This window comes from Herpailurus yagouaroundi, unplaced genomic scaffold (assembly GCF_014898765.1).
Source record: "Herpailurus yagouaroundi ecotype Mexico unplaced genomic scaffold, PumYag 77, whole genome shotgun sequence".
NCBI lineage: Eukaryota > Metazoa > Chordata > Mammalia > Carnivora > Felidae > Herpailurus > Herpailurus yagouaroundi.
Genome location: NW_024412388.1, coordinates 43,596,673 through 43,661,751, shown reverse-complemented (window position 1 = coordinate 43,661,751; position 65,079 = coordinate 43,596,673). Strand labels below are relative to the sequence as shown.

Sequence of the window (65,079 nt, the reverse complement as noted above, 5' to 3'; positions counted from 1 at the left end):
AACAGGCTCCAGGCTCTGAGCCATCAGCCCAGAGCCTGACGCGGGGCTCGAACTCACGGACCGCGAGATCGTGACCTGGCTGAAGTCGGACGCTTAACCGACTGCGCCACCCAGGCGCCCCGCCCCTGGAGCATTTTTTTTTTTAAGTTTATTTATTTATTTTGAGAGAGACAGAGATAGCGCAAGTGGGGGAGGGGCAGAAAGAGGGAGACAGAGCATCCCAAGCAGGCTCCACACTGTCAGCTTGGAGTCTGATGTGGGGCTTGAAGTCACGAAACCATGAGATCATGACCTGAGCCAAAACCAAGAGTCGGACGCTTAACCGACTGAGCCACCCAGGCACCCTTTTTTTTTTCCTAATGAGGTGACTCTTGGGAGGCTCTGGAGGGGGCTGGTCACCAGGAAGACCAGGCCATGATTAGAAGCTTGGAACTTTCAGCCCCACTCCCCATTCTCTGGAGAGAGGTGAGGGGCTGGAAATGGAGGTAATAATCAATCATGCTTATGTGATGATGCCTCCATAAAAGTCCCAAAAGGACGCGGTTTGGAGAGCTTCTAGGTTGGTGAATACAACCACATGCCCGGAGGGTGGTGCACCCCAACTCCAAGAGGGACAGAAGCTCCTGTACCTGGGACCCTTCTAGAACTCGCCCTGTGTATCTCTCCATCTGGCTGTTTATTTGTATCCTTTAGAATGTTCTTGGTAATGAATCAGCAATAGTGAGTAAACTGTTTTCCTGGGTTCTGTGAGCAAATTGTCAAACTCAGGGAGGAGGTCATGGGAACCAACAATTTATAGCCAAGTCAGACAGAAATCATGGGTAACCTGGGAACCCACTATTAGCAATTGATGTCTGAAGTCAGCAGCGTGGTCTTGTGGGAGGGTGCCCTTAACCTTTGGGTCTGTATTACCTCCAGGCAGTTAGTGGCAGAATTGCTTGGTGTGGAAAACCCACACATCTGGTCACAGAAGTGTTGTTAAGCGTTAAAGTGAAGGAGAGTAGTGAGTTTTTCCCAGGCACATATAAATATCCATGTTTGAGGGAGAATTTAGTTACTACTGAGTACTTTTAAGTGTGGTATGACTGGTAAAGTTTAAAAAAAATGTTTAGAGATTATTTAATACATTGGTCAGGATTTAATTTCTAAGTAAGGATGTTAGACACAACCACCCTCATAAATTAGCACCATCATCTTATAAAAGAGAGAACATCATAATATCAAATAATCTGGAGGGGCATAATTTCAGTACTAAAGAAGCTGACTACTTTGTTCATTTTTTCTCACCTATGAAGGACCAGTGAACATTTCATGAACCAGACGGCCCTGCCATTTGGGGGCCCCTGCTCTTGGGACCTCCGTGAAGCACTTACAAATTGTATTCAACCTTAAAAGAATTCTAAAAAGCAATAGCTTAAACAAATTAGTACTTTTACTTTTCTCACACAAATAGAAGTTTAGAGATAGCCCCACCCAGGTTAATATAGCTGCTCCATGATGCCCCTAGGGAGTCTGACTTTTTTTCATTTTTCTTTGGTTCAACAGTCTTTAGCATGAATTTGCCATCATCTGATCCCAAGATGTCTGCTGTCTTCCAGCAAAGTGTAGGCCGTAAGGAGTCCAGCTCCAAGCCAGAACCCTATATCTTTCAGGCTTGACCATAGACAGTTAGGGGCTATGTACCTAAAGACCTTTACCTGACAGGCTCTGGGAAAGCTGCCCACTGCACACCAGACTAGGTGCATGGCCTTAGCACTGTGCTCTCTGAGGGGAGTTGCAGTCAGGGGCTCTGGGCTCACCCTACCATCACCCCAGCCTTGTTCTTTTGCAAATCTGCATTTCTAGCGCAGCTTCCTTCCTTTGGAGGCCTCCTGATGGAGCTAAGGGATGAGGGCCCTAGCCATGGCCTCTCTCAGGTGCCTCTGCTAGACCAACATACTTGGGGGCTGGGGTGAGGTTGGGGTCTTGAAGATGTTTTCTCCACTCTGGCCCAGTATTCAGTACCCTTCTACCCATAGCCCTCTCCCTCCTCCTACCCTTCAGGGCTGTAAAATGGCAGGTGACTTTTGTTTAGGGATCCTTTGGCAGTAAGACCATGCCACATCTGTACCAATCCACCTGACCCTTGCCTGTCACTGTTCCATGGAGAAAAATGGAACATTAGGGGAGTCAGTGCTTTCTCCTATTTAGTGTCTTGCTTATACCATCACAGTAAATGATTAAGATTTGACTGTAACTATTCATGTTTACTACTCAGACACCTGGCAGCTCAGCTCTCCAGTTCAGCTCAGCTTTTGACAGGAAGAAGGGAAAGGGCAAAAGGGTTGACCAGTTGGACCCACCTTTGAATAAGCTTTCTCCAAAACTGCATTTAATGTCTTATGCTTATATCTCATTGGTCAGAACTGTATCACATGGTCATCCCTAGCTGCAAGGGAGGCTGGGAAATGCTCTTTAGCTGGACACACTGCCACCCTGAATGAAACCAGAATGAGTTTTAGACAGATAGCTATTACATCTTGGAACTTTTAGAAAAGTTAATGGATGGTGGTTTTTCCATTGTCAGTTTGATTTCACTGGTTGGCATCATATGAAGATTTAAGAGAAAAGAATTCTGAGAAGATGGCAGTGGCATTTTTGAATCTCCCCAAATTCCTCCATTAAAAACAGAACATCTGGGATAGCAAAACCAAAACCTATGGGCAACATCTACAACAAACCTGGGTGACAAGATATCAAACCCCAAAATCAAGCTGGTGGAAACCACTAGCAACTCAAAGACTCACATGGTATTAGCACTTTTGTGGAAAGAAGCAAAGGGAAGCAGCTCAGCTTCTGAGAAATCTAAAAATGAGAGAACCTCAAAATAGCCAAGAGGTACTCTCTAGAGAGGACAGTAGGCCAGTGGGAGAACAGCAGCTGGATTCGAGGGCAGTTTTGTGCAACCCAGTTTGCAGCTGATGAGCGCAGGGGGTCTGAAGTAAGGTCTGAAGAAGTTGGAGCAGTCCAGGTCCTGTGGACTCTCAAAACCAGCCGAAGGCTCTTTCCAGGACATCAGAGCAGAAACTGCAAGGAATGGGATACAGATAGAGTAGGCCAGAGATATTTGGGGCACAGAAAAGGGAAGTCAGAGGAGAGTGGGGGAAGGGCACACAGCCAGGAGGTCTCAGAAAGTGTGAAGCCATGTGTTTGAACGCTTTGTGAAAACAGAAAAAGAATCTGTAGAATCTTGAATTTAGCGAAGCCAACCTAAGTCACCCATCCTTCCTAAGTGTGCAGGAGAATTAATTTCATAGAAAAATGAGCAACAGAAAGGACCGCAGTCATATCTCATCGTGAAGTTATTATTAGAAAAATGAAAATACAGAGCAGAATGATATCCCTAATGATATGAGAACATTCCAGAAGACACACCCACAAAATCACATGAAAAGGCTAACTTAGTATTTCAAAATAAGCTAAAGTAAGTTAAGGAAATAGTGCAAGTTCCTGCTCAACAGCCATGGGGTAGTTCTAACAGCAACACTGGTGCTCCCTTCGTGTGTGTGTGTGTGTGTGTGTGTGTGTGTGTGTGTGTGTGTATGTGTGTGTGTGTGTATGCATGCGTGTGTGCTTATGGCTCTAATACAGGAGTAGCACCTTCATAATGTTTGGATAAGGACTCCCTCCTCCCTTTTGCTACTGCAACCCTATTCTTTCTCCCCTATGTTGTTCAGCCCTTCTAATACTTTTGTTATCAATTCTCTGCATTCAGTCCCTCTTTGATTTGGATAACAAAGTTTGTTGTCCTGAACAGACGCTTTCTGATGTAGTTACTTCCATTCATTCTTCTGTTCATTTAACAAACATTTATTGACTACTGTCGAATGTTATGGCATTTCAAAACAGTGATAAACAGGATAGACAAAGCCCCTGCCCATGTGAAGCTTATATGCTAGTGAGGAACTCAGACAATAAATAAGTAGTTACACATGATGATTTCACATTGTGGTAAGTGCTCTAAAAATAAATGTGGTGTAAACAATAAATAATTGTCTCTTGTATAAATGAAGTCAGGAGGTAAGGGCAGGTAGCCTAAGGATTGGTTTAGTTGCTCCAAATAATCAAGTCTCCTTTTATCCATATTCCATGCAGCTGGATGGAGGAAGGGTTTAAGAAGGGGCAAAGACCTTGGATACCTCTCCTTCAAGGGGAGTTTCTGGGAAGCTACCACGTAACAGTTTGAATACATTTTTATTGACCTGAACTCATCAGTCACCTGGCTCCACCTAGCGGCAAGTGAGACTAGGAAATGTAGCCACATGCCTAGCTAAAAACTGGGGATTCTACTTCTAAGAAGTAAGGGAAGAATAGATAGGGTAGACAACCAGTAGTCTGAACAAGATACTAAAGGAACTAAACAAGGTAATCTGATCGCAAGTAACCTGGAGTGTTTAATTTTTTTTTAATGTTTGTTTATTTTTGAGAGTGAGAGAGAGAGAGTGTGAGTAGGGAGGGGCAGAGAGAGAGGGAGACAGAATCCTAAGCAGGCTCCAGGCAGCCCGACGTGGGGCTCGAACTCATGAACCGAACCGTGAGATCATGACCTGAGCCGAAGTAGGACACTTAACCGACAGAGCCACCCAGGCGTACCTCCTGGGGTGTGTTTAAGGACACTCATTTAGACTGATTCTTTATAATCTTTCTCTACCACCAGATAGAAGGTTGTCAGATACCTGATCTACCTTTGTATTCCCAGTTTGTTCTACAGTGCTTCAGACATGATTGATATTAACATGTTTTTGGAAGTGAATATAATCTTAAAGCAACTCAGGAAACCATTACGAGCAAACATTACAAAGCACTATGTGTGATCTCAATTTCTCTCACTAGACTGGGACTTTCTCCAGTCAGTAAATCACTGAATCTCTGTTACTAGAGTACTGAACATTGACCGTGGTATGTAATTGGGTATTAAAAGGTGTTAGCAGTATGCCTCCAGGGATCCCACTGAGGGCTGCTGCAATCAGAGAAGATTTCATGAAGTGGGACTTGGGTTGGTAAAAACCTTTTTCCTTACTGGCAGGAAATTAATATTTGTATAGCATTTATCATATCTTGGCAACATCACTGGATGCTTTTATTTTTATCTTTATTTTATAGGTGAAGAAATGGAGGCTAAGAGAGGGTCAAGACATTCCACTTAGCAAATGGCAGAGCTGGAACTAGGAACTAGATCTTAGGAAACCAAATTCACCTTTATGGAAAGAAAATTTTTTCCATCAGTAAAATTAGTAAGTACCTCTGTGGAGAAGGCCACACCATCCTTTGATTTCACTTTCAGGCAGTCGATAAAGAAAACTGGGAGAAATAAGGGCCGATCATTTTGCCAGATCTAACTGTAAAATTCCGACCAATTGTCACTGTTCATATTATCGGCTTTATAAAAGACTACGATTCCCAGCATGCCACAAGGTACTTCTGGGAAGACTTCCATTCCCGGCATGCCGCACTTTGGAACTGAGTCCCAGAATGCAACGCTCCCCTTGCTCCTAGACTGCGGTCGAGACTACAGTTCCCAGCATGCAGCGCCGCCCCCAGTCTCTGGCGCCCCGCTGGTCCCTGCTTCGGGGAGACCTTTTGGACGCCAGGGGGCGGGTCCTGAAGTCCCAGCTCCCTTTGGGGAACGTGTCGGTGGGGCAGTTCTGGCGCGTTGCGCCTGTCCAGAAGAAGCCTCGAAGGGATTGGTTGGGGCCCGGTCCGGGCTTCACTCAGGCAGCGTTTGAGGCAGCCCCAACAGGGTCCTCGTGGGGCCTTTCTCCCTTTGAACTGCTGTGGCGGGCGGGCACACTGTCTCCTGCACCCCTCAGAGTCGGGGCCGCCATCACCATGGCCACGGCCGCGAGTCGGCCCTCCGCCGGCGGGTCGCGGGACATTTTGTGGCGCGTGAGTGCTGCGCGCGCTGTGGCGCGCGCTCGAACCGTCGCTGCAGTCGGGCCTGGCGGGCGGGTGCTAAACGCGCGTGCGCGATGAGCGGGTGGGTGGGGGGCGGCTCCAGCGTAGCGTGGGGAGCGGGGGGGGAGGGGGCGACCCGAGGAACCGATTACGGGAATGTGCTGGGGGCATCCCGAGTGGAATCTGGTTATAGGGTGGGCGGAGCGGGCTGAGGAAAGCTGATTAGTGTGTGCGAGCGGGACGTCCTGAGTGACTTGTTATGGGGTGGGAGAGGAGTCCCAAGAGGAAGCTGGTTGGAATGAGAGAGATGACCTGCGTGGGAATTGGGGCAGGGAATGGGCAAGAGTTTCATGCAGGGGTGGTCTACCTAGTAGGTGCAAAATAAATAGCTTATTGATTACTAGGGTTAAGAAGTGGGAAGGAATGTCCAGAATTGGAAAGACTGTGGTGTGGTCTTAGCAGAGGCTGTATTCCAAGCTAAACGCTTTGAGTCCTTAAGTTTTACTTGTTCTTTATCACCTATGTTATCCATGACTGGTGTTCAGTAGACAGAAAACATGGCTGCAGTTCTTTTCAAAACGTTCCCATTGCCACTGCCTTCCTTCAGGCACAGGCTGTAAACTTTGGCTGTGGGCAGTTGTGGTAGACTGCCTCCTAATTGTCTCTTGTGGGTCTTGTCCTTTCTGATCCATCTTCATTATTGCCACTTTACAAACACGAGAGTGTTTTTACCTTCCAAAATGTAAATCCGATTGTCATTTTCTTTCTTCAGACCCCTCAGTATCTCTTCTTCTATTGACTTATTCGGCATTCTATCTTGTGTCTCTTAAGCGTCAGGCTCTGGTGATCACACATGAATACAATGCAGTAACTGCCTGATAATTGCTGTAGCTAATAATGGAAACGCAATTACGATATGCAGATGATTCCCATACAGTGTATACATCTTTTAGATACTAGCATATCTATCAGTTAAACCTAGAGAGACAAGTACAAGTTGCTGTAAAATGCAGTTGTAAAACTAGATAAGACAATTCCTGCCCTTCCCCAAAGTGTGATATTTAATGTGGCATCGGACTCTGGACTAATACAAGAATCAGTTCAATGATAATTACAAGATTCTGTAGTCGTATGCAGTGTTATTCATAGGAGTAACCGTTATGATGTGGGTGTAAATATTAGTGTTTAACGTCCTGTATGAAAAGATAGAATTTGCATAACTGGAATAACTGAAATAGTTTGACTTCATGATTGAGGGATTTTGTTTAATTATAGGTTTTGGGCTGGAGGATAGTTGCGAGTATTGTCTGGTCAGTGCTGCTTCTACCCATCTGTACCACAGTATTTATAATCTTCAGCAGCATTGATTTATTTCATCCTATTCAGTGGCTGTCTGGTAAGTGGTACTCAGTTTGGGGAAATCAAATTTACAGGACCTACTTCTCAGCATAAAAATTGTGTTATCAAATAATTTGTTTTTCATCACTGCCTATATTGATATGGCAAAACATTCACCTTGAGGTAATCTTAAGGCACTCCCTTTATGAATCACCTTTTCACTATATAATAATATTAGTAAACCTGTCAGACTGTATTATCACATAAGCAAAAAGATAATTAGAAGATCACATAAATGAAAACGTACCTTAATTTTTGTTTATTTGTTTGTCTTTTTTACTGCTTTTTTTTTTTGACATTGTCTTTTTAAGGACCAGAACTGTTCCTTTTATCTATTTAAAAATTTGGAATAGAAAATATGACATCTACCTCTTTAAAAAACCTGTCTAAAATTGAGACTACTTCATTTCTATATTGTGATTAATAAGAAAAAGATGAGAAGAGAGAAAAGGGGGAGAGTTAAAGACTAAGAAACATAGAGTTAAATGCAAAGAGTGATGAGGAGGAAAAGATTGGAGCAGACTAAATGCTTCTCCGTGGAGACAAAAAAGTCACTACATTTATTACAATATGATTATGTTAATAATACGACCAATTATTGCCATCTACTGTGTGCCACACACTGTACTAAGCACCTTAAGTGTATTAGCTGTCATCCTTCCTGCAGCCCTATATAATAAAGAGGTATTATCCCTACTTTATAAATGAAGACGCTGAGACTTGGTTGTATAAGTCTGTGCAGAGACACACAGTTAGCGAGTAACTGAACCAGAATTTGAACATTGGTCTCTGACTTCAAAGCCTGTGTTTTTCCACTATGCTACACTAGAATTAAAAAGAGAAATGTTGCCAGGATAGGTTTTGAACTCTTTAAAGTTTAAAGCTTCTTGCCTAAGGCTAAGAAGCACAAATGCTCTTAATTCTTTTTATTTCCCTCTCCCCAACAAGAACAACAAATTTCTTTTGCTTTGGGAAGTGGAAAGTGTGTTGTTGATTTAACTTTCAGAAGAAAATGCCGATTTTCAGGGAGTCAGAAGCTTTACCTTGTGGTCTTTGGAGACATTGCTGCTAAAGAATTATAGTCGTGTTAAGTTTTTTGTTGAGACACCTCAGTCCCTTCTTGCAGGGGTTCTACAAGGCAGATAAAATTAAGCCTTAAGCCAGCACAGGGATGGCAGGTATTTCTGTAACCACCTTGCCTGAGTCTGCATCACTCATTGATCTTGGCTGTCTGGTCCCAGCCTCCGAGTATTGAGTACTGAAATCGAGAACCATTACCAGTTGTTCTGAATTGGCACTTAAGAAAAACTTTTTGCCATTTCACGGGCAAGGGTTTTTTAATCCTAGTAACACCTTCCCTCCAAATGGGATTTGATTTGTGCCATTTTTCTCATCAAATGTTTCTCATCTCTTTCAACTTTTGCTCACAAAGTCTTTTCAGAGAAACTGCTCTTCCCTTTCTTATTTCTAGTCACATGAATCCTTTCTTTCATTCTTTCAGGTCAGTATAATGTTTGGCTTTAATTGTGAATACTTAACAAATATTCTTTATTAATCTTGGTCGATAAATTATACTCCTAAAAATTATAGGTTTTGTTATTAAGTCTCAGCTTATACACCAAATATATTTCCTTGTTATTTCTCTTATTTATGTTTTTAGGTGTTTTATATACACATACATATTTTAAACTTGGCCATATTTTTGAAATGGAATATTTGCTTGTTCGGACTACTCTAAAATGTGAATGTTAGTATTTTACAGGAATATCATGATTTTTAAATTTTTTTAATTCAGCTCACTTAGATGATTTATGGATTATGCTGTTTCCGGAAATGTTACGTTTTTTGCTGTAGGAGCTAATTGCATTTATTAAGAAGAGATATGAAAAATACTATTTATACATTTTAAAAAGAAACCTTGTTGGTATATTACTAAATGTGGTACTTCTCTCTTTCACACGATGAAATACATTTGCATATGGTAGTATTTTGTCTGATGTTAACATCTGGATCATCTAAAGGAAATTCTAGTATAATTTTAAAGGACCCAGAGCTTGGTGTAAGTAACTCACACTGTAGTTCTTGAGTTGATGTTCTATAGGACCTGTCAGCAGGGTAGGAGTAAATTCTTAAAGAAAAGATAACTTTTACAATGAAACTTGCAGCTGTGGTTCAAACCCCTTTTCTATTGCAGTGTATTGATCGTGACTACATGACTGAATGAATTTACTAATTCATCTCTCTTGTGTTTTAGATTCTTTCAATGATCTATATAGTTCCTATGTAATTTTTTACCTCCTGCTGCTGTCAGTGGTAGTAGTAATAATAAGTATTTTTAACGTGGAGTTCTATGCAGGTGAGTTTTTAAATGTTAATTGTCTTAAAAATATGTGACTTTATATTATTAAGGGCATACTCAGTGCATTTTGTATGTAGGTGTATATAACAGTCTTGTTTTGAGTCAGTTTGAGTCAGTTTAAGATATCTATACAGAATCATCTGCTTTGAATGTTTTAACTAAAAATTTATTTGAGTGCCAGTTTCTCTGTGTTTAAAAATATTTACAGGTTTGGGACACGTGGGTGGCTCAGTCAGTTAAGCATCTGACTCCCGATCTCAGCTCAGGTCTAGATCTCAGGGTCATGAGTTCAAGCCCCATGTTGGGTGTGAAGCCTATTTAAAATATTTAGAGCTCTTAGGACAAATATTATATGATTTCACTTATATAGTAGATTCCTAGAGTCATCAAATTCATAAAAACAAAGAATAATGGTTGCAGGGGCTGGGGGAGGAGGGAATGAGAAGCTGTTCTTTGATGGACACAGAGTTTCAGTTGGGCAGAATGGGAAAGTCTTCAGGTGGATGGTGGTGGTGGGTATACAACAGTGTGAGTGAACTTATGCTGCAGAGCTACATGCTTAAAAATGGTTAAAATGGGAAAAAATGGTTAAAATGGTCAACTTCTGTATATTTTACCACAATAACAAAATTTAGACCTTTTAATAGTTTACAGCTGCTGTTAAAGCTGTGACTCAGCAGATGTATTATAAAAATAACTCCTTTATAGGGTAGGAGATCAGGACCAGATGATTTCTAAGGTCCTTTTCAAATATAAAAGTCTATAATTCTATAGTTAAAAAAACAACAACAACTGTATGTTTTGCCTTGGGAAAATCACCTGCTAGATTCCAGAGCTTTGTATTTTTTTCAGTTTCTCTTTTTACTCTTTATGCCTTTTCTGATTCCTGCATCTGTCCTTATGGTACTGTAAGAAGCTTTTTCTGACACTTCTTTTTTGACTACACCATCATCCCTCTCTTAGCTCTTCAGTAGTTGCTTCTTAGAGATGGGATAAAATTTCAAGTCCTACTCTGGATGTTATAATATATACCCTTTTCCCTTGCTTTCTTAATCCCTCATGCCTAGCTGATGGATCTCTTTTTCTGTTCAAGCCATACACAACTCTCCGTAGCTTATAGGATTGTGCTCTTTTACACAGTCCCACATTCTCAGGTCATCTTGATGTAGATGCCACACTAGGGCTGTCCAGCTTGTCATTCTTAAAGCCTGATTAGTCACTTTGAATCATTCCTTCAAAAGCATTCTATGTGCCATACATTGTATGGGGATAAGAGATAAGTATTATGGTCCCACTTGTCCCCAGAGGATCTCAGTTAATCAAACATATTCAATTACAATACACTGGATAGTATGGGAATATATAGGAACACATTTACCCAGCATGGGAAGCTTCGTGGAGGAGATGATGCTTAAACCAAGCCTTGAAGGATGAGTTGTGTTAATTGGGAGAAGGAAAATGATGTTCCAGAGAAAAGATACAGCACATAGAAAGGCTTAGGGGCACCTGGGTGGCTTGGTTGAGCTCCTGACTCTTGGTTTCAACTCAGGTCATGATCCAGCATCATGGGATTGAGCCCTGTGATGGGCTCCATGCTGAGTGTGGAGCCTGCTTAAGATTCTTGCTCGCTCACTCTATCTCCATCTCCCTAGGCCCCTCTCCCTCACTCGTGTGCTCTCTTAAAAAAAAGGCTTAGAGACAGAAGCTTTGGTATGTTCAGAGCATTATAAGTCAATTGCACGCAAGTGGGTCTCATGGGCATTTCTGGGGGGCAGGGAGAGGGGATAGCAATCTCTTTTTCCAAATGTAAAACACCTAAGCCCTTTCCTTTCACAGGAATTTTTCACCTCTCTACTCTCTCTTTACTTGGAGTCTGTTAAAAGAAGAATGTATAGGGGCGCCTGGGTGGCTCAGTCAGTTGAGCATCTGACTTTGGCTCAGGTCATGATCTCACAGTTCGTGAGTTTGAGCCCTTGTCAGGCTCTCTGCTGTCAACATGGAACTTGCTTTGGATCCTTTGTCCCTTCCTCTCTCTGCCTCTCTCCAGCTCACTCTATCAAAAATAATAAATAAACATTAAAAAAAGAAAAGAATGTGTGTATGGATAGGTCAGGAAACCCTCTGCTAGCTGTTTTCAAAAGTCAAAGTCAATATCCCTCCTACCCACACTCACCTGCCCTAGCACACTTCCTGAAAACTGTTTTTGATTATCGTAAGTATTAGAAATTCCTGTACAAGAATTTATTTTAGTATTCAGTGTTGTCATCATTTACCTAGTTTGTGGGTTACTTTTTACAATTGGGCTATATATTGACAAGTTCAAATGCTGAAGTAAAGGTAACTTGTCAGAGGGCAAGCACTATCTTTCAAAAATAGTTCTTTTATGGCACCTACAAGGTTGGCAGGGTAGACAGTATTTGAACTATTTTAATTAAACTATTTTAATTATTTTAACTTAGAATTCTTAATGTAGAGGTTTTCTTTACTTCACATTGATTCTGGGTTTCCTTGTGCCTTTGGAATATCTGTGCAAGGACGAGAGGAAACGATATGGTTCGTGTCCCCTGACCTCATATGCTACAGGTTATAAAGCCACAGTAACGTGCTTTATTTGCAGTTGTGCCTTCCATTCCCTGCTCCAGACTGGCACTGATCGGGAAGATCATTCACCCTCAGCAGCTCATGCACTCATTTGTTCATGCTGCAATGGGGATGATGGTGGCTTGGTGTGCTGCAGTGATAACCAAGGGTCGATACGGTTTTCTTGTGGTTTCCTGCACTGGTACTGAGAGGTAATATGAAATATGTTTTCTCTATGGAACTTGCTTAGTTACTAATCCAAAGGTGACCTGTATAGGTTAATAGTTTGTGGGCATTCTTTGTTTATTCTAGACTTACACGGAAGGTGCTTTTATACATAACATCAGATGTTTTTGATATTTATGCTTGTTGAATTTCAGTAGTTTTTTTAAAACCGTTTTCTGTGCAAGGTGCTATGCTAGGTGCTGTTGGATTTGTGAGAGTGATTTACACATACACTATAAGGTCTTTGAGAGTTAAGAACAGTAAGGGAATTAAGACATGGACACAAATGGATGTGATAGAAGAGAAATAGGAATTTATGTGAAGTGGGAGGGAATAAGAAAGTAATGTGTACACATTAAACCTGTGGCAGTTCAGAAAGCAGGGAAGATCATTGGCTTCTTGGAGGAAGTGGCATTTAGGTTGGAGTTTAAGGAAGGATTGTGTGGGAGAATGAAGAAAAAACTTTAAAATAATTACAACCACCTTCTTCAGTAGTCGTTTTATCACTTTGAAACTGATACATTTCTTGAACACATGGCCCTGATAAAAATTTCAGGTTGCTATTCTGAGCTTAAAAATAAAAAAAGATTACGGTAGTCTTAAGTTCCCTATTTTTTACCGCCTTTAAAATCTAGGGTTCACGAGTACTACTTAATACTTGATTTCCTTTTGCCCTCCCTCCCCCCCCCAGTTACTATTACATAGGGCTTTTTTTTTTTTCCCTAATGTGATAAATTTTCTTTAGTGAGAAGGGTCCTCTTGAGGGATTGCCCCTTTAGAGGCATTTAGAGAGGTCATTGCCAAAGGCATGACCTCTCTAGCAGGCATGCACCCTTCAGTTCTAGCTCCTCTCAGTCCAAATGCAGCGTATCTGCTTGTAAGCAGTGTTGCGTGCTATCACAGGGCATGTTCTTCCCGTTGGCAGACTTCCACAGGAAGAGCTAAGGAGTTAACCTTTAGAGAGGTCAAATTCTCATGCATCCGGGAAAGGGTTTTATTAATCTTTTGCCCACACTTAACCCAAAATGAACCATTTAGTTTGCATTTGGGGCATGTCTTAAGTGATTATGTCAAAGTTTGAGCTTTCTAAAACAGTGGTTTGTGTCCTTGACTGTTGAATTAATAACCTTTTTCTCTCCAGTTTAAATAGCCCTGCTGCACAAACCTGCTTAAATGAGTATCACCTGTTTTTTCTCCTGGCTGGTGCATTTATGGGCTATAGCTACAGTCTCCTGTATTTTATTAACAACATGAACTATCTTCCATTTCCTATCATACAGGTAAGATATCATTTGAGCATTACGTTATGTCAGAATTTAGCAGAGTTAAAATTGCCTTTGTATGTGTGTATATAACTGGCCTCATCTGATTGATTCAAGATTTGATCAACAAAACTTAGGACTGAGATCATCAAAATGCCATTTGGAGGAGAGTGATTTGTTTTCATGAGACTTTAGCATATGTTTGAGAGCTGTAGCTGCCCTTCACACTGCCACTCTGAGGATACTGCTTTGCCCCACTCTTTCCCCTGCTGCTAGGTAGTGGCAGTTGCTGTGACCTAGCAGGGCTGGGGGAGGAGGAGGATGACATTCACGCAGTGTACTTCTGTGCAGCTGCCAGCTTCCTTTTGCACCTGAGAACTCATGGGCTTGAGGATGTTCACGTAAGTACAGAATGCCAGTTACTGTCTCAGATCTTTTCCAGAATGAGGCATGGTGTATATAAATAAATCAAACAGTTTGACTGGTTTGACTGAATAGTTTAAACTATCTTTCAGTTAGGTGTTTTTTTTTTTTTTTAACATTTTTATTTATTTTTGGGACAGAGAGAGACAGAGCATGAACGAGGGAGGGGCAGAGAGAGAGGGAGACACAGAATCGGAAACAGGCTCCAGGCTCTGAGCCATCAGCCCAGAGCCTGACGCGGGGCTCGAACTCCCGGACCGCGAGATCGTGACCTGGCTGAAGTTGGATGCTTAACCAACTGCGCCACCCAGGCGCCCCATAGGTTTTTAAAAATCTAATCTGGTAGGAGTCTTTGGTGGAACTCAGAACCACCGCCTTTGGCAGAAGAGAGAAAGATCGGTTGACATTTCTCCTGTGGCATGAAGGCTGTCTCCAGACTGTTCCCACTCTTCCTGACTGTGCTCTTACTCGCTTCATTCCTGTGCTGTGGCAGGCTAAGGACTGGGCTTTGGAGCAAAACTATTAGAACCAGCCCTTTCCCACTGAGACCCAGTCTGGTGGGGAGGGAGGGATGTGCAAACAAATGATGTATCGTGAGAGTGTGAGAATGTAGATTAGGGTTCTCCTGATTTCACTGAAGGTCCCATATGCCTGTTGCTTCCATGAGAACGATCTGTTAAAAATAGACCTATTGCAAGGAGATAGCGCTCACAGAAAAAGCTGGCGAGGGCACCTGGGTGGCTTAGTCAATTAAGCGTCTGACTCGGTTTCGGCTCCGGTCATGATCTCACAGTTTGTGGGTTCAAGCCCCACATTGGGCTTTGCACTGACAGTGCAGAGCCTGCTTGGGATTCTTTCTCCCTCTCTGTCTGCCCCTCCCCTGCTCATGCTCTGCTTCTGTCTCTCAAAAATACATAAACATGAAAAAAAAAAAAAAAAAAAGAACAGGAGCTGGCCCTTACCTCCCTGCAGTCTGTGAGTGTATGAAGGAAGAGTCCTGGTTAGAAATTCTTCACATTTTGAGAAGATGAATTAAAAGCAGAGCGTCAGCTTTGCCACCTTAAAATTTTAGGAGGAAAAAACCCCAAATTCTGTACAGAAATATCCATGCTAAATCATATTTGATCCAAATGTAATTAAGAATATAAAGAATAAAAGTGTTAGAGAAAAACGAGATACCCCGAAATCACTTTTTCCTCCATGAACCTCAGTTGATGGCAAAAGAGTACAAGTAGGAACGGTTCGGTAACTGATGGTGCCTGCCAGTAGAGGGTTCCCACTGTGTAAAGTCACATTTGTTTTTTTGTTTCTTTTTTTTTTCTAAATGTTTATTTTTGAGAGAGACAGAGTGTAAGTGGGGGAGGGGCAGAGAAAGAGAGAGAGAGAGAGAGAGAGAGAGAGAGAGAGAGAGAATGAATCCTAAGCAGGCTCTGAGCTGTCAGCACAGAGTCGGACGTGGGGCTCGAACTCATGAGCCGTGAGGTCATGACCTGAGCCGAAGTTGGACGCTTACCTGACTGAGCCACCCAGGTGCCCCAGTAGTGTAACATTTGTAAAATTTTACTACTAAAGTTTTTGTAATTTCTTTTGATAAAATTTTATTTTATTAGAAATAGAGACAGAGTGTGAGCAGGGGAGGGGCAGAGAGAGGGAGACACAGAATCTGAAGCAGGCTCCAGGCTCCGAGCTGTCAGCACAGAGCCCCATGCAGGGCTCAAACTCCAGAACTGTGAGATCATGACCTAAGCCAAAGCCAGACGCTTAACTGACTGAGCCACCCAGGCTCCCCGTCCTTTAATAAAAATTTAGATTTATTTTTATGCCCATGAAGTTTCTTTTCTTTCTTTTTTTTTTTAAGTTTTTTTTTGTTTGTTTTTTTGTTTGTTTTTTTTTTTTAGTGTTTTTACTTATTTTTGAGAGAGACAGGGCGTGAGCAGGGGAGGAGCAGAGAGACAGGGAGACACAGAATCCGAAGCAGGCTCCAGGGAGCCCAATGCGGGGCTCAAACTTGTGAACCACAAGTTTATGACCTGGGCTGAGGTCAGATGCTCAACCGACTGAGCTACCCAGGCGCCCTGAAGTTTCTTTTCTAACGGTAATATTCAGCTTTGGCTTCAGATTCAACTTTGGCAGAATGTTGACTGTTTTAACATTGGGCCATTCTGTATTTGGCCAAAATCTATTTTAGGGGCATCTCTCATAACCGTGAGTGTACAGGAACAGTGTTGTTTGGTCTGCCCAGGTGGGTGTTATTCTCCAGCCCCGGGATGGTTGGAACAGGGGTTTTATGGGTGGATGCAGTGGAGTAAGGGAGGTACAGGTTTTTGACAAGAGTAGTTGAAATGATGGATCTTTGTAACCAGGATCATAGTTTCTCATCCACCAAGTTTGTAATGTCTTTGCCTGGCTGGATAGATTTGCCTCTTCAGAAGATGGACGGGGAAGGAACATACAATAGCTTAGCCTTCTTTGATTAGCCCTAAGAGCATGGTGCACATCGTATGACCTTTCCTTATGCACTTCAGTTGCTAAGGAAAGCAATATTGATAGGAACTTGCAAGCTTAAAGTGAGATCAGGCCCATTTGTTCTTCTGAACCTCCATAAAATGAGATGATGGTAATAGCTGTTTACTTTTTTTCTTTAACTGGCCAAGCTGACCAGAGAATGTTAGACCTTAAATTTTTTTTTTTTATAAGCATAACGGCATTATTATTAGCATCACCATCATCATTATTTTTGGTGCTGCCTGTCAGCTTACGTCCTAAGAGTAGAGTGGTAACACTATTTTTATTATAAAATATTCCAATACCGTAGATAAAACAAAAGTTTCCTTTAGTCATTCTGCTGCCAATCTCAATCTTTGCCTCAGAGATCACTGTGACCAGTTTAGTGTATGTTTGCTAAACCCTTTACTGTATAGTTACATATATATTATATATATGTAGGATGGAGCTTCCATATATATTTTGTAGGATGGAGCTTCCATAAAGTTTTATATGGTACATATTATTCAGTAACTACTGTTTTCATGTAACGGTATGAAAAATTAGCTCTTTTTAAAAATCTAATTCTAAGCAATTGACCATTAGCCTATTAGTTTTTGTCTAAACTAGCCTATAGAACTACAACCAGTTCCATTGACCTTATTGAGTTCTTAATGATAGACTGATGGGGAAAAACAGAACATCAGCATGGAGTAGGAGACAAAGAAGTGGATGAACATCAGGACAGGGCTTGGCAAGCTCTAGGCCAACAAGACTGAAAGTATTAAGTAAGATAAGATTTATAGAGCCTGGCACATAGTTAATACTCAGTGAAGGGTAGTTTATAGTCACATCACAGAAGAAACCCACTAGGGAATTGGGGAGCACGAAGAGGTTCTATTAGTTATTCTCTGCATATTTACTGATATGCCTACCTCTTTGCCTAACCTCTTTGGATAGTTGTGAGTAGTGGTTGAGGTGAGAGCTTCAGTAGGAACAGTATAGGAACTATAGCCTTTCTATTGGGAGATCGAGGTAAGAAGGTAGTAGCACCCAGTGGCTGTGCATAATTGTGCCGCTCTGTATCTTGGACTTTGAATATATCCAAATAAACCAGGACACTTGGAACTGTGTGGTTAGTGACCAAGTATTCACATGGGATGCTTTTTGAAAGATACTGTAGGAGTTCACAGACATTGTATGAAGCTGTAATTTCCACCTGAGTAATAGAATTATTTGCTCTTTAGCTCCTGAAATTCCTTAAAGAAGGATCAGCCATAATAGAAGCAGAAAAGAAGACCAGAATTTGGGAAATTCATCTTTGCTTCATTAAATTTCCTTTAGATTCTGTCCAATAATTTAAAAATATTTTTCCATTGGCATTTTTGGGGCAGGGAGGGGAGAGGAAAGAAGCAAACAAGCCTTATTTTACAAGAAGTGTAGTTTGTTTTTTTTTCCAGGAAAAAAGCATTTCATATTTTTTCTTAATTGATTTTTCTCTCTTAGATGATTAGAATAGAAGATACCCATTAATGCACTGTTTGGCTGGGTCAGCCTTCTTATCTCACAGATAATTAGGAGACATGACTTGCTCAGTGCTACACAGAGAGGAGTACTGAAACTCAGGTCTCCCGACTCAGTCTTGTGTCTTCTGCCTATTTTTCTTGTAGACAGCATTTGAAAACATTGAGTGTAGAGGCAGTATGCAGAAGATTGTAGTCTCTGAAACCAGCCTGCCTGGTTTAAAATCTCAGATTTTCCTTTTGCTAGCTGTTAAATTGGTTAAGTCGCACCTTGGCTTCCTCATTGGTAAGATGAGGATAATAATGGAACCTCCTTCATAGCGTTGTACTTAGAGTAGTACCTGGTACATGCTAAGCGGCCAAAGAATGTCAGCTGCTGCTGCTGTGATTATCATGTTTTTTGTATGTACACACTGTATTTCCATAGTCTTTAGTATAACTATAGATATTGTTAATTTTGTCATTTCTGATCTCCTATCAATGAGATGTTGTATATGTAAATATTAAATATTTTAACATCAGAAATTGTTGATTTTTTACCTCTGGAATAAACTTCATCTTTTTATGCAATGATTATTTTTTTTTTATTATTATGTGGACTGTTTCAGTGTTTGCTTTAGAATGAACTAGAACCTCTACTTGGAAGTGTCCTTTGATTCTGTTTTTCTTTTTTTTCTCAGCAATACAAGTTCTTGCGCTTCAGGAGATCTCTGCTCTTGTTAGTTAAGCATAGTTGTGTGGAATCACTGTTCCTGATTAGAAATTTCTGCATTGTGTATTATTTTCTTGGTAAGAATTTCTGCTTTTTGATACAGTGTATGTGTTAGCTCACAGCTCAGAAAATGTCAATTAACCAAGTCATTTTTGGTTTTGTTTGTTTCTCAATTGTAGGTATGTGACTAGCCTGATTCAATGTTTAGATTGTTAAAGAGTATTTATTAAGTTAAGGGAAAATATTGTCAAAGAAAATGTATGTACAAACAATGGAATATTATTCAACCTTAAAAGAGAAGGAAATCCTGTTATATGTTACAACATGGGTAAAACTTGAGGACAACATACTAAGTGAAATAAGCCAGTTGCCAAAAGACAAATACTGCATGATCCCATTTACATGAGGTGTTACTTGAAGCAGTCACACTCTTAGAAATAGAAAGTATAATTGTGGTTGCCAGGGGCTGTGTGGGGGAAGGAGTCTGCAAGGTGAAAAAGTTCGGGAGATCTGTTGCACAAGGTGCATCTAGTGTCTGTACACTTCATGGTTAAGCTGGTTAATTTTGTTGTGTGGTTTTTACCATGATAAAAAAAGAAGAAAATATATGTCATTTTGTCATTCTATAAATAACATACTCTTTTTTTATAACCTTTTGTAACTTGGTACTAATATACTAGAATATCCTGCTGCTAAGGGAAACATAGAATTTATTAACATGAATTTTAAGCACAGAAATATAGCTTATTTAATATAATGAGGCAGATCAAGATGAATGGAAAACATTCATCTCAATAGCAACATATAATAGTATAAACAAAATTCAGCATCCTAAAATACTGTTTTCAGACTACAGGTTTCCCGCATTATCTGAAAGTGGAGTGTTCCTGGGAAACTTTTTGTAAGCTGAAATGGCACACAGTGAAGAAGCAGTTACTGTTGATTTATATAGAAAGATTAAAAAAATTTTTTTAAATGTTTATTTTTGAGAAGACAGAGTCAGAGTGTGAGCCGGGGAGGGGGCAGAGGGGGGAAACCCAGAATCCAAAGCAGGCTCTAGGCTCTGAGCTGTCAGCGCAGAGCCCGATTCAGGGCTCGAACTCAGGAACCCTGAGATCATGACCTGAGCTGAAGTCAGATGCTCACCTGATTGAGCCATTCAGGCACCCTGATATGGAAAGATTTTTGAGTATCCCAAAATAACCTCTCTTAGGCTTTTCTGATACTTTAGGACGCATCTTGCTAATGGATGCACAAAACAAATTGAGATAAAGCACAGACGCTCACAGACACAGTTCAAAGCTTTGGAGGCTTGATGCTGAGCTGCAGGAAGGAGCCTGGTGGGGCTGCTCTTGCTGCTCAGGGTGTGCTGCCTCTATACAGCAGCTGTTCGGCTTGGTGCAGAACAAATGCTGAATGTTGTTTTCACTTTTCTGCCTTTTTCATAAATTCGGATTTCTTTCAGTTAGAACAAGTGCTAGCGTAGGCCTTTTGTAAAAGTGAAGTGGCATAACATGAACTTTCAAAAAGCAGGGGATATCTGCATAACTTTCTGATCCTACTTTTTTCTATGGAATCATTTTATAGAATTGTTTTTACTGGGTATGGGCTGTTCTGTTGTCCACCTCTTTCATCCTTAGTTTATAGAACCCATTGTTTTACATAGCTCTTACAACTGTCATTCTGATGTTAACATCTTGTTGTTTTTTTATTAACCTACTATCTTCAGCCTGGATGTTTCCCCACCATTGTACATTTGGGCTGACATAGCAGCCGTGTGACTATTTCCGTGGTCAACCATTTCTTCTAGAACTCTGTACATGTTCCATTCAGATTTCATTTCAGATGTTAGCACTTTTCTTTGTTGCACTTGGGTCTTTTTGGCCAGTTTCTTTCAGTTACTCATTTTTATAAAATGTCATGTGGGCTTTTCATAGGAAACAAGGAGGCGACACAATGTTATGCTTTGCTGTCTGTGCCTGAACTGAATAACAGATGTCAGTGACCAATCACAAACAGACTTAGAAAGAAGGGATGTGATTAGTCACAGATTGTGATGTGTTTCCATTATCTACATACTGATTTGTGTACTGAGAAGCTGGAAATATATTCAGTTGCTCACTGTAAACATACCATTGGCAACTGAAATTTGAATTATGCTGTTGGGGGACTAGTGTGATTTAACTAAACCACCACTGAAATATGACTGAAATGTATGCATAATCAGACCTGTGCAAAGCAAGGACTTCCTGTATTTAGAAATTATTCTCTTTTCCTGCCCATTCCTGATCAAACAACCTAGCGTTTTGACCCAGGTCTTAGTGTCTACTTGGTCATCTCATCAACCTCATGTTACAAAGTATGATTAAGATTTATTAACTTTTTATGTTTATAGCATTGTATTTTTTTCCTGTCAGGCCATATTCCCAAAGCTTGGATTAGCACTGCAATGGACCTTCAGATAGATGAGTAAGTGATATATGAAAAGTCTGATTTTTAAATCTGTTAGTTGTTTCCATCATTGTAGGTGTTTACTACTTTCCAGGTATTTTGTTTAGATTTAGCCTTTAAATTTTTAAAGTTGAAAACCAATTGTATTCATTTTGGAATATACCTAGTTCATATAACTCAAAATTCCAGTGTCCTATAAAAGAGTGTACAGTTAAGAATAATCCTTTTGCTCCTGTCTCTAGTCACCAAGGTTCCTCTCCCTGGAAATTAGCAGTGATAATTTGTTTTTTGTTAGATATAGCTTTTATATTATAGAAAAGTAGACTTCTTGAGTTGTATGGGCATACCTCTCTTGTTTTTCTCCTCAGTAATCATTCTCTGCTATTGTGGTAGGTAAGCACAGTGCTATGGTATTGTTTTAACTTTACCACTAAAGAAACCAAAATTGAGCAGGGTCATATGACCAGTTGAAGGTCAATAAGTGATAATCGAGTGGCAGCACTAGGGTGTCTTACTCTGGTTCTTTCCCATGTACTTTGCACATAGATAAGGCTTTAATCTCTATTTGGAAAAAAAGGTAAATTTCTCTATCAGTATTTGTTCTTTTAATTTTTATTATTCTACTGTGAGACTTTTTATATCATGTAGATTTAACTAATAGCATTTTGGGGGGGTGGGGATGTTGACATTTGTAGGTGTTTGAGATATTATGGTTTCTACATTGTGTATTTCAATTTCTAACTTTTTTTTTTTTAATGTTTATGTATTTATTTAGAGAGAGAGAGATAGAGAGCGAGCAGGGGAGGGGCAGAGAGAGAGGGAGACAGAGAATCCCAAGCAGGCTCTGCACTGTCAGCGTGGAGCCTCATGCGGGGCTTGAACACATGAACCGTGAGATCATGACTTAAGCCGAAATCAAGAGTCTGAGCCACCCAGACACCTCTCAGTTTCTAACTTTTAAAAGTTTCTAGGTAAATTTAGTTTTGTCCTCGGTTTAATTGCTAGATAATGAAACCACATGCATGGGTCATGTATTATGTTAGTCCGGATTTTACATTGGGTGTAATGGAAAGAGAAAAATGATAATGACATTTGATTGTAATTGAACATAGTATTTTTTCCCTTCTTTCACTTGAAATACATTTTATTTGTATGGCAGTGTCAAATATCCTGTTCTTAATATATGGCAGATACCTAAAATCTGAAAATAACTTTATTTTCCTAGAAACTGTAAAGCACTATGCTAGACACACCTAACATCAGGTGTTTTAAATGTCAGAATAGCGCTAAGAAAGGAGAGGGGTGTGTGGGTGGCTTAGTCAGTTGAGCGTCCAACTTTGGCTCAGGTCATGATCTCACAGTTCGTAGGTTCGAGCCCCGTGTCAGGCTCTGCTGAAAGCTCAGAGCCTGGAGCCTGCTTTGGATTTTGTGTCTCCCTCTCTCTCTGCCCCTGCCCTGCTCACGTTCTGTCTCACTCTCTCTCAAAAATAAACATTAGAAAAAAAAACAAAAAAACACCTTTTTTTTAAATAAAAAAAAAAAGAAGTAAAAAGAAGAGATTATGGCACCATTGCATGGATGAAGAAATTGAGTGTGGGTTAGGTCAAGCAGTTAAAGGTAATCACAACACACCTAGATGGCAGAGCCAGAGGTTCTAATCCTGTTTTAAAATTACTAGTTGTGTGATTGTAGGATTATGATGACTTTGCTAATTGATCTACTCAAGATTTTGGTAGTGTTCCCTTTATTTGCCTTCTAACAGAGTTTCTTAAATTATTTTTTTTTTAAAGTTTATTGATTTTTGAGAGAGAGAGAGAGAAAGCACCAGCTGGGGAGGGGCAGATAGAGTGGGAGAGAGAGAATCCAAGCAGATTCCTTGTGCTCAACTCAGAGCCCCAATGCGGGGCTCAATCTCACAAACCATGAGATCATGACCTAAGCCAAGATCAAGAGTCAGTCATTTAACCAACTGAGCCACCCAGGTGCCCCTTAAATTATTTTAAAAGTAAAGATTGTGATTTTCTGATAGTGCTATGTGCTCCCAACTATTGTGGAACCGTTTTTTTAGGGTATACAGATAGAGCTGAAATTTGGCCCAGGAGAGGTGCTAGTCCTATTGAATGATTATGTGTCAAGCTACAAAGTAACAGTAAAATTTTACCCAGCTGCTAAGGGTTGGCTTACAGGCTTGGCTCATTCTTTCTCCATAGGAAATGACAGTGAAGATTTGGAGCACAAAAAACTGAGCATAAGTTTAGGTCTCTTCGTTTAAGGCTCCCTTATGTAGTTCGTAAGTAGGTATTAGGGAAAGAATTGTATAGGGTGCAAAAGGAGGGGGGTCTATAGCACCATTATTTATTCATTACAAAAATTTTTTTTTAATTTTTGAGAGAGAGACACAGAGCATGAGTGGGGGAGGGGCAGAAAGCGAGGGAGACACAGAATGTGAAGCAGGCTCCAGGTTCTGAGCTGTCAGCACAGAGCCTGATGTGGGGCTCGAACTCACAAACTGACATCATGACCTGAGCCGAAGTCAGACACTTAACCGACTGAAGCACCCAGGCACCCCCATATCACCATTATTATTAATAAATAAGATTGATTTGTCATTGTGAAGCTGTTGAATGTTGAGATTGTATTTTCCCCATTGGATTAAATAGTAATTTCTGCTTTCATAGGCAGTTTCATAGGCCTCTTGACACTCTGAGTGGCCTCTTGAATCTCTCATTACTCTACCATGTCTGGCTATGTGGTGTCTTTCTTCTGATGACTTGGTATATCTCATGGATACTCTTCAAAATCTTTGCCACAGAGGTTAGTATTGAGTTTTTTGTTAATACATTTGTGTTTTAGAGTGCACGGGTATTTTTAGCAGAGCACTAAGCAGTATGCTATTGTGCCTAAAGCCATTCTGATAAATTGGGTTTTGGTCTCTTTTCTGAGGCTTTACTAGGGATGTATCATTTGTAACCATAATTTTCTGTGTGTGTGTGTGTGTGTGTGTGTGTGTGTGTGTGTGTGTGTGTAAGGAACAGTGTTAGTGTTCTTGATCTTTGGAAACTAAACTGCATGAACTGCTAGTGGAACTTAATTGTGTTTTATCTGTAGTGTAATTCTCATTCCTCTAGTGAGCACATACTAAATGCCTGAATTTTAAATTAGTTTTACATGCTATCGGTATAGCTACTCTGAAAATATTCAATATAAAGCAATAAAATATTTGTTCTTTGAAGGAAAGTCTTAAAATTTGTATAGAAATTATTTTAAATGAATGGGAATTACATTGTCTTTATCATCCAGGTGTTTATCTTAGGAAATGAGTGTTTGTTTTTCAGTTTACCATCTTTGTAGGTTTGTGTTCTTCAGTGGCTTCAGAGAATCTTTGTTACTGGAAGCCAGAGATTTAATAAAATGGGGAGAATAACATTTCAGAAAGTAGTGTGTTTAGGTATATGTAATTTTGATGCAATCCATTATTAAAACACTGAAGATGTTAATTTGGTTGTATTGTTTCCTGTTGTAATAAATTTCACTTAGTGCTAACTTACTGAATAGAGTCAAGAAAATAATCATTTTCATAGTCTTTATATTTGATTATACTTGTTAGGCTCATCTGTTCCCTGTTCAGCCACCATTTTCAGAAGAGTCGGACGAATGCCTCCCGAAGGTCTTAAACAGCAGTCCTCCCCTCATCATAAAGGTGCCTGAGCTATGTGTTTTGTGTCTTCACGCAGTAATCTCGAACCTATTTATGAAATGGACTTAATATTTAGCGTATTTAGATCTATTTTTTGAGGGCCTACAATATTCTAGCACCAGTATTGTAAAACATCAACTACACACTGCATGGAATGCCATTCACTTTCTTAGTTTTCATTCCAAGTGACTAAAATGCAAAGATATATTGCAGTGTGTATGTACAAGCTAAGCTAATTTGTGCAAACTAAACTATACTTAGATTAGACATAAAAATATTTCCTGGCACAAAATACTATGATATACAACCGTATGTGTGCATTAGCTTTTCATAAACTTATAATTATAGCAAAACAAAATACTGTTTTGTTTTATTTATTATGGAGTCGACATGTTCTTACTCATGTACTATTTTTTTAAATTTTTTTTTAATGTTTGTTTATTTTTGAGAGAGAGAGACAGTGTTGAGTGGAGGAGAGGCAGAGAGAGAGGGAGACAGAAGCAGAAGCAGGCTCCAGGCTCTGAGCTGTCAGCACAGAGCCCGACACGGGGCTCGAACTCACAGACCGCGAGATCGTGACCTGAGCCAAAGTCGGACGCTCAAACGACTGAGCCACCCAAGGGCCCCTACTCATGTAGTATTGTTGGTTGTTATGATCAAAGGTAGTGCTTGGTAGGTATGCACATACAATGAGCTGTCTTAAAAGATGAATAATGAGGGGCACCTGGGTGGCTCAGTCGGTTGAGCAACCAAGTTTGGCTCAGGTCATGATCTCGCGGTTTGTGAGTTCGAGCCCTGCATCGGGCTCTGTGCTGACAGCTCAGCCTGGAGCCTGCTTCAAATTCTGTGTCTCCCTCTCTCTCCGCCCCTCCCCTGCTCATGCTCTGTCTCTCTCTGTCTCAAAAATAAATAAAACATTAAAAAAAAAAAGATGAATAATGATAATGATCCTAAATTAAATTTTAATCAAAAGAGTTTAAAGAAGTTCTAACAAATTTACAAATTAAACTAAGAATAAATTGTTTTGATTCAAATTGCATTTTGAAATTTTAAAGTAGATCTATACATAATATGTGTGATCCTGTTAAGAAGTCCTAGTACTTAAAAAATAATTCAAAGAAAATGGAACCCAGAGTTTGGAATACATTCCGAAAAGTTGTAAACGAATAAGAAAATGAACCAGTGAGGTTCTGATTACCGTTAAACATCAATTATGACTAATTTATTAGATATACAAAAATATCAGCTACTCATTTGGTTATTTAACATATCTTTATTTACTGGGTAGGTGTCAGTCATTGCTAGTTGCTGAAGGCATAATAACGAGTAAGATGTAGCAAGCCTAATGGAAAAGGCAGATACACAAAATAATGAAAAGTTATTGTGATAAGTGCAGTGGGAGCCACTTATTCTGCTTGGAACCAAAATAGGAAAGCTTCATAGAAGTGATGGTGTCTTGAATGATGAGTGAACGATTTTGCCAGGAAGCAAAATGAAGATTTTCAGTAAAAAAAAGTTCAACATATGTTGTGTGTCTGCTGTGTGCCAGGCACTGCCTTTGGATGTGGTAGCAAGTAAGATGCTGTCCCTGCCTCAGAGTTTAGTGGGTGGAACCAGTTGAGACAAGTAAACAGGCAGTTACAATAAATTATGTTAAGTGTCATGGTTGAGAGCTGTGTCAGTATATGTTGATGTGGGGGAGGCCTGGGAAGTTCTAGAAGGAAGTGATGTTTTAAGTGTCTCACCATAGAGATGGGAGAGAACACAGAGAGTTTCTTGTAGCTGGAGCCTACAGTGGGTAGGGTAGCTTACAGAGGGTACAGGCAAGACAATTCTGGGAGTCTGGAAAGGAAGATTATGGCCAGCTTGATTGACAAACTGAATTTCCTTCATGAAAAATTTCAGCAATTTCCCCTTACATATAATACTGAGCCCAATTCATAACTAAGATTTCATATAGAAGTTAAAACAATTAGGGGCACCTAGGTGGCTCACTTCATTAAACGTCTGACTTTGGCTCAGGTCATGATCTCGCCGTTTGTGAGTTCACGCCCCACATGGGCCTATTGTCAGTCCAGAGCCTGCTTCAGATTCTCTCTCCCCCCGTCTCTCTCTGTCCCTTTCCTGCTTGCGCATGCGTGTGCATGCGTGCGCGCTCTCAAAAATAAACATTAAAAAAAAAAAGTTAAAACAATTCAATAATGTTTGTTTTTTTCCCTTTTAGTATTTGGCCTTGCAGGACCTGATGTTGCTTTCTCAGTATTCTCCCTCACGAAGACAAGAAGTTTTTAGCCTTAGCCAACCAGGTATTGCTAAAAGTAACAGATATAGGCATGTGTGTGCAGAAGGTGTTCCACTTAAAATTTTTGGTGACAGAGATGTATTTAATAAAATACACAACTGTTGAGTCCATTAAATGAAGTATTGATTTTAATGCACCTAAATGTTTGCATTGCTGTGGTTAGAGGTTATATTTCCAGGAAAGGTATGTTAAAACTTTCTTCAGCATCCTCATTCCTTTACCCTGAAGAAATGATGAGGTAGATTGACAGTTTTAGAGCAGAAGAGTACAGTTTAAGTATCCTCAGAGTTTTCATGTTACAAAGTGTCTTGAAAATCAGGTGGTCTAATTCCCTAGATGGGGGATCTAAGTCTCAGAGAGATTAAGTGGTTTATATACAGTTAATGTCAGAGTTGGAATAAGAAGTTCTGTCATCTGACTCCCAAGTGCAGAGCTCCCTCCTTCTGTCATGTTACTTTGCCTCCCTTTAAAAAAAAGTAAAAAATAACTAGATTTGATGGTGACCGGAGGATGCCCTTGGCAACTCTGAAACACTTTTCCACTGTCAGTTGTTACAAACTCATCAAGACTGCAACTATGCCAGTGCTCTGCCTGTTCCTGGTTGGAAAGCATTCCGGCCTAGCCACCAATGGAGAACAACCTAACCTAGGTAGCTTTTCATCTCTGTAATCAGCTCTTCATTATTTTGCTAAACTTGCCAATTCCCACATTATAAAAGAAACTTTCTATGGTTAAATGTTACATGGAAATGAAATTCAGTTACATAAAAATATAAATGATTGGAGCCACAGTCTCCTTTTAGTAGCATGAAAAATCCAGAGCTGATGCTATAGAAAATTAACTAGCAGTTCTTTTTTTGTCAGACTTAGGTTCACTTAGGAATTCTGTATGCATTAAATATTTTCACCAGATATTCCAGTGAACTGTAACAAGGTGACATGTTCTCTGCTAGAGAACTTACATTCTAGGGCATATTATTAAAATTTCCCTGGACAATCACATAGTTGCTTAGTGGTTCTGAGTGACAGCAGTACAAAACATTCTGGGACCTACTGATGAAGTATTTTGTTTGCTTGGAGGTTAAGTGGTATTCCTCTTGAGCTGTAGATGGGGGAAATGTTTAAGGGGGGCTCTAAATGAAGACAGAAAGGTTATTTGGCACCCAGAATGGGAAACAAATTTTCAGGGGACTCCTTGGCTATTCTCAACATAGAAAGTAGCATGGTTGATTTTTATGTGGCAGCTGTGGGAGAGAAAGGTCTTAGGAAATGAAAAGATAATGAGAGTAAGGGAATTTTTACAAAATTGTGGATCGTAGTAGTTTCAGTTAGATAATAACAGATATGTGTATAAAATATGATCATTAGGAATAACATGTCATTCCTACAGACATAATAAGAAATAGGGGCCATTGTAAATGAAAATGTAAGGAAGCTTAGTGGGCCAGACACAAGTTTATGGGTCACTGGGGGCCGTGGGGCACATCTCATGAGACATGCCTGTATTCATTGTCTTCGTCTTCAGTCTGTTCAGTGCTGGTAGGGAAGTAACTCTAGTCTTTTTCACTCACACCATCCTCTAGTATTTGGCTTTATTTTAGCAACCAATTTGGCAGGTTTTTTGTTTTTTCTTTTTTAATGGTAAGATGGCAAGTTTTCGCTTGTAGACTTTTTGGAAAATTATTTCATACAAATATTTATTGAACTCCTTCTGTGTAGATGGCAGTGGTGTAAATAGTAGCTTAGTCGCGGCAAGTGGACCTTCATGCAAAGTGTAATGTAGTGTTTCTTGCAGAGTTTTCTCCTCACTTTGAGAGGAGACTCTAAGATTATGTACATTTTAAAAGCTGGTTTTTTGACCCCTTAGGTGGACATCCCCACAATTGGACAGCCATTTCAAGGGAGTGTTTGAGTCTTTTAAATGATATGACTCAGAAACTGGTTCTGTATCAAGAAGCAGCTGCTACGAATGGGAGAATGGTGTCCTCATATTCTGTGGAGCCTAAGAAATCGAATTTTCCAGGTAATGCCTGTACTAGTGAGAGAGGGCAAAGTACATACATTTTGTTTCCTAAGAAAGATGATGGTAGTTAATCTAAGGATATGTGTACATGAGTGTGAAGGAGTTTTAGGGAAATCCTAAATTTTTAGGGAAAATTGATCTCATAAGTGGGATATTGTACTGAACCAAGAAGAAGGCCTGAGTATCATTGTAGATTGAAGAAATTAAGTCTGGTGTGCTGATGGTGTTAAGAAAGTTAACTGTGGCTCATCAAATAGAAGGAAGTGTCAGCTTCCTCAGGTACAAAGCCAGGTGAAGCTTTACAGATAGTACTGGTGCAGTATCCCAGACACAAAAAGTCGCTGGCCAATGCCCAGAGAAGAGTAACTGTGTGACTGAGTGATTTCATGGTGGGGGCATCGCATTCATGGTTTTCAGAGAGCTTGATAGAATGTTTGAAAGATGAAAGCCGAGGGGAAGAAGTACAGTGGAGGAACCTAGGCTATTTGACCAAATTCCTTATGTCAAAAAATGCCAAGGAACGTAAGACTAACGAACGGACTTAATGTTCACCTGCCTTCTGGAGCCAGGCCTTTAATGAAAATGGGCAAAACTGGCTGGGTGAGGACTGTGGTAAACCTGAGAGCACTGGCTTCATCTGTAGGGGAAGCTGTGGGTTAGCTTCGGTTCATTGTTCCCATGTGGGAATTTGGACCCAGTATCTGAACTTCTGTGTGCCCCCCCACCCATCCCTACTTTTAAGAGAAGCCTGAAATCTGAAAATATTTTGGGTGAAATTTTCCACTTTTTTAATTTTATTTATTTTGAGAGAGAGAGTGCATTGTTGTGAATGGGGGCTGCGGGGAGGGACAGAGTGAGAGGGAGACAGAGAATTCCAAGCAGACTCCATGCTGTGAGCACAGAGCCTGATTCAGGGCTCGATCTAACAAACCATGAGATGGTGACCTGAGCTGAAATCAAGAGTTGGATGCTTAACCAACTGAGCTATCACAGGTGCCCTGAAATTTTCCACTTTTTAAATGTTGGTAACTAATTTTGATATTTACAAAATCACTACATGGGTCACAGTAAACATCATGATTCTGAGGGGGTCATAGACCAAAATCAGAGATTACAAATGGAAAACAATTTAGGTAAGATCGTGAATGTCAGATTTTAAAAGATTCTAGTGTTTCACTTGTTCTCCACATTCAGATTAGCATTTATTTATTCAACAAATATTTATTGAATGCTTAGTATATGCCAGGCAATGTGCTAGAAATCAGAGAACCAAAGATGAAGCACTCTTGGAACTGATCTTTTAGTGGGAGGCCCACAAATAATTACAAGACAATGGAATTGGTAAAAAAAAGAAGTCTGTCACAGATTCTGAATGGGTAGGATGATTGTTGATAACAAAAGGAGGCCTGGCATATATAGTTTATATTTTGTAGCAATATGGAGCCATTAGAGAATTTTGAATAGGCTAATTAATTATATCAAATTAGCATGTTAGATCAATGCAGTCCCAGGTTAGGAGGGAATCATGGGGGTGACCAAATAGGAATTATTCATTATTTTAAATTGTTGTCACATCCCATTGCTCAGTCAGTATTTCACATTTTGTAGAACTTAAAAACCCCAGTCTCAATTTTTAAATTGATTCTTCAAATATTTCCAATTAGCACTAACTTTAAAAAGTCATTCAAAAAAGTTTGGCACTTTAAATGTTTGATGTTTTATGGTGGTTTTATTAAGAAGCTAGAACACCAATGTAATCTATTTGTCTTTGTGCCTTGCACTGGAGTGGCTGGAAAAATATTCCTTTGTTTCTGTACAATGGAATTTATAAATTGGTGATTATAAGATAAATTTTGAAGAAAGTGTTTATAGATCATATTTGTAGATAATCCTGGGCAAATTCATCTCTGGTGTGACTTCTGTTAACTTGAAAAAATTCTGTGGAAAATGGGTAAGTGTGCATTTATCAGTACATTTCACAATACAAATTTGTTGTAGCCAAGTAATAGCTGTAGTAGGAGCTTGCAGTAACACTGAACACATTCTAGTGCAGTAACTGAGGTTGTTGCCATTTAAAAATAAAATAGAAATTGATAGGTTCGTTCAAAACAGCGTAGGTTTAGAGAAACTGACCTTGAAGGTGAAGATCTTCTCTGGGGGGAGAAAACAAGGGAAGCTGCACCAGTCTGACCGAAGATGTAGAACACCCCCGTGAGTGGTCGCTGAGTTGCTGTCATAAAAGCTGGATGTTGAGAGTGTAAACATACATGGAAACAAGCTATTGAACTTTGGGTAAATGCATTAACCCAAAAACTGAGATGTGTAAAATTTGTTCAGGCTGCCTGTTCAGCACTGGCTCTGTTCTTTTACAGAAGAAACTACTTTTCAGACCCCGAGATCTAGCCAGATGCCTCGGTCTTCAGTGCCACCATTAGTTAAGATGTCACTGTTTTCCTCAAAATTGTCTACTCCTGATGTGGCAAGTCCCCTCGGAACCCCGTTTGGTTCTAGTGTAGTGAATCGGATGGCTGGAATTTTTGATGTAAATACCTGCTATGGGTCACCTCAGAGTTCTCAGCTGATAAGAAGAGGGCCAAGATTATGGACTTCTGGTGAGGGTTGTTTTTTAAAGTTTGAAATGTCATAGTTGTAGAGAATCCGATATCCTAAGTTTTCACTTTCTTGATTTTGTTTTGTTTTTTGTTTTTTGTTTTTTTATTTAGATCAGCAAATGCCTGAATTTTCTAATCCTTCTCCATCTACCTGTGTTGGTGCGGAGGGTAAGACAGCAAGACAGCCTAGCATGATTTATTCATGGATTCAGAATAAACGTGAACAGGTAGGATGATATGGTTATAGGATTTATATTTGCACGTAACATTGAGAGCATCAGGAATCTCACAACAGTAACCCATCAGGGATAATTAGGACTTTTCTTGATGCTTCATGTATTAAGTTGACCCAAATGAAATTGCCAGTATTTGGTGGGCTTTGAGCTATATAAATTGTAATTTCTTATGACTGAGACTAATACAATGCCTTTGATCTGTGAATTCTTTCGTTTAATGAATATTTACAAAGTTCTTTATATATGCTGGGTGTGGTTTTAGGCACTGGGAAAACAGCAAACAAAAGTCCCTGACCATATGTTTATATTCTAGTGAGGGGAAATAGATGAGCAAGCAAATGTATTAAACCATGTCTCTCTGAATTTAAAAAAAAAAAAAAAAAAAGTATTGTGAGACTTATTTCATATGCTATTAAGAAAAAAAGTTGCCATGACATGCTGTCAATTGTTAAGACGTGTCCCAATATGTTATACTCAAAGTATGAAAAATATGTGTCTTAAAGGGGAAGAAATTTGATGTCTTAAGTGCTGTATAGGAAAATAGAGCCATTAAAGGAAGTCTCCTTGATAAGTTGATACTTGATTAGAGACCCTGAAAGAAAGGCAGTGAACAGACAAATGCAAAGGTCCTCAGGTGGGGGTGTGCTTGATTTGTGTGAGGAACAGCATGGACACTAGTAGGTGGTGATGAAGTCGGAGAGGCAGCAGGCACCCAGAGCTCATCAGGCACATTAGTTATTGTGAAAACTGACATTTTCTCTGAGTGAGATGGAAAGCCACAGGATGATTTTGTCCACAAGAATGACGTGATGTAACCTTACATTTTGAAAGTGCTGCTTTAGCTGTTGTGTTGAGACTACGTTCTCAGATGGCAGGAGTAGAAGCAGAGAGACAGTTGTAAAGCTGTTGAAGTAACGTAGTGGGAGAGGATGGTGTCTGTGATCAGGGTGCTTGTGGTGGAGATGTTCGATGTGATCAAGGTCTGGATGTATTTTGAAAGTAGGTGTGATAATCCTATCTTACTGATAAGCAAGATAAACCTTGCTTGCTGTTTGGTTGTGTGTGAAAGAGAGAGACAGTGTTGACTTTCAAGTTTTTGGCTTGAGGATCTGAAATAATATAGTTGCAATTTATGGAGTAAATTTAACTGATTTGAAGAGATTTGGTAGAGATGAGGTAGGGAAATTATGAGTTTTATTTACGTCCATTTTGAGGTGTTTATTAGACAACCAATTGAAAATACTGAGTAAGAACTGAGATGTATATCCAAAGCGTAGGGGTAAGTTCTGGGCTAGAAATACAAATTTGGAAGTCATCAGAGTATAGACAGTATTTAAAGCCATGAGACTCCCATGAAAAAATGCTTTGGGAGTGGATACAGAAGAAAAGACATGTAAAAACTGGACTCTGCAATGACTAAAGAGGTCTGAGAGATGAGGAGGAATAGCAAAGGAGACCAAGACCAAGTAACTATTGAGGTGAGAAGAGAACCAAGAAAAGGGGAAGTAAATGCCACATGCTGCCGATACGTAGCCTGAGATCCACACTAGGAATGAACTATTGTGCTAGAAATGTGGAAGTCATTGAGTCCTTGTCCAGCTATTGGGTGGAGCCTTGGGGATGAATGCCTGATTGGATGGGTCCAGGAGAGATGGGAGGAATTGCCGGCCACAAGAAAAGCTGGATCTTTCAAGGAGTTTTCCTATAAGTGGTACAGAGAAATGGGGTAATTAATAGCGGGAAGGAGTTGAGGGGTCAAGGAAGGGTTTTCTATTTTAAGATGGGAGGAATAACATCTATTTTGACGGAATGATTGATTAATAGAGAGGGACTATAGGCATTATACAAACTTCAGGATCCCATTTGCCCTACCTGTCGTAAGTACCGCCGTATTGTGAATTCCCTTTCAAGTCAGTTGGGGTATATAGCTTTCAGCTTAATACTAAGAACATTGTTTCCCATGTAAATATCAACTAATAGAAAACAATTTCATGTCTTAAGATTTTTTGTTGTTGTCTAAGGAAACATTCTTTTTTAGTATTAAGAAGTTAAAGGGCAAGACAGTTGTCAAGAATTGAGTAAGAAAATATCACCAGAACCAATTCAGATTCCTTTTATTGTGGGGTTAGACATGTGTACTTGAGAATGCAGTTTAGGTGAGATGGCCCATCTTAGTTTTCAAGTTTATAATACGAAGGTATTTACTTATGTGGTTTACTATAACTATTCTCTGTAAGATATGAAGTGTTTCATTTAATGTAGTGTCAGGGAGAAACTGGGGATGTGTTAACATTATGTTTGAATAGATTTGAAAACTTACATGTGTTAATTCTTCCTTCTTTCCAACTCAGGTTAAGAATTTCTTATCAAAACGGGTGCTGATAATGTATTTTTTCAGTAAGGTAAGAATATGTAGTTACAGCATTGGGAATGGGGGGAGAGGAAATGCAACGAAATGAAGTACCAGACTAGATTTGACTTCTAAATGTTTAGTTCGATCCTAGGAAGCTTGGCGTAGTGCTCTGGTAAACCTCCATGTTAGTAGTTGCCCTAGACCCCCACCTCACCTCAGTAGCTTCCCAAGGCTTGACTGCAGTTGGCCTCCCGAGTCTCCTGGCTGAGGACAGCTTTGTGCTCATATTCAGCCTCTTCCTGCGGAGTGATCAAATCCATGGCGATCTTTCATGGCTCATTGTCCTGCCAAAATATTTGTGGCCAATTTGGTATTCAGAAGAGAGATGACTGGATTAGATTATACATGTTACGCTTGCGTGGGATAAAAAGTTGTGATTCAGGCCACAAATGAAATGACGTTCCACCTTGTCCGTCTGCCGCCCCAGCTGCCGCAGGAGAGTAACTCTGAATTGCAGAAGCGAAAGAGTCGATCCTATTTCACTGACTACAGCTGTTGCATGTTAATCCTTTGATAAGCAAAACTTCTGCCCATATGTAGGGGAAAGAATTTTTGTTTTGTGTTAGCTATTTAAATCTAACTTCTTTCATTCTGAAGATACTGCAGTATTAGCTAATGTTGTACTTTGTTAAAGTGAAAAGTTTGCACTGGCATACGTTATTCATTTTCATTCTGTGGGGAGAGAGATCTGAGTAACTCTGATGGAACATAGGCACACACAAGAAAAGAATCATTTCAAGTGCTTGAAACTTTTTTCTCGCTTTGGTGGCAGGGAAGATCCACCCAACTAGCAATTACCTTTACCAAACAGAATCTACCTCAGGCTCTCCATTAGAGCTTTGGGAAAACTATCAGCCCCCCCGAGGAAGGTGTCCTGTCTTCCACCAAGAGGAAGAGGGGTTGTCCGAAGTTTTACTTCAGAAGGATGGGAAGAGAACTCACCTTTGTGTCTTATGTATGCCATGTTCTTTTCTCTTAAGTTCCCTCATTTAATTCTAACAGCATTCCTGTCAGATGTCTTTCTGCCCTCATTTTACAGATAAGGAAACCTGAGGCTCAGGGGGGTGGGGGGGTCAAGTAGCTAGTCTAAGGGCATATAGCCAGTAAGTGGCAGAGCAGATGCTGAACGAGATCTCCTTTTCCCTTGGAAGTGAACGTCTACTTTTGATTTTGATTTTGCAAGTGGATCTATTTTAAGATGAGGAGTTGTAGACACTGCCGTTGGATGTTGAAAAATGTAACGTGCTAGTGTATTTAATAGGCTTTGTTGGGCATTACCAAAGCCAGCATTTGTTAAAATGCTCCATACTATTTGACCTTGCTGTATTAAAGAAGGTTGGATGGTGTTTCTTTGGAGTGGGGCTAAGGGTAGACAATTTAAGAGTGGGTAATATGTATTTAGGCGTTCTCAGGTTTTGACGCCTGAGCATTAGGTGTCCTGAGCATTTGTAACCATTGTCTCAGGTGATCTGTATACCAATCTGAGGTGGGTTGAGTGTATGTAACTCTTATTTTAAGTGGGAAACTGAGACACATAGAGATTTAGAGATTGGGCAAGAGTCACACAATAAGTTGGTGATAGACTGCTTTATTGCAGTGAAATATTGTGTAAGAATTTCAGATTTTAATTCTTGAGAGGCAGCTGTGAATTTTGTACTGTTACAGCTACGTAGTTGATAGATGACATAAGAGTTATTGCCCAGGGGAACTTATTGAAATGTTTTTATTGTATTTGTAGCACCCAGAGGCATCTATTCAGGCTGTTTTTTCAGATGCCCAAATGCATATTTGGGCATTAGAAGGTAAGCAACCTCAGTGAACTACGATTCTGATTTTCATTATCAGTTAAATACTGAAGTATAATCCATGAAAGGTCAGTTCTAGACTCTGATATCAGTCTTTGCATTTTTAGATACATTTTTATATCTTTGTTTTATATGGGTCATTTTTCTTTCTTAGATACTTAGGTGTGCTTTAATTTGGGCAGAAAATTTCCTTAATATAGAAGCAGAGAAACTGAGCCTGGGATTCTTACCTATCTTTTTCTGCTTCAGAAAACTGCAGCAATTAATAGATTGTTTTCAACTGTCAACTTATGTTGACCTAACATTTAACATTTTAACGTATTTAAGTTGAATTTCATATTTAGCTTTAGTTTAACGTATTTAACTTTAACTTCATATTTAGCTTGAATATGAAAATTTAGTTGTTAAAGAACTGTTTTTTGTTTTTTTGTTCTTATCTCCTAGATACTGCCTTCTCAATGCTTAAATAATACTTCCTCAGAGAGCCCTTTCCTGAGCACCCTAATGAAAGTGCCCTCAATAGCGGTCACTCTTTTCCTTTATCCTGCTTTGGTTTTCTTTCTACCAGTCATCACTACCAGACACAATATCATTTAAAAACTTTTCTTCCTACTAGAATGTAGAGACTCCTCTTTTTCAGGACTGGTGTAGTGAGGACCTTTTCAGTGCATGTTCCAATCTTTTGCGCATTTTTCTAGCGTAATACCCTCCTCCTCTATTTCAAGTTCTTTAGATACTCAGGATATTAATCCCTTCTCGATAGATGTATTGTCAGTAGATTTGCCTAATTTTTTTTTCTCTTTTCTTCTTGAGGTCTGTCTCACTTAGTAGCAGCATCATTCACCGAAGATAGATTTGGAGTTGTCCAGACTACACTACCAGCTATTCTTAACACTTTGTTGACGCTGCAAGAGGTAGGCAGTGTGTGGGTTGCCGGGAGGTAGACGGTCATGTTTTTCCCTGCTTCCCAGGTTTTTCAGTTTGTTTCTCACGTGTCACATTTATTGAGTAACAAAACATATGTTGGAAGTTAAAATGTCGTACTGTTCTCACCCATGGGAAATTCTAATCTAAGAGACTAGGAAGAGAAACTTCTAATTCATTTGTAAATAATAATTTTATAGAAACAGAAAAAGGAAGTCACTAAACTTCTGGTATTAATCAGATTACTTAGAGTATTAGAATTCTGTTCAGGGGCGCCTGGGTGGCGCAGTCGGATAAGCGTCCGACTTCAGCCAGGTCACGATCTCGCGGTCCGTGAGTTCGAGCCCCGCGTCAGGCTCTGGGCTGATGGCTCGGAGCCTGGAGCCTGTTTCCGATTCTGTGTCTCCCTCTCTCTCTGCCCCTCGCCCGTTCATGCTCTGTCTCTCTCTGTCCCAAAAATAAATAAAGGTTGAAAAAAAAAAAAAAAGAAAAAGAATTCTGTTCAGTGATATAAATTTGGATCCTTACACATCTTGTAGCTACTAAAAATAACCTGTAGTTAAATTATCCTTGCAGATAAATGTTACCTATTGGCCAGATCCCTTGCTGCCAGGCTGGGTGAACAGTTTCAAAGTAGTAGGACTTTTTAGTCCTAGACTTAAAGACAGAAAGATAAAACATATGCTTCTTGCTTCTGAATAGGCTGCCTTTCCTCATTTCATGTTGGGTGGTGTGTTTTACGCTGTCTTGGCATTGTCATTGTACGCCAGGTGACAGATGCAAACACTGAGTGCCAGAAGCATTTCCAGGTGGGAGCTGGGTTGTGCAGTAGGTGTTCCGGAGGAGTGGTGTTGAAGTAGGCTCAAAGAACGATTGGTGCATCTGTGCAAGAACGTCTTGGGAGGGAATGTAAGATACGAGAAGAAAACATGCTTTGCCGTTCTTTTCTTCCACTCTCAATTTATTTTGCCTGTTACAAAGTCTTAGACATCAGAGCCAATGATTCTTTTTTTTTTCCTTTGAGTTCTTTTTGTGCCCACTTTCTCACGAATGTGTTTTGAGACGTGTGTACATGTGTATAGTTTTATTATTTGTGCTCTTTTCCCAGATACCTTTCTCTAAAGAAATCATTTCCTAGTATTTCCCCACAACTTCTAGTATTTGGCTTGCCTGACAACACAGTAGGATACCCAGGATTTGGGCGTGTATTTTTTTTTTTTAAATGTTTATTTATTTTTGACAGAGAGAGAGAGAGAGAGACACAGCATGAGCAAGGGAGGGGCAGAGAGAGAGGGAGACACAGAATCCCAAGCAGGTTCCAGGCTCTGAGCTGTCAGCAGAGAGCCTGACATGGGGCTCGAACTCACAAACCACGAGATCATGACCTGAGCTGAAGTCAGATGCCCAACTGACTGAGCCGCCCAGGCATCCCCTTTTTTTTAAATTAAAAAAAAATTTTTTTCTTAATGTTTTTTTTTTTTAATGTGGGCGTATCTTTAACACACATAGCATTGTTTGTTTTTTATCACTCGGGCGGTGTAGTTTACAATAAAATAACAATAACAGTACAGTGCTTTGTAGTCTACAGAGCGATTACTTACCATGTTTTGTTTTTTTTCATTTAGGAAGACTTAGTTTTAAATTCTCTAACTACCAAACTTCTGGGGTCGTTAAAGTATATTTTTTATTTAAAATAGTTATTATTCAAGTATAATTACCATACAGTGTTATTAGTTTAAGGTGTACAACATAATGATTCAGCAGTTCTGTTTGTTGCTTAGTGCTCATGCGGTAAGTGTACTTTTAACCCCCCTCACCTATTTCACCCTTCCCCCCACCCATCTCCCCTTTGGTAACCACCAGTTTGTTCACTACAGTTAAGAGTCTGGGTGTTTTTGTTTGTTTGTCTCTTTTTTCTTTGTTTGTTTCTTACACCTAACCTTACACCCATCAGAATGGCTAAAATAAAAAAACACCAAGAAGTAAGTGTTGGTGCGGATGTGGAGAAAAGGAACCCTCCCTCATGCATTATTGGTGGGAATGCAAACTGCTACAAACTGCGGAAGACAGTATGGAGGTTCCTCAAAAAATTAAAAATAGAACTACCCTATGATCTAATAATTCCACTACCAGGTGTTTACTCACAGAAAATGAAAACAGTAACTTGGAAAGATACGTGCACCCCTGTGCTTATTGCAGCATTACTTACAACAGCCAAGATAATGGAAGCAACCCAAGTGTGTCCATCCATAGATGAATGGATAAAGAAGATGTGCGGGGGGGACACACACACAATGAAATATTACTCAGCCATAAAGAAGAATGAGATCTTGCTATTTGCAACCACATGGATAGATCCAGAGGGTATTATGCTAAGTGAAATAAGTCGATTAGGGGCACCTGGGTGGCTTAGTCAGTTGAGCGTCCGACTCTTGATTTCAGCTCAGGTTATGATTCCAGGGTGGTGGGACTGAGCCCCACATCGGGCTCCATGCTGAGTGTGGTACCTCCTTGGGATTCTCTCTCCCTCTGTCTCTGCTCCTCTCCCCAGCTCACTCACACACTCTCTCTCTTAAAAAGTAAGAAAAGAGAAATAAGTTAGAAAAAGACAAATACCATACAATTTCACTCATACCATTATTATTATTATTATTATTTTTATTTTTATATTTTTTGGTCCTCATAACTATCTTGTGAAGGAAGTAGGATGGAGGTATTTTAGGCCTATTTTAGAGATGAGGGAGGCTAGCTTCAGGTCTCGCTCACAAGTCTCAGGTGGCAGAGCTGGAACTTGAACCTGAGCTGTTTGCAGGGCATTAGCAGTGTAGAACTGTGGGTTTGAAGGCTCAGAGACACTTGACCAATATTCTTTTATAAGTCGCAGTTCATTTTTTGTTCCTCTAGAATCCTCTACTGCTCTACCTAACGTTTGTGTGGTATTCCAAAGAAATGATTTTTCTTTAAAATTTTAACAACTAAGGTTAGAATAAGGGCTGTTGTACATGATTGTATCTGTCTCAAAAAGGCTACTATCTTTTGGTATGACTTAAGATTATGCTCAGTAAATGGTCAAGTCAGATTTGAAAAACAGGCTTTCGGACTCCTAGTCCTTTGCCTCTGTGAGGGCTTGGAGGGTTATGTATCTCCTAACCTTTCCTGAGATAGAATGGCAGTATGTTAGATGGACCAAAGTGCAAGATCTAGAATCAATCCCACTTGTGTCTGAGTCCTAGCTCCTACTACTTCCTAGCTGTGCAACCTTAGAAATACATTTACCATATTTCATTGAGTCTAAGATATCATTAATTAGAAGATACATCTCCATTTCAGGAATTTTAAAATGGCGGGGCGGGGGAGTGCATTGTATAACCAGTGAAAATAGTAATCTCTAAACATCAGTTTCTGTATCTGGAAAATGGAGATAGTAATAGTAGTACTTACCTCATGGGGATGTGAACGATGAATGAGATCAGTACTCAGGATGCCTGTGCCATATTAAGTACCCAACAAATGTAAGCTTTTATTACTTCGTTATTATTTCCATGTTGTATGACAGAATTCTTACAGTGTACAGGAGAAAACATCTTTCAAGATTAAAAAAAAGTATTGCTATCACTACTGTAAGCAAGCAGTCTAAGAGACATAGTGTCAGACAGATGCCCAGTTCAAGTCCAGGCTCTTGTACTTTCTGAATGATCAAGGGTAATTTATTAAACATCTGTCAGGTTAGAGTCTTCATCTTTAAAACAGAAATAGTACCTTGCAGGGTTATTATGAGGGTTCGAGATAAAATCTGTATACAGAGTCTAGAGTGGTGTCCTAAGTTATCAATTGCCTGACAATAATCAAACAGTTACCATGTGCTAAGATACAGAATAGAGAAAGACAGACATGGTTCCAGCCCTCTAGTTTACAGAGTATAAAACAGATAATCTATGAATAATTAACTACAATTGTAATAAGTGCCACAATGTACAGAAATGTAGAATGATCAGAGAACATAAAACAGGTATGCAATAAATAACAAATGAACATTAAATGAAATGCTTGTGATGTCAGCATGGTGTCTTTGTTAGCAAATTATTTTAATATTTAAATGAGGTAACATATATAAAGCAGTTAAACTCCGTGCCTGGCGCACAATAACTGCCATCAGTAAATTTAGCTATCAGCATCATCTAAGAGTATCATTTTGTAGCTGTGGTTTTTGCCAGGGGCAGTTTTGTTTCCCAGGAAACTTTGGGCGATGTCTGGAGATATTTTGATTGTCACAGATAGAGGGGAATGCTACTGGCATCCTTTGTGGAGGCCAGGGATGCTGCTAAACAGCCCATAATGCGCAAAGCGGCCCCCACAACTGAGTATTACCCAGTCCAAGATGTCAGTAGTGCTGAGGTTGAGAAACTCTGCTCTGTAGTCATGATTACATTTAACAGAGTCTGGTGTTCTCCTTGCCATTTGTTTGGGACTCTGGCTTTCGTGGAATAAACCTCTATTTTAACTAGGTTATGAGTAAGATCCTTGAGATGAGGCGCTTTCAAAGCTCTGCACGGTGGACAATTTGTTAATGACACTGACAGATAAATAGTCACAGGAGAGCAACGAGCGTTTTCTCTTTATTCGGCTTTTGTGCATATACAGTGCATATAAATATAAATGGGCCAAAAGTGCCTATTTTCATAGTATAGCCCTTTTTCAGGCTTCTATAAGGGCTAACGTAAGGCCTTTTGGGGATTTTTCATTTTTACTGAAGAGTATATTGTTTAGTGGTGTACTCTACTCACTGTTTACCCTTTTCGTTGTTTGGGATAATTCTTAACTGGATATTTGAGATCCCAGTTGTGTAATCTCAATCTTCAGGCCAGAAACCATGTGTAGTGCATAAAATGAGTGCTCAATAGATACTTGTTTAACCTCACAGCTGATTAAGTACTTCGGTTCTAACTATGGCATACATCACTAAATACTATAAACTGGTGTTTCCTAGATTGAAGTTATTCATGTGCTACTTCCATAGTTTTTGCTGTCATTGTTTATTACCACATGTTATTGCCATAATTTTAGTCCTATTTGCCACCTGAACTATTATCTACTTATTTAGTATTTTAAGTCGTTCGTTATAAGCTTAATTAATTCATTAATTTGGATTTTATTTTTAAGTGATTTCTATACCTAACATGGGGCTTGAACTCACAACCCTGAGATCAAGAGTCTCATGCTCTCCCAACTGAGTCAGCCAGGTACCCCTAACTTAAATTTATTTAAAAGGAAATTTTGTATCACTTTTGTAAAAGGAAAACTAGCTTGAATTGCTACAAATAGAACATAGGTGCACAGTTCCTTATCTCAAACCTTAGGATATATTTCAAAATTCAGATTTTTTTGGATCTTAAAAATATAACATTGTATATATATCCTAGATTACAAAATACTCCTATTGGAATCTGAGGCAGAATCCCCTTAATCAGATACATTAATACTTTTCTGCAGTGAAATATCTGGGTCTTCATATTAAGTAAATAAAGACTGTAAATAGCCTGTGTCAGCTCAGGTCAGGTTTTACTGCCAGATGAAGTCAGGTCAGCTTTTGCCACCAACAGTTAGAAAAGTTTTGGGGCGCCTGGGTGGCGCAGTCGGTTAAGCGTCCGACTTCAGCCAGGTCACGATCTCGCGGTTTGTGAGTTCGAGCCCCGTGTCAGGCTCTGGGCTGATGGCTCAGAGCCTGGAGCCTGTTTCCGATTCTGTGTCTCCCTCTCTCTCTGCCCCTCCCCCGTTCATGCGCTGTCTCTCTCTGTCCCAAAAATAAATTAAAAAAATGTTGAAAAAAAAATTAAAAAAAAAAAGAAAAGTTTTTGTTTTCAGGGCTTTTTGGATTTCAGTATTAAGGGTAAGACAGTCAAAGTGAGAAAAGATAATAATTGAAAGCTCTAGCTGTAGATACTGTTGTTTGCTGAAGTCCCTGAACCTGAAACCTATTTATCCTTTGTCATAGAAAGAGATTAATGAGGATTCAAGGTGTGTTAGGGACAAATTAGCTCCAAACCCAGACTTTCCTCCCTTTTTTTAACCCTTATCTCATTAGGGTCTGTCGTTCCTTATTTTTTAAGAGCTGATATTTTATGACTTTTATTCTTAGAGGTCTTTCAGAGAACAGATAAAAAACAATTTAACAAAATTCATTCTTTTGCATTTACCCTTCAGACCCTTTTAAAATCTAAGATGCGGGTGCTTGGGTGGCTCAGTTGGTTAAGTGTTCGACTTCAGCTCAGGTCATGATCTTGCAGTTTGTGGGTTCAAGCCCTACATAGGGCTGTGTGCTGACAGCTCGGAGCCTGGAGCCTACTTCTGATTCTGTGTCTCCCTGTCTCTCTGCTTCTCCCCCACTTGTGTGCGTGCGTGCTCTCTCTCTCTCTCTCTCTCTCTCTGCCTTTCAGACAAAGTAAATAAACATTAAAAAAAAAATCAGCAGTCTAAAGAAAAGTAAGCTAACCATTTAAAATAAATAAGTAAATAAATAAAATCCAAGATGTGTTTTGGAATCTTAGTGATTTGATGTTTCCGGTATCTTGAAATGTAAAGATTTCAAGATTTACTGTTTGAGCATCCTAGGAATTATTTCATCATTACTCATTATTTATTCCCAATTGTGGTAAAAAAGCCCAATAAGAAACAGGAGAATGATGGAATCACATAGTATTCCATCATCTTTCAAGAAAAGTATATAAGCAATATGGACATACGTTTTTATAGTCTTTTTTTTTTTTAAACTTTCATTGAATATAGTTGCTAATTCAGAATTAAAAAATTTTTTTACTCACATTGGCAATTGGAAGAAAATTGCCAGTATGTGCAATATTATTGAGATAAATCAGAAGATGAATGCAAATAGCACTCTAGACCAGCTTTGTCAGATAGAAATATAATGCAATATAATTTTACATTTTCTAATAGTTACATTAAAAAAATACAGGTGAGGTTAATTTTGAAGGATATATTTTATTTAACTCAGTTTATCTAAAATGTAATTTTATTATGTAATCAATACAAAATTATTAAGGAGATATTTTATACGTATTTATTTTTTATTTTAGAGAGAGCATTTGCGGGTCAGGGAAAGGGGCGGAGTTCAGCAGGCTCCACACTCAGTACAGAGCCTGACATTTGGCTGAGCCTACGACCCTGGGATCATGACCTGAGCCGAAATCAAGAGTTTGGTCGCTCAACTGACTGAGCCACCCAGGAACCCTTAGATATTTTATATATTTTTTAACACTAAGTCCTCAAAATCTGATGTGTACTTTTCACTTAGGCAAATCTCAGTTCAAACCTGCCACATTTCCATGTATCTTAGTGGTTACCGTATTGGATCACACAGCTCTAGATTTTAATGAGGATCATAGAAGAGAAATTTTAAACCGTAAATCTTTCAGATGATAATATTCTAGATATATTTTTTCAAACTCAAGAATTGATGACAGAATGATGTATTTTTAAGGAAAAAGGAAATATATGTGATATTCTCATTCAGTAAGTCATTCAAGAGGAAGGGCTTTGTCCCAAAATATTTTATAATAAGAACCTGTGGATCATCCCATTTTGTTGAGAGTATATGTGACAGTATTCTTTCATTTTCTGTGATATTTTACACCAAAATTTACTTTATATGGCTTATAAGTGGATAAATGCTGAAGGGATACAAAGGTGTATACAGAGGTGATTGGAAAGAAATAGATGATGTTGAAATGAAAAAACTCACTAGATTCGTCATTTGAATTTTTCTTTATAAACCTAAGAATGAAAATATTTTACCATTATGGTGCAAGGAAAATGGATAAACTCTCTTCAACAAAATTATGAGCTGTCAAAAATTTTTAAAAATAATTGCAATTTGATGGTATTATTCTTCTGTAGATTTTTTGTAAGGTGACTTTAAATTATAAAAAGGGACCATTGGACCCAGGCGGTAAATGATGATGGCTATTTTTCCTGGTCTAATGAGGGTTAATCAAAGTTTGCAAGAAAATTGAAAAGGAAGTAACTTTTCCATTATGATTCGGTATTATCTAATGTTGCTTAGGTATGTCACTGAATACCACCTCCCATTCTGCCTAAAATTATTTCAGGTATGTCCTGGTCTCAGGAAACACTCTTATAAGTTACTGTTGAAAGAATAAATGATTGGACTTGAACTTGTCATGGCAGACCGAACACACACACTAAATCTTGTTCCTTCCCCCACACTCTGCTAAACCACAGTAAAAGGACTTTTAAAAAGACATAAATCCACAAACAGGAGAGGAGACAACAGCAACAGAGTCTTCAAAGCTGGAGAGGAGATGGTTGACATAACTAACTTGGCAGACCCCAGAAGCAAATTGGAAGTTGGTAATGAGACAGGCCCCCAGTACCTCTGGAACTAAGGATGAAGGGATAGTTACCAAAATAAGAATGATGGCTGAGAGTTGTTCGAAAATTAGATCTGTAGATTCTCTGCTGCTGGTGCCCCCGCCTCCAGCAGCTGAGGTTTGTCCTTTAGAGAGGGTAGAGCACTGGGCTCTCTGGGCTGGCAGAGTTGTGAGTGGACACGACAGACACACTTGTGGCTTCTGTATTAAATAGATAGGGGTATACTCCCCTGAATACAGGCCCACCAGACAGAGTACTGGAAAACTCTTCTCTGGGAACTCTGACTTGATCCAAGAAGAAAAACAAAGTTACTGAGTTGGGCAACCCTAAAAAATCCATGCAGGTCACCTCTTGTGAAGCCTGTTGTCAGTAATCTCTATGTATTCAGTGCTTTTGGTCAGCTTTTTAGGAGGTCCCTCTCGCATTCATGAGCCAGGGATCACTAGATTTCTGAGCACAGTCTCTAATGCAGAAAATAGAGACCAAAGAAACAAAGATGGGGAAAGTCGCTTGGAAGAAACTATAAAACCAAAAACCAAAACCACAACAATCATCAAAATCCCCAGAAATAGGAGAGGATATTGCATCCTTGAAACAAAAATAGGATGCTAAAATAAAAGGGATCACTCAGATGATATAAAAGAGCTCTTGAAATTAAAAACATAATGGCAGAAATCATTTTAACAGTATTTAGTTCTTTTGGTGGTTCTTTCCATAACTATGAACAATAATCTTAAAGTATTATTTCTTGTCACTATAGTATTATCTTTCTGTAATAGTTTAATACACTTATACTTTTGTATCTTTAGTTCTTCCTTTTCTTAATGTAGTTATATCATTTAAAAATTATATTATTTACCTTGGCCTTCAAAAAATACACTTAAATCTATATTTCTTTTTCTATCAAGTATAAATAAAGTCACTTTCATTTATGGATTCTCTCTCTCTCTACCTATTCTTGCTCATAGATGTTTTATCATCTAGAAAGGAAGAGAAGCTAGCTTATAGTAAATAACTTTATTTATGTAAAGCATAAAGTTTTGGTCTTTTTTTTCTTTTTTTGAGATTTATAATAAAAGTACTCTTAGCTGTCACACACCATAAGCAAAGTAGGATATCTGTATTTCACTTCCCAGCTTTGCATTTTCAAGACCGTTGCAGAATGGCTCCTCTTGAGACGACAGGTCTGAACTTTTCTCTGCTAACTGCTGTAGTGGCTAAACATCCACTGCATTGTCTTTCAAACTTTTGACTGTGATCCAAAATAAATGTTTTCTAGAATGCCTGTATGATGTGTGTATCTCTCTCTCTTAATTTATTTGAAATAAAATCTCCTTGATTCTTTGGACTAATATGGCTTTATTGATATTCTGAACTAATGTGCCTTCTTTCTTTCTTGATCTAGGCAGTTGACAAGTACTTCAAGCTTCCTCATGCTTCCAGTAAACCACCTCGGATTTCAGGAAGCCTTGTGGACACTTCTTATAAAACATTAAGATTTGCATTTAGAGCATCATTAAAAACTGCCATCTATCGAATAACTACTACATTTGGTGAACATCTGAAGTAAGTTTACCTGTTTTAACCCATGATGATAATCTACTTTCAGGAGTTCCCATGAGGAACAGGTATGAGAATTATAAAGGCTCACATGTTCAACATGTGACTTTCATGATTCCTACTGGGAATTAACAGCTTTGATATCGACGTTATATTTTAAAATTGGGCCTATCATATAAGCTTTGGGGCCTTCTTTCAAACAGACAAAAAAGGATAGAAAGTTATAAAAGCAGCAAACATCCTTATGAGATAAAAAGCAAAAAATTGAGTACCTTTCCAGAAAAGCATATTAAAAATAATTCTGATATTACATCTTAGTCAGCTAAGACTTTAGGTGAGCAGAGTGTTCCATAAATGAGTCCTTGGTGCTTTGTGAATCATGCTAGAAAAACAATGACAGATCATGACACCTTTGGAAACAGAACCAGAAAGAAAACCACAAATGCCAAGCCTGTTTATATTTAGTTTCATTGATGTGTACTGCTTTCTTCTCATGAAATAATCCAGCTCGGCAGGATAAGGGATGCTAGTTTATTAACTAAACTGTGTTTATCACAATTATAAATGAACTTTAGAAGGCACAAAAGATTGCTTTTTCTGTATGCGGTCAATGAGTAGTTTAGAACTTCTGCATGCTGCCTACTTTTAGAAAGAGTAGGGGCGCCTGGGTGGCGCAGTCGGTTAAGCGTCCGACTTCAGCCAGGTCACGATCTCGCGGTCCGGGAGTTCAAGCCCCGCGTCAGGCTCTGGGCTAATGGCTCAGAGCCTGGAGCCTGTTTCCGATTCTGTGTCTCCCTCTCTCTCTGCCCCTCCCCCGTTCATGCTCTGTCTCTCTCTGTCCCAAAAATAAATAAACGTTGAAAAAAAAAAAAATTAGAGTAGTATATTTCCTTTTACTTCCACAATGCACAGCAGTAATAGCAGGTTTTTATGCGACACTTGGCTCTGTGGCAATGTAAAGAGCACTAGATAATCCTCTCTCTTTTCAGAGGCTTATTCACTTGTTTAAAAACAAAAAAAAAAACAATTTATGGAGTGCCTTCTACCTCTGTGCTCTCCAATATGATAACTCCATATTACTGTTCAAATTTAAATTAACTAAAAATTCAGTTTGTCAGTCAAACTGGCCACATTTTAAGTCCCCAGTAACTACATGTGGCTAGTGGCTACTGTATTGGACATCTTAGGTCTAAAACATTTGTTGGGGCGCCTGGGTGGCTCAGTCAGTTAAGCGTCGACTTCAGCTCAGGTCACGATCTCGCGGTCCGTGAGTTCGAGCCCCACGTCGGGCTCTGGGCTGATGGCTCAGAGCCTGGAGCCTGCTTCCGATTCTGTGTCTCCCTCTCTCTCTGCCCCTTCCCCGTTCATGCTCTGTCTCTCTCTGTCCCAAAAATAAGTAAATGTTAAAAAAAAAAAAAAATTAAAAAAAAAAACATTTGTGTCATTGCAGAAAGTTTATCAAGACAGCACTGTTCTAGACAATACACTTAGCACTTTAAATACATTTTTTCATTTCCTTCTCTCAAAGCATCTATGAGGTATAGAGGTTATCATAACTGTACAGATATGGAAACTGAGGCTCAAGGAGATTAAGGACTTGCCTAATAGCACAGTCTAGTTGGGTTTAGAACATGAATCTGAAATCTGGTCTTACTTACTCTTAAAATCCCACCATTTCTCCCTATATTTTAGATTGCCTCTGAGATATAAACCACCATGGAGGATGCTTGATGAATGTGGAGCATGAAATATGTATATGATGATAGAGCAAAAGCAGGGAGAAAGGGGGAAATAGAGAGTTTTAGATAAGAATGGGGGATGCATGACTGATAAATTATGACACTGAAATTCTGCCTTAGTTTCTTTTCTCTGAGAAGAGCCATCTTTTATATATGATGAGTAGACTGTTGTATGTCCAGGACAGAATGGTATGGTGGGGAAAAAAGATTTGGAGTTAAAACATTTGGATTTATGTCTGGTTACATCATTGACTGTCTGTGGTTGCAGTCAAGTTACCTAATGATTTAACTTGCCCACGATTATGTAGAACCAGAATTCAGACTCCAGTCTCTCTGACCTAGTGTTCTGTTTAATGGTGTCTATAATCTTAACCAGTAGGCTGAGTTGTCTTCCCTAATCTCTGACCTTTGTGATACTGTTTACCCTCCTGTGAAATGGGTATGTTATCTGGCCTCACTAGCACCCGGAGGGAGTCCACACAGTAAAGTACTTGAAATGGTTCAGTTAGAGGCAGCTGGTTTCAGCAAGCAGAGATGCGTATTTATAAGGCGATTTGGGATGATTTGAAGCAGAATTATTGTAAGAAGACTTTTTTGGCACTTTTAAAAGTGGTAACTTTTATAACCTGGATTTTTTAAATCATTTAATAATACCATCTTCAACTAGAAGACCAGAATCTTTATTCATTTTTTACCCAAAAATTTGAAAAGAAGTTTTATACTAATTACAGAATATATTTACTCCGCTTTTATCAAGGTAATGTATTTTTGTGGGAGGCAAGGGTAGGGAGAGAACTCTATTTCCCCATCCAAGACATAACTTATGTTCAAAGGGAAAACTAAATCTAAACCACCAAGCTGTTACCTTTGAAAACGATTAGTGGAGTCTATTGTGTTTTAACCAAACATTTTAGTTTAAAGGATTTTATATTAAAGGCAATTCAAATACTCCACAACTCAAAGATAATGTTGGAATCTGGTTTAAATAAAATAATAAAATCCAGAAAATCTACTGCAAGGCTTGGAACTCTGCACAGCAGGTTCCACAGCAGAGCAGGTTAAAATCGATGCTTTCACTTGTCAGTCTTAATTTGCTTTGGTCTCTTAGAAGGTAGAAGCATGCTGTTACTGAATGCAAGCCCTCCTCCTCATTAGATTAAGGAGGGTTTTCATCCAGCTTTCTCAGAAGTACTAAATAAGTGAAGATTTCTATTCATTTTTAATTGTTTTGAAAAATATTGACTCTGTGCTCTGTGGTTCACTTAATATGCTTAATGTAAAATAAAGCTTATGCTTTGAATTTATGTTTCATTTAGTGCTGTGCAAGCATCTGCAGAACATCAGAAAAGACTTCAACAGTTCTTGGAGTTCAAAGAATAGCTCAGTAATATAAACTGTGTTCATTACACTGCTGATACAGCTACAGATGGGACAGTAAATGTTCAGCATTCTTGGATCAGAAGAAAATGGACTAATTAGATGCTTCCTTTGTCGTGGTGGTTGCTTTGAAAACTATACTTTAATGGGAGAAATCATGGAAAGAAATTCTCAACAGAATAACCGAAAACTGCCTTTTCTGTACCGATGGCTTTTTGTGTGTGTGGTATAATAAAATCTTTATTCAATTTTACAGAAGCCTCTCTGGCAGTAGAAATGTCTTTAGCTTCTATAGCTTAATAATAATAACTGGAAAATGTTTAGAATTTACTTTTGAGCTGAGTAGAACCAGTTCAGAAGGTAAAATAGATTGACTTGATTCGGTCTTCGTGATTGCTGTGAGTTTAACTCTCTGTGCACTCGAAATATGTAAACTTTTTAAGAGTGGTTTCTGCTTACTGAAGGATGAAATGGTAATAGTGGAGAAAAATTCACAGAAAAATTATTGTTTAAAGGACATATTTTGTTAATCTGGTAGGTTGTGTTTTTCTTTCCAGGGACAAATTAAATTTGCATGATTGTCCAAAAAAAAGGTCTCAATTTACAGATGCTAACTCTCTATAAAGGAATGTGGAAAAATTCAGTTCTTAAGTTACAAGATCAAACATTCATATTTGATTTTTGAAAGACGATTGACTGACAACTATGAATTTGTTTTGTATCAGGCTAGTAAACAATAAGTGTATGGGTATTTTCCCCAACTAGTTTTGCTTTCTTTTTCTGGAACAAAACATTAAGCGATTGCAGAGCTTTTTAAGTGAGAGAAGAAGTTTTGCAACAAAAACCAGGAAACTTTCCCTTTCCCCCCGCCCCCCCCCCTTCATCTTCATTAGATCAAATTATTTGGTGAAGCTCGTTTGGCCTCACAGAGGGAGCAGCCTTTGCTGTGTTAACTGGCTAATAAAAATATATTAGGAAAATCTTTACAACCAGAAACAACTTAGTCATCAAATAGCAAGTGAAACCAAAATGTCAGAGGGCTTACTGTACTTGGGAGTATGTTGTATGCCCCCAAAATGAGCAAAGTAATTTTACAATTTATTAGATCAGCTTTCTTTGGAGATGGAAGATTGGAAATCCCACTGGTAGTATTCACTGGACTAGCGTTAGACTGAAATGCTCCCTTGTAATTCTTTCCCTATTATCTTTTCCTTCCACCCTTTCCCAGTTTCTTCTTTAAAGTCAGCACAGTATTGTGTATGAATCTTTAATGTGGTATGTATGTCTGCCATTTGTCTGATTACTTGATGTATTATATCTTTATTCCTTTTATTCGTTGCCCCATCAACCAGCGCATGCCAAATTATAAATGAATCCTGCTGGCCTTTTGAGCGTCTTTAGGAGACAGTTCCCCAGTTGTCAAGTGTTTGGAGTATTTAGGCTAATTGCCATTGCTTTATTTTTTCTCATCTGAAGTGGAGTGATCTCTTTTTTGAATATGAAAATTGAATTTCGAATGTGGTAATTCCTTGGAGATGGCCAGAAGAGTGTGGCGAGGTTGACTGAAGACTGTTGAATTCCATGTTTTGGAGCCATTGAGCTTTTTCTGTTGCACTGTCTGTGCTGTCCCTGGCTGAGGCATTTTGGGAGAAAAGGACTCTTAACCTTCTGCTTCCCTTAAAGAATTGTGGCACTTCACCCACTGGATCCTGGAGATTGACGAAGAGATGGTTCCTGTAAGCTTTCAGTGACTTGGGTAAAGTATCTGGCCAGGCTTAGTTTTTTGCCATTTCTCATGCTTTGGGAAAAGGTACATGTGATGAGCAATGTGAAAATTTGAGAGGTGTTCATCCCTATTTTCTCTCAAGGGAATGTGCTGTGTACAAAATACAGGTCACATAATGTCCGCCTGGTGGAGATTTGGAAACTCCGCCCAAACGTGGATTGTATTTAGTAGATAAGAGAGGTAGTTCCTTTTCCCCATTATGTGTTGATAACCTACACACCATCCGCTGAGGTAGGGTATTGCTCGGCCACCTGTTATTAAAGGGAGCTCCCTCTCCTGTGTACAAGGAGGAGGGTCTTAGAAAGGCTAAGAGGAGGGAAGCATTTCCTTTGATGAAGTCCTATTCTGCCTGTGAGCCCACAGGTGCTCTATGACATTGGTCTGAAAATTAGAGAGTGTTCTTTAAAAGTGTTTCTCTGTCAGTACAAAACATGGTTCTTTTCAGCACTTGTAATGTTTGCTTCACCTTATGGGGGGTATAAATTCAGGTCGCTTCTTTCCTGGGGAACCGGGAAACTGTCCTAGAATGAACCGTGTATATACCCTTGAGTAGATGTGTGTAAGCAACAATTTGTTACTTTACTGGATTGTTCCTTGATAGTTGGTTTGTGTATCTTCCTGTAAATGTGGTAATCTATTTTATTCTTTTGTATATCACTGATACTGAATTGGGTAGAAAAATAAATCGACAGTTTTGCTAAATGGGACTGTTAAAATATGTGTATCCTTAAGGTCATTTATTTAATATCTGGTGTGTGTGTGTTCTTTTAGCCCTTTCAATCAAGCCTCAGTTGCTTACAAAACTTGAAAAGGTTTAACTTCTTGATAAATTAGCTATTGCCCCTAACTGAACTAATTTGGTGGATATCTGTGTTCAACGGTAACCAAGGAACCGGAATTCTGAAGGTCTCTTTCTTCCTTGTCTTGGCTGCCTTTCTTCCAGAACTAAGCAAAGGATGTAGGTGCTGAAAGCCATCCCTTAATAGAATTTTCTTTTCTTGCCAGTATACTGTTTCTGAATGGCTCATATTCCCCAGGCTCACGGTTATGTCTGTCAACTTTACTTAAATTAGTCTCAGTCTGAACGTCACCTCGAGGTTGTTGAGTCACTACACTAAGGCCCTCAACTCCCTCTTATGCTCTCCCAACCCATAGTTCTCTTTCTTTAAAACCAAATAGCTTAAAACAAAGATGGCTTTAATTCCTCAGTTAATAATCCACCTGTTATTAGCAAGCTGCTGACCACCGTTTTAAAATAGACAAAATTGTTCTTGTTTTAAGGGGTATAAGACAAGGTAGGACAAGCACATAGGCCTGTAGTTCTCAGTCATGGTCCTAAGCAACCTTGACAGTTGCTGTACTGATGTGCAGGTTGATCCAGAGCTAGCTAATCATTCAAAAACATTCACTGAATGTCTGTTACAGCCCAGCTATCGGAAACAAATTGAACTGTGAACAAGACAGTTCTTGCATGCCCTTGAGAAGTTTATAATCTAATGCAGTGGCATTTGAAACTTGGAATCAGAAACATGAGCCTCTCAGAGAGTGCTTATTAGAGGTGTAGAGTCCAGGCTCCACTTTGGTACAGATTATGCCTGTGCGCTGGTTCCCAAGAGATGTAGTTTGTAACAAATTCTAAGCAGTGGTCTGAGAATCACACTGTGAGAAGGGTTTATTTTAGATCAGGAGTTCTCAAACTTAGCATATGTCGGAATCCCTTGGAAAGCTTGTTAAAACAGATGGCTAGGCCCCACCTCCAGAGTTTCTGATTCAGTAAGTTTGGGGTGGGGCCCAAGAGTTTGTATTTCTGGCAAGGGTCAGGTGGTGCCGATTGTGCTAGTTAGGAGACCTCACTTTGAGAACCATGGCCCTAGTGGATGGTTTTCTATGTGGTGCTCTCAGATGAGTGTCTGAAGCATGTGAACCATCATTTGCTATAAGGCATACTTCTGATGCACTTATTGGAAAGCGTGAAGAATATGGTTAGACCCCAAAGGCTGAGAAATAGGTGTTCATATACTTACCTTGAAATTGCAGCAAGTGATAGAACATGAACTGCCCTTCCATGTCATTATATACTCATGTTCATGTTCCCTTTGCCTGGGTTTGTGTCTTGGCATACTTCCTGGTCTTCAGGATGAGCTTAGCCTTTCTACATCCTCCCAGATAGAATTCGATGTGTTTTTTCAACGTGTTGTCATTCCCTCTTTGTACTTATCACATTGATTTGTAATTTAACTGATTATAATATGTATCTCCTTTTAGACTATGAGCTCTCTCTTTCCAGGATTCCAGTTACACTTTCTTAATATACCATATGTGTCTTAACTCGTCTTCTCTATTTTAATATTTTTGACTTTCTATGCTTTATTTTGGATAGTTTCTTCTGACCTATCATTTTCTTCCAGTAAGTCTAATCAGCGGTTAAATGTATCTGTGAACCCATGGAGACCATGTGCTCCACTAACCATGGTTTCCCAATAAATAAGTGAAAGTTAGTAGTCCTTTCTATGGTTACTTTAGTTTTCATCTTTAGCAGAGCTTTGTCTACAAAGTCTGAAATCTAGAGCGTTTTTTTGTTGGTAAGTTTTGTGACAAAATTTATTTGGCAGCAAAACCTGACCTGATGTGAGGCTCTTTGTAGACTTAATTTATTCCACATAGTGAGACTATGCTTACGTTTGCTGTAGTATGTTTGCTTATGAGGTGCTGTCCCAGACCCCATGAGAGTGTTATGTAATACACATCGTGATTACCTAACACCTGAAAAACTGTATTCTGAAACATCTGGCCTTGGGCATTTAAGACAAGGTGTTGTAGCATTTTTGTAAAATGCTGTTAATTCTTCCATTCACTCATCCAGCATTCACTCACTGCCTACTGTATACCAGACCCTGTGATAGGCTCTGATCGTACAAGGTCGTAGACCTTGTGCTCAAAGGGTTCTCCACCCTGTGTGAGAGAAGTAAATGGAGGCAACGCATGTTCCCACAGAACCTTTCCCTATTTATTTACAAAATTGACGTGTCCTGGGGCACCCGGGCGGCTCAGTCAGTTAAGCCTCCAACTTCAGCTCATGTCATGATCTCATGGTTCATGAGTTTGAGCCCCTCATTGGGCCCTGTGCTGTCAGTGCAGAGCCTGCTTCAGATCTTCTGTCTCCCTCTCTCTCTGCCCTTCCCCTGCTCATGCTCTTTCAGAAATAAACATTAAAAACAAAAGACAAAAGAAGTCAAAATTGATCTGTCTTGCTGTTGCTGTTTGCTGATTGAGCATCTATTCTGGCCCTAGCCTACTCCAAGCAATAGCTGTTGCTTGCATTTGTGCCCACTTCCTTTACGGACCCTTTCAGCACTAAATGCAGCATCTCCTTAGGTGTCCTGGTGTTAGCTTGCTTTGTCACTTGTATTATTTTGCAGGAGCTGTGTGACTCTGCCTTGCTCTCAACTTCTCATGTTCTCTCTGCACACACGTCTTATCAGATTCTGTTGAGTGTGCCTTGCAAGTGATCCTGGTGGTAAAGCAGTCCTGGAAGATCTATGGGATGTTCCCTGGCAGGCAAACATTAAAAGGTGACCTCTAAATCACAGACCTTTACCTTGACAGTCTTTTAAAGATACGTGGACTCTTTTTTTTTTTTCAATATTTATTTTTGAGAAAGACCGAGCATGAGCGGGGGAGGGGCAGAGAGCGAGGGAGACACAGAATCCGAAGCAGGCTCCAGGCTCTGAGCTGTCAGCACAAAGCCTGACGCGGGGCTCAAACCCACAAACTGCGTTTATGACATGAACCAAAGTCAGACGCTTAGCTGAGCCACCTAGGTGCCCCCAAATTTAAACTATTTTAAAAACTTATTTGTTTTAGAAGATAGAGAGCAAGCAGGGGAGGGGCAGAGAGAGAGGGAGAGAGCGAGCCCCAAGCTGGCTCCATGCTGACAGCACAGAGCCCAACACAGGGCTTGATCCCACAACTGCGAGATCATGACCTGAGCTGAGATCAAGAGCTGGTCGCTTAACAGACTGAGCCACCCAGGTATCCCTGGAAATAAAAATTTCAACTATACTGACATCCCACTACTCACCCATCAGAAGGGCTTAAAAAAAGAAAAAAAAAGACAATTACAGGTGTTGATGAGGATGTGGAGCAACTAAAACTCCCATAGACTTGCTGGAAGGAGTGAACAAATGGGCAGGAACTACTAAAGCTAAGCATATGCCTACCCCAGAATCTACCAGTTCCACTAATTGGTATTAGTACATATCCCAAGATATGTAAGAGAGATTAGTGCATCTCCCCCTCCAAAATTCATTTACTAAGGATGCTTGTAGGAGTCTTAGGATTTTTCACAGTAGCCCCAAATTGGAGACAATTCAAATGTCCATCACTACAGTAGAATGGATAAATGTGCTGTACTTTCACAATACAATTTTACAGAGCAATCAAAAGAACGAACTACTGCTGTGTTAAACAATGTGAGTGAAGTTCATAGACATAATATTAAGCAAAAGAAGCCAGACAGAAAGGAATATATACTGTGATTATATTTATATACATTTCAAGCACAGCGCCCTATGTTTTCACCCTATGAATAATGGGGAGAGGGGTGGTATATTGAGTTGGGAGAGTCGTGAGCAATCCTGAAGTGCTGGAAATGTTCTCTATCTTGATTTGGGTTATGTGGGTGTATACATATGGAAATTCAATGAACTGTATGAGATTTCTGTCCTTTATGTATGTTACGCTTGAATTAAAAAATATTATGAATTAAAAATATTATGAATTTAAAAAATATCCATTATAATGGACAGAACCACTTACAAGGAGGGATAGACCAGTCCACAGTATAACAAGGTATTTTACATACCTCTCTTAGTGACTGATAGGACAAGTGGGTTTTAGAAATCAGTAAGGATGTAGAATATTTAAATGACATGATCAGCAAATCTGACCCAATGGACACATAGGGAACATGGCACTTAACAACTGAAAAACACACATTCTCTTCAAGCTTACACTGAACATTTACAAAGCTGGCCATATGTGGGTCCATAAAGCAAGTCTCAACAAATTTCAAAGGATTAAAATCATTTAGAGTATGTTGGCCATAGGACAATTAAGGTAGAAATCAGTTAAAAGTGATAATTAGAACACTCCATATGTTTGGAAAGTAAGAACTACACTTTAAAATTTTTTTTTTTCAACGTTTATTTATTTTTGGGACAGAGAGAGACAGCATGAACGGGGGAGGGGCAGAGAGAGAGGGAGCACAGAATCGGAAACAGGCTCCAGGCTCTGAGCCATCAGCCCATAGCCTGACGCGGGGCTCGAACCCACGGACCGCGAGATCGTGACCTGGCTGAAGTCGGACGCTTAACCGACTGCGCCACCCAGGCGCCCCAGAACTACACTTTTAAATAGCCCACAGGTCAAAGAAGAAACCACATGGGTGGGAAAAATTATTTTAAATGGGCAATACTAAAAATACATGTTGAACTTATGAGATACAGCTAATGCTATGCTTGGAGGGAAACGTATACCCTTAAATGCATATAACAGAAAAGAAGAAAGACTGAAATAAGTGAGTTAAGTACCATCTCAAGAAGCTAGAAAGTGAACTTAATCACGTTAGTCTTTACCATTCCTATACCTTTTCAGTGCATGTGTGGAAATGTATTATAATTTCTAATTCACTAGCTCTCACTGGAAACTGAAATCTGTGAGTTCCTTGGGTTCAGGGATGATATCTCATTTTTTATAACCCCAGTGTCTATATTAAGTGCCTGGCATGTGGTTGATACTTGTTTGAACTGAACTGGGTTCATCATCAGTGCCTTTGGGCTTTTAGAAATCCAGAGTCTCAGACTCAAGCACTTGCAAAAGCCAGACAGGTGATGTGATGAGCGAGGCAGACCAGAGAGCACGCGCCCCATCTGGAGGGAGGACCGTGGCTGCTTGGCCCTAGTTGGTTGTCGCTGTGGGAGAATGTTGGCCTGAGAGGACTAGATCTCTCCATTTGTTGTTTATAAGAAGGCAGAAATTCAGATTTTGATGTGAAATCTCCATTTTTAAAGTGTTGGAAACTAATTTAAAAAATTGGGCAAGTGCCAAACCAAACGACATGGCCCTTTGGCTGCCAGTTTTCAACCTCTGTTTTATTTCACACCTTAAGCAGTAGGAATGTGTTTCATGTCTAAATGTCCCAGCCCACAGACTCTTAAGTAGCCTCTTCCATCAAGTGTATTTCTGACTGAACAAAAGGGACATGGCGGCTTCCTAATTGGATTTCTGGGTCATATCTGTAAGAAGTTTGCAGGGTTCTTTAAAGCCTTCTTTGTAGTTGGCTGTTTACCCCAGCTGAATCAGACGTGTATTCATTCCCAAAGATTTTTTTCCCTCCTTTTGTTGTAATATTCTTAATGATGCATTCTGACTTTTTCACTCTGTTTTCTACACATTTGTCACCACTTCTGCTTTTGGATCTTCATGCTGGAAAATCTGAGGCTTACATGGAAGATTGATTTTTAATGCCCCTTGCGTTGTTTTTCAGCTGTAACATTTGCATGCAATTATGACATTTTAAAAATAGGAGACCACGGGGTTTGAAAAAAAAGATTCTTCTGGGCAGATGAGCAAATGGAAAGGCCGGCCTTTAATTTTGTTAACATCCCAATTACATCGTGGTAACCCTTGTGACGATTTCTGTCCCTTGTAATGCAACACCTGGTTTTTGTTCCAGGGACAGGGACCAAGCCTCGCTGACTCAACCCTTGCTCAATCATGAAAGAGTTGGCTGGAAAGCTCTGGTTTTCCACTGACCAGCAGAGGTCACTATTTCAAAGTTGTTAAAGGAGAGATGTCTGCAGTCCACACCACTTCTCATTTGTTTAGGGGGGAGATTTTATTCATAGTACTGGTGGAGATTTATTTTTTTTCTGTATTTTCTAAATGTTCTTTTAAAATTGATTGTTTTAGTATCTTACATTTGAAAGTGCTGATGGCTTGAGTGGGATTCTGTAGATAGATGCTCATAGAGCGATAACTGCTACCATTTATTGAGCACCTGCTGGGTGCTGGACAACAGGTTCCATACTCCATACACATTATCTTTAATAGCCATTTATCTGTCAGGGTTATGTCGTTTACCTCAGTTTTCTAGGAGAGGAGGCTGAGGTGAGAAATGACACGATTTGCCCAAGGACACACAACTAATAGAGATGGGATTCAGATGCATGGAGATCTGTCTTCAAAGCCAGGCTCTTAATTTTCTTGGGAGCTGTACTTCCCACCCCACCCCTCCACTCCCCCCCGCCCCCCGCCCCAGGAAGGAATATTTTATCATCTTGAAGAAATAATCCCCAAGAATGTGTGAGAGGAGTATGTATTTTTGAAGCAAAACCTTAGAAATAGCTTGCTATTTTTCCTTTGCAAATTTCAGCCTGTGATTTTCTTGCAGAATCTAGACTTTACTCCTTGTCTTCTTTGAAACGGAACTGTGATGCTCTGTCAGGCTTTGCTCCTTCTCCTCGTGAAAATGGAACATTGTCTCCAAACATGTCTCAAGCTTAAGACTTATTTAGTTGAATCAAGTTTAGTAAAGAGAATTCTTATTTCAATGTACAAGTCCAATGGAAAACCTCCTAACTTTGGACAGAAGTACTGTTTGTGAATGAAAAGATAAATCCGTTTTAGTGGACTTTTATTTATTTGTGTTTTAAGACATGAATAAGTCACCAGGATCTTCCACAAAGCTAGACAGTTATGAGAGGACAGCTGTGTCCATCAGTGGTCAGTTTGCCCCGCCTCGTTCTCACTGAAGAGGTCATGTGAGAACAGTACGAAAAGCTTTGTATCTTTTGGGCTGCTATAAAAGGACACTGGGTTCTGGAGTCAGCCTTACAAATTGGCCTGGTATACTGAAGTCCATCATTCTTATTTCAAAAATTGTAATGTTTTTGTGGTTGCTATTAACTATGATAATAATAACAATTATTGTTATTATTAGGACAGAAGACCATATTACCCTTTTAGATCTTCTTAAATAATAAGATGGAACTGGCTTATTTTCTTTGTCAGCAAATATTTGACACGTTTTCATACGGATAGCAAGTAGCTCAGAGTAGGCAAACTAAGGCTGTAGTTGGAGGAGATACGCAATGAATATAAACCAACGTCACGTGATGGTGACTATTCTGAAAAGCAAGTAGATAAAGCAAGTAGGTAGTAACTAGCAGAGTGCGTCCATTTTAGGTGGGGAGGTCAGGGAAGGCCTTCCTGGTAAAGTGATGTTTGGCCACATAACTGGGAGAAAAGTCCCAGAAAGCAGGACCCCAATACCAGAGTGCGCTTGATAAGTTCAAGGGATAGCAAAGAGGGCAGAGTGGCTGGGCACAGTGGGGGGTGGCAGAGGTGAGGTCAGCGACGTAGGAGAGGACCAATCCATGTCCGGACTGGTAGGCTACAATAAGGACTTTGCTTTTACTCTGAGTCAGAGGCAACCATTGGAAAGTTCTGAGCAAAGGAGTAACTTGGGCCCACTTATGTTTTTTCAAAATTCAATCTGTTCTGTGGAAAGTAGACTGGGGAGAGGGGGTGGCTGGTAAGAATGAAAGCAGGGAGACTACTTAAGAGGCTACTATATTGTCTGGTTCTGTTTCCTGACAAATACAGTGATGTGCTGAAAGCCAACTAAAGTTTTTATGGGAGAGCAGTTGCCCAGTAATGAGAGTGAGGAAGGGGTATAACTTAGTGGCCTGGTAATTGCGGCAACGTGGCTTTCAGAAACCACCATTAAGGATGAGGGATGCCTTGGGCCACCCAGGGGAAGTTCCAAAGTTGAAAACTGCAACTTCCAAATGCTTGACCTCTCCCTTCCCTTCCATCTCTGTCGCCCCCATCACCCGGGCCTGTCAGGTTAACTTCCTAAATAAAGCTGCATGTAGCCACTTCTGTCCATCCCCACCAACCCTGGCCACCTGAGTCCAGGCTCCGCAGCATTGCTCTTTGGGACTAGGCCTGATGATCCTGACAGCATCTGCACTTGCCTCTTTCTCAGTCCACTTTCTACACAACAGGTAGAATGGTATTTTCAGAACAGGTCTGATTATGTCAGTCTCCAGCCTAAAATTCATCAATTTTGGATCCAGCCCTTTCCCTTCCCTGGCCTCATCTGGGGCCTCCCCTCCCCTCACTCACTGGCTTCCATTCACACTGCCCTTCTTTTGCTGCCTGGAGGGATCTTCGTTCCTCTCATCTCAGGGCTTTTTGCACATGCTCGGCCATCTGCTGGAAAGCTCTTCCTCAGCTCTGAGACCAGCGACTTTGTTTCCTCCAAGATTCCATCTGAATCATCACCTCCTCAGGGAAGCCTTCTGTGACCCTTTAGACTTCATCAAGCCCCCAACACCCCTGCCTACTTCACAGCCTCTCATCACATGGGGCATTTCTCCTTCAGGACCTTATATCTTTGTTCAATTGTATGATTCACGTACGTGCATGGATTTGTATGATTAGTTGAATACTTTCTGTCCACTACCAGTTGGAAGCTCCATGAGTCTCTGGCTCCTTAGAACAGATCCTGGGCATGGTAGGTGCTCAGTCAATATTGTTGGATCAAGATGGATGGGAATGTGCATACACTACTTCTGATGTCTCAGAATGAGTTTCTGGAGGGTCTTCACATCCTTTGGCAACTCCTTAATTCACTCTATTAACTTATGCATCTATTCAACCATAATTCACTGAGTGTGCCTGGACACCAGGCACATACCAGGTGCTCAGTACCAGGGCTAGAGTGGCACATAGAACAATTCCTGCCCCCAAAGAGCTGGGGACACTCAGAAGGCTTTCAGCCAGGAGAGCAACATGGTGGGATTAGTAATTTAGAAAGACCACTCTGGCTGCAGGGAGGAGGTTGGATTGCAGAGGCCAGGCAGGAGACCCAGATGGGAAGCTGGTCCAGTGATACAGACTAGAGATGATGAGGCCTGGTGAAGGCCACAGTGTGGAGATGGAGAGAAGGAGCACTTACAGGAAGTACACGGGAGGTAGGAATTACAGGCCTTGGAGTCTAGATGTGGGTGGAGGGAGAGAAGGAGCCTGGGATAACCCCTAGGATCCCAGCTTGATGGTGCCATCATTCATGTAAGAAAAAACAGGAGGAGAGGAGAAAGGAGAAGGAGGGGGTGGGGAGAAACTTGACTTCTCAAGCCATTTATCAGTTTCTATTTGTAGAGAGAGTTTGATGAGCCTAAGGCGTCATTTAGAAGAGACTCCACTTTTAGGAATAACCAACTTGACTCTGTTTTTAATTTACATACAGTAAAATTCACTGTGTACAGATCTAAGGGCTTTGATAAATGCATAGAGTCGTGTAAACACTGCCACAATCAAGATACAGAACAGTTCTATCGTGGCCCTTCCTCCCCCAAATTGCCTCATTTCTTGTAGTCAGATCTTTTCTAACCCTTAACTCCTGGAAATTGTTGATCTGTTCTTTATAATTTTGCCTTTTCCAGAACGTTACATCAATGGAATCATACAGTATGTAGTTTTTTGAGTCTGGCTTCTTCTTCTTTTTCTTTTTTAAGGTTTATTTATTCATTTTGAGAGTGTGGGGTGGGGAATGAGTGGGGGAGAGGCAGAGAGAGGGAGGAGAGAGAGAGAGAATCCCAAGCAGGCTCCTCACTGTCAGTGCAGAGCCTGATGCAGGGCTGGAACTCATGAACCGTGAGTCTGGATCATGATCTGAGCCAAAATCAAGAGTCAGATTCAACCTACTGAGCCACCCTAGGCACCCTGAGTCTGGCTTCTTTTACTCAGCATGATACATCTGATTCATCCATGTTGTTATGTATGTCAATAGTCAACTTTATGTTACTGCTGAATAGTATTTCATTCTGTGCATTTACCATGGTTTATCTGCTCTGCAGTTGAGGAACATTTGGTTTTCTATTTTTGAGGATTACAAACAATGTTCCTAAAAAATCTTTGTGTACAGGTTTTTGTGTAAACCTAGATTTTCATTTCATACCGGGAAGGAGGTTGCTGGCTTGTATGGGTTGTATGGCAAGTATTATGTTTAACTTTGTAAGAAAATATCAAACTTTTCCAAAGTGGTTGTGCCTTTTTGCATTTCTACCAGCAATTTATGTGAGTTTCACTTGCTTCACATCCTTGCCAGCATTTGATATTTTTAAAATTTTATTTGTAAATTTAAAATTATAACCATTCTAATAGATGTGTAATGGTATTGCAGTGTGTTTATCATTTGCATTCCCTCATGACTAATGATGATGAACATCTTTTTATGTACTTATTTTGCATATTTTCTTTGGTGAAGTATCTGTTCAGATCTTTTGCCCATTTAAAACCGTTGGTTGTTTTCTTTTTCTTAAGTTGTGAGAGTTCTTCAGAAATTCTGAATGCAAGTCATTAGTTGGATATATGATTTGCAAATATTTTCTCCCTGTTTGTGGCTTGTCCTTTCATTCTCTTAATAGTGGCTTTTGAAGAGCAAAAATTTTAATTTTTTATCAAGTCCAATTTAACATTTTTTTTCTTTATGGATTGTGCTTTTGGCATCATATCTAATTACTCTTCACCTAATCTGCAGTCACAAGTATTTTCTTCTCTATTTTCTTCCAGAAGTCGCAACTTTGTATTTTGATCCATTTTGAGTTAATTTTTTATAGTGTGTGATGTATAGGCTGAGGTTTGTTTTTTTGTATATGTATGTTCAGGTGCTCCAGCACTATTTGTTGAAAGACTGTCCTTTCTCCACTCAATTGTTTTGTACTTTTGACAAAATCTCTTCGCCATATGTGGGTTCCATAGAATATGGAATATTCTGTTCCATTAATCTATGTGAATATCTTTTTGCCAGTATCACACTGCCTTGATTTTTTTAAATATAATTTATTGTCACACTGTCTTGATTATTATAGCTTTATAGTGAGTTTTAAAATCAGGTAGTGAGTCCTCCATCTTTGTCTTTTTCATAATTGTGGCCATTCTAATTCCTTTGGCTTTCCAAATAGGTTTTTCAAACCAGCTTGTTGCTTTCTATTAAAAACAACACCACCACCAACAACAAACTCCTGCTGGCATTTTGATTGAAGTTGTGCTGAATTTATAGATTAATCTGGGGAGAATGGACATCTTAATAATATTTAATCTTCCAAATGATGAATAAAGTATACCTCTTTTGTTTACTTAGATCTACTTTGATTTCTTTAATCAGAGTTTTGTAGTTTTCAGCATATATATTCTGCACTTATTTGTTAGATTTATATCTAACTATATCTTTTTAAAAAATTTTTTTTACTGTTTACTTATTTTTGAAGGAGAGAGAGACAGAGCATGAGCCTGTAAGGGGCAGACACACACACACACACACACACACACACACACACACACACACAGAATCTGAAGTATGCTCCAGGCTCTGAGCTGTCAGCACACAGCCCCGATGCAGGGCTTGAACTCACCAACTGAGATCATGATCTGAGCCAAAGCTGGACGCTCAACCGATTTTTTTTTTTTTTTTTTTTTTTTTTTTTGTCCATTGAGGCATTTTATTTGCATGTATGTATTCCATCCCTAGGAAAAAAATCCCAGGATTTTTTCCCCCTCCTGTGTGTTTTCATCTTGTTTCTTCATGGTTCATGATGCCAGCTGAGGTTGTCAGTACAATGAAACCAAGCTGGTGACACGGGAACAGATTATTCTGCCATTTTTCTAGATCTTTAAGTTGTACAGTAAACCTGGGGCTGATCACTCCACACTTGTTTAACCTGCCTGTGAGGTTCACAACAATTTTCCCAGCTCTGTGATCATCAGTGATTTCCAATT

The 65,079-nt window shown here is 39.6% G+C and overlaps 1 protein-coding gene and 1 pseudogene across 2 annotated transcripts; one reads left to right on the top strand and one right to left on the bottom strand.

Moving 5' to 3' along the window:
- Nucleotides 1-5,500: 5,500 nt before the first annotated feature.
- NDC1 (NDC1 transmembrane nucleoporin) lies at nt 5,501-52,932 on the top strand. 2 transcript variants are annotated; one of them, XM_040470315.1, is made up of 18 exons: nt 5,502-5,925; nt 7,210-7,330; nt 9,587-9,688; nt 12,309-12,483; nt 13,638-13,776; nt 18,869-18,977; nt 21,318-21,369; nt 24,030-24,165; nt 24,959-25,051; nt 27,273-27,354; nt 29,217-29,372; nt 31,745-31,984; nt 32,096-32,211; nt 34,572-34,622; nt 36,372-36,435; nt 37,252-37,352; nt 47,174-47,334; nt 50,384-52,932. In XM_040470315.1, exons 1-18 carry the CDS (start codon nt 5,563-5,565, stop codon nt 50,445-50,447), a joined length of 2,325 nt encoding a protein of 774 aa, XP_040326249.1. In that variant the 5' UTR covers nt 5,502-5,562; the 3' UTR covers nt 50,448-52,932. The 2 variants fall into 2 exon arrangements, 1 of the variants encoding a protein (XP_040326249.1); XR_005788581.1 differs by lacking the exons at nt 47,174-47,334; nt 50,384-52,932 and adding an exon at nt 35,406-35,588 and having other exon boundaries at nt 5,501-5,925; nt 37,252-37,294.
- A 9,083-nt stretch (nt 52,933-62,015) lies between these two features.
- Nucleotides 62,016-65,079, bottom strand: part of LOC121017668 (40S ribosomal protein S15a-like) — a 3,199-nt pseudogene continuing 135 nt past the window's right edge.

Excerpts from the sequence above, each read along its gene's own strand:
- NDC1 (XM_040470315.1), top strand. The coding sequence starts at position 5,563 with ATGCAGCGCCGCCCCCAGTCTCTGGCGCCCCGCTGGTCCCTGCTTCGG. Across the intron at positions 18,978-21,317 it reads CATTGTGTATTATTTTCTTG|GCCATATTCCCAAAGCTTGG; the intron begins GTAAGAATTTCT and ends TTTTCCTGTCAG. Across the intron at positions 37,353-47,173 it reads CTTTGTTGACGCTGCAAGAG|GCAGTTGACAAGTACTTCAA; the intron begins GTAGGCAGTGTG and ends TTCTTGATCTAG.